Genomic DNA, 61,979 nt, shown 5'->3' with positions numbered 1-61,979 from the left:
ATTTTAAAAGCAGTTTCTTTGTCGAGCTACTAGTTATACGAGTTATACAGTTATATAGCAAAGTTGCATTCAAACTGTACAAATAATACATTTTTCATTTCATAGGTACAATATGATTATTATTTCTCTGGCTAATGATGTTCAGTTGAGCCTAAAACCATTTACAGACAACTCAGCACTGCCATGTTTGGCCATGTTTCAAACTAGATCAGAGCAAGTTAGACCAGAGCTAGCTTCAGCAAAATTTAAAACACATTAATAGGCTCACATAGAAAGAGATTTGGTAGTGTCAAAGTCAGGCTAAGAGTAAAAAAACAATGAGATAAAAAAATCTTGCAATGACTATAAATCGAATGAATTACACAAAACTAAGCATGAGATGACTTATGCTCAACATGACTTTTGTTTAAAGTATTGAATTGAATTTGTTAACTTTAGGTCTACAATGAACTCTCAAGGAAGCTAAAAATAAATGCTCAATGACTTTTGCATGATCTCAGAGTCTCACCAGCTTCAGCTATTATTAGCACCAATGTAATTAATAACATTGCGACTATAATGTCATTGTTTATTGATTTCTATAGTTATAAGGTAACACTAGGAAAATAACCATGTTAGAGATAATTACAATGTCTATACTTGTTGCTCTAGATCTTTTTAATCAAGATCATTTTTTTCAAAGTTTAGTAGGTAAAACGTTGCAAGTAAATTATAAAACTTGCAAGTTTAATTGCAAGTTGCACTTAATTGTTAAAACTTGATAAAATATTAGATAATCTATTTTACTTCGACACACCGCACATATTTAACTCAAATAGTATCATCTGGTCGTAAATAGATCTTACATTTTTAGTCCTATGTTCTCCTACGCAATCATCATTGTAAGCACTTTACTGAAGGTGGCAAGGCCTGAAGTTCACCATCTAATGACAGCAAATCAAACTGACAAGTAGCTAACAATGAGAAGGCAACTCTTGTATCGAAATCAGATGATGAATCTGTATTTTTCAATGCAATCTCAATTCTTTAACTCTTTTGTGAAGTGATTTTTTTCAATTTTACGCTATTAACAACCAAGAACAGCTGGTAGAAAAATTTATTTCAGTTACTTCTAAAAAGAGCCAGAGATGCGGTTCAGTGTTTGACAAGTGAAAAACAGAGTTTGGTTATTATTAATGACAAAAATTAAAATTCAAACCAGTTCCATTGAGACTAATAAATACACGAATATATTTGTATTATATTTGTATTATATATTTTGGTATATTATTTTGTTATGTAAACAGTGAAAAAAATATCAAACAATATATTAGCAAAAGTGATGAGAAGCAGTTAAACATTCTAAAAGGTTGTCAACTGATGTCAAGAAGTAAAAAATTCAAGATTGCCAATGAAGAACTCTCTTTGTTGGTAGTTAATGTGAAGTAATTCAGTGAAGTAATTACGATATCTTGTTCTATCCAGCCCTTTTGTGGCTTACACTTTTTGACCGTTTTATTAACTGGCAGCAAAGGAGGCAAGTTGCCAATATTAAAGCGCCCCCTGTATTAGTACTACCTGTCTGCGGCCATTGCGCCATAATTTGAATTGGAACATTGATTACACCGAGCATTTGATATAAAATAAAGGTGAATCTTCGATGTGAATCATACTCAGTTGAACTTTGACCTTTCCTCTTCAACCTCGTTGCACATATACTCCTTTAATCAGCGTTAATATGTTTAGAGAAAGTGCAGCAGTTTGTGCCAAGTTTTCAACCGATCAGCAAGCACCAATTTCCTAGCTGTGGTCCTAGTTTCACAATTTTACTGTTATGTATGGGCCAGTCAGTGTTCAGACCTCTCAATGGATTCGGTCCAAATTAATAAAAGCAGAGTTTTCTCCCACTCCTTTCAGAGTTATCCGATATATGTTGTTCATTCATTGGCACTGAGCCTCAAAAGCATCCATTGACACTACTTGCAGATTCAGTATTTAACTAATCTTGTATCACCCTGAAAGACTTGTTATTGCTCTACTAAAGCTCTCCTTTTATCTATGATGAAGTAGAACTATGCTAAACATTCTTAAAGCATACTTTTCACAAAAGCCTATTTACAGTTACTGTAAACATTTTTACTGTAGCTCTAGAGATCATTGCAATAAACAACGTAGACTGAGAACAAACAACCCTTTGCATGAGTGAGGGGCCTTAAAAAGGGTGAAGATAGTAGTGGAAACTCGGGCCGAAGTACTATCAAGATCAAGGCTCTCAAACGCGAAAAAAAGAATACGATTGGACGATTTCTACTACCTTCTGGGGTAGCTAAAATCATCTCAGAGGAGGCACAAGGATGCTGCCATTGTAATGAGACTTCATATAGGATGAGCGATTTTCCCTCTAATGGCTTTAAATTTATATGGTTTCTGGTTGCAGATCTAGTGAGACAGTTAACTTTGCTTGCTTTAGGCCAAAAAAGTTGACTTGTATGTGTCAACGTCGCTCATGGGTTAGAACCTAGAATAAGTGTTGCCAATGAGCACAGGTAGAAAAATCACGTTTACACCGACTATCTTGCTGTTTGAGACATAATTTACCGTAAGCTATAATTAAAAATTCCTGTTCTTAATTATAGATTTATACTCAAGACCCCCCATTGTATTCGGAGTACTCTATGTGTGTTGGCATGCATCTGCCATGAGGAACAATGTTAGAGATCAATATTAATTCACATCAATGGCACTTTAGTTGCTTCTGTTGCAAACCTTCAAGGTTGGCCTTGGTATTATGAAAGCGACCAGAGTGGAGTCGTGACATCCAGTTGTCACGACCCTTAGAACGGGTTGTCCAGATGGCGAGATTAATTCTAGAGTCTTCAAAGTTTTATAACATTTTTGAAGAGGAGTCATAGCCTTTGCCTTTGTCCTGTGCCCTCCTCCAGTACTCCATGGAGTAGGAGATGAGTGAGTTTGTATTGAGGTATTCTATCGACCTGTTCAACCCATGGAGTTTAGAGAACTTCAACATACTTGACAATAGTCCAAAGCCAGTAATCTTGGATATATCATCAGAGTATTTACAGACTATTTAGTTACGGTATATATAGCGGCCAGGCGCACTATCAACTATGTCACTTTTATATTTTAGTAACTTTGTGAACTATAATCATCAACCAAGAAGTGATTTTAATCAAGTATCAGATTTAATATAGAAGTTGCCACGAGTCATAATTTTCGAGCTGACGTATTGAAGTACCTCAAGGTTTTGTATTTGTAAATCAAACATTATTGTTTACCAGACTCAGTTGCTGTTTATGGTTCAACAGCAACTGAGTCTGGTTGACAAATTCTTATCAGCTTTATTATAAAACTAATACTTCTTATATTGTATTTAAATTAAAACATCATTGGAATGCAAACATTGTATATGGGCAAAGTTAGCTGCTAAAACAAATAAAAATTATAGTTTCACCAAAATATATGCACAGGTCTGCTGACTTATTGGAAAGTACTCCATAATATTTGTTAATTTTTCATTGCTTGTTCAACTGCCTCTATAGCATTAAAATATTTCATGTGCTGCCGGCGTGTAATCTATGTTGTTATATAATAAGACTACTGCTTATTAACTTACAAGAACTCCAAAAGTGTAGGAAGCGTGATGCCACTGAGATGCAATATCCTTTTATATAACTAAAATGCTATTGGCTAAATTTTACACTTCTTATCACTATCACATAGACATATCATAGACTTATTACCATCACATGACATATCATAGAATTATCACCATAGACAGAGACTAATATGCTATCTTTCTGTACATATTTATTAGTTCCAAATAAATACCTTTGAACAATACACCCAGTCACAGTTAGACCAAAGTGTGTTATTAGGATTTATCCTCTCATTAAATTTTAGACAACGTATGTGTTTAATTGTTTCTGTTTTTCCTGCCAGAAACGTGTGATCAGTTGTTAGAATGAAATTTTAAATTCAAAAATGATGTTATGATGTGCTTTCATGGTAATGGACTGTAACTTGGCAGCAAAATCATTAATAAATCTATCGTTGACAGCTGATATGATCAATATGACACAATTTGACTTTACTATCATACCTTGTTGATTTTGTGATAAAACATATATGGCATTGTGAAATATATTATGTTAAATATAGCATATTACAAGTTAACAAAATAAAATATAACATAATATATTATAATGTAAAACAACATTATAGCATTTTATATCTGGTGTAACTTGCGAACATTTTCTTTTTTGTAATTATATAGAAAGTTTTAAGCAATGTAGATTGCGGCGTGACGTCAATAGAATAACTATGGCTTGAGATGAGCGTGAGTTATAAGCCATTCAAGTAAAACAGCAATAGTCCTTACAGGATGCTGTTCCTAACAACTGGCTTTCAACTTGATCAAAATACTCTAAAAATTATTATCATTAAAAACAAAACTTCTTTGTTTTTAGTGCATTTGTTGTGCTAATTTTTAAAACACAGAACGCGGGTCTTTCCGTGGCGTTGCTAATGATTTGGAGCGGTATTAGCCCCAATCTATACAAAATATTTTATGATAACTCTAAGATGTTTCCTCAATCTCAATCGGAGTAATGTATTAGTTTATTCAACTGTGTTAAAGAGTAATTCATGATAAAGTGTTCTTCTAATTATGATTAAGCCATAGAAACAAGCGCAATTAGAGGAATGTTTGGTATTCCGTGGTCTCCTGAGCTGAATGTCTTCACTAGAAATGCAGTTCATTCTAATCGATATCTTCTATCTCTTGAAAAAAGAACTCAATGAACACGGCTTTGTCAACAAGATGCTTTTGAGCCATTGTTTTGGACACCCAGTTTACTTGCTCAAGATAATCAAGTCTTTGGCAGCATTCGCTGCTGGCAGCGTTGCTGATTAACTCATGCCTTACAGACAAATAACATAAGTAATAGCATTGTTACTATGAATAGAGAATAACATTCCAATACTCAATATCAATCTATTGTCTTTGATTGATCTCTTTGTAGGAAGTATTATTTTAGCTGGATGTTTTTTTCAGCTTCGCAATCTGTGCTCACCAGCTAATTACTCGCTGGTAAAGTCAGCGCTTTTACTTGACTGATCAAGGTCATTGAGCTGGAAGTTTTATTCAAACCCGTAGCAGATAATTGCATTAATGAAACCTTATTGTTTTAGTATTGGGTATTCATTAGTTGAATTCAGCTAAGGGGAGGTAGGAATTCTCAAACGTGGGAAATCAGTCACCTTTAGCACTCGGTGAAAGGATTTCGGCGACTTTACTGTTTATTTTGGCTACTTGAAACAATTACAGGTTTGTATTATTACACTTCGACTATTAAAGAGCAATAAAGCAAAGGGTCACGTTATAACTTGCCGTCATGTTATTGTTTCCAAATCACTTACACCTGTAGGTTTTTATAGTCAATCTAGTTGCGGGAAGCATGGCGTGCAGTCACAAACTAGGGTAGACTTTCTCATGATGCCTGCCTGGTGTATAGCTTACATAATCACTGTGCATATATCTACATTCTAATGATATTGTTGCAAGTTGGTGAAAATATTTGTGTTGCTAGCCAGATTTTCCAAACACCTATTATGCAAATAGAAGAGAGTTTGTCTCCTTTGTATACTCTAGTCGTTGTGAGAAAGAGAGAAAAAAAACTAGGAATGGTATGTTTGATCATATTTGCTTCACACAAACAACAATCTACACTTATTGACGCATCTCCATCTTTGAACTATCAGAAATCATTAGCTTATGAATAATTTAGTGAGACTGTGTAAAGAATATATGATCTCTTTATGTTAGACTGAAGGATGTTTACAAAGATAAAAATACTCATTGTATGATGTAACGATCCAGTGACACAGTCAAAAGGCTATAGCTGCAGTTCTAAAACCGAGAGAGATAATAGACTGAGAAATCTATCTAGCAGAAGTGCTGTATAGAAAACTTTGGTTTCTTTGGTCGAACTAGCTCTATTATATGTCTCATTTCAGTCGCGGAATGTTTATTTAAACAAGTTAGAGGGTAACTTTAAACGGGCCGGAAAATGCTACATCTAGCCTTGGATTCAAGAGTTTTACAAATATATCTCTCAGAAGTCTGTGTCATTTTAAATGCAATATATTCACTTTGCTATAACAAAGAGAGCAGCTGTATTCATATCCAACAGCAAAAAATCACCCTCATGTTCGACCACTTGACTGTCAACATCTTGTAAACTTTTTACAACGTTGTAGAGCATTAAAACTTCCTTTGATTGGCTATTTGCTTTAGAGTATGTACAAACACTCGGTAAAGCGTGCTACCCTTACTGCCGATAGTTTCCAATGTTACTTGTGATAACACTCTCAATGAAGCTGTTTATCTCGGCGCCGTGAAATTTTTCAATAGATCATTTTGCACGAAAGATTAATTTATGATGGTTAATCTACTGACAAAGAACTATGCAAATTTCTTCACGCATGCGCACGTCGGCGCATCGGTCACGAATCCAGCAACTCATCCCAGGGTTACGCATGACATTTCCATGCTTTAAAGTTGTATGTATCCAATACGTGACTTGGATGGCGATAAGAGATTAATGGTATTCTTTGAAGAAGGTATATCCGGTGATTACACGCAGTTACCTGTGCTTCTCGCCTTCCGCAAGTATTTAGAATATTTTTAATTGCTTGGGCTACATTTTGCTTATAACTATCGAGAGAATTTATACAAATACATCATAATAACTATTTCAAAATTGTACCAAATTAGTAAACATCTCAGAATGAAACAACAGAGACCAGCATTATGCCCTAGTCTTTTTTAGTTGTATAGAACTGAGTAAGAGCTGCTGCCTTTCATACTCGTAGCATCTATGTGAAGCTATACATATACGAGTATAAGTACCGTATATATATTCATATAAGTATCATTATTATCATAACTATTACGCAGGCAGTTCCGTGCGCTGTCAGAGGCCATCATGTGTACTAGCTATAGGAATAATTATTTCACCATGCAGCAAGGTGGTCGAGTAGCACAGATGATAGTGTGCCTGACTGCTAAATGAAATATCGATGCCAGTGTGTTGCATTTATTTCCCAATTTGTAAGGGTGGCTTTAAACAGACAATGAACACAGCTCTTATTATAGTAAAGATATGATCAAATAACAATAATATACATGGTAAAGTAATAATAATAATAATAGTGCGGGTAATAAGGTGACCCTAACACATATAATAGATGTAAACTAGAATGCGTATGTGCATGCATCGTGTATTCATAACTAACAAAATATGGATTCCCTATACAGGGTGACCCGGAAAAATTATCTGCATGGTTAGCTTGTTGGTTTGGCAGATAAGCAGTTCAAGGCTAATGCCTTTTCCAAAATAGCAGTGACCTTTTTGAGAATTGATTCACCACCTGTTGTTTCCTCTTCTTTACATAAAACAATCAGATATCAATATATTATTATTACCGTTACATATACAGATATAAATGAGTATAAATAGTTTTCAAGCGTTTATGCTCAAAAGTAATTCTATGACTAAACATGCGATAAATTAAAACTCAAAGCTACAAAATAACTTTAATAAAAATAATATGTTGAGTAATTGTTTAGTCTAAAACTTATCCAAAATGTCAAATCTTGCTTAACTAGATTTGCAGTGAAGAAGGATTCCAAGTAAAACTTTCCAGAAGAGTTTTAGTCTCTATGTATATTTATATACATGCATATTTATATACATTTATATATATCAATATATATAAATGTATATTTATATACATTTATATATATCAATATATATAAATGTATATTTATATACATTTATATGTATCAATATATATAAATGTATATTTATATACATTTATATATAAATATATATAGGCATTTATATTTATTATTATGCATTATCTATATTATATTATATCATTATATATATTTATTATCGCTAGAAACACTAGTTTCATAGTAAATAGTATAAAAATCACTCAATGCGCTATGTGTAGAGGGAATAATACTATAATATAAAATATATATCATTTATGTATAATTTAAATATAGTTTTTTGTAAATGTTATAATTAATTATCATATGATATAAAAGTCTAACAGCTTTTAATATATAATTATATATATTATATAATATATATAGTTGTATATTATATAATAATATATAACTATATATTATTATATAGTTATATATAATAGTATATATAGTTGTATTATTATGTATTATATAATAATATAAAATTAGCTGTTAGTCAAATTTTTGTCAAGCAGATACAAAACTGCTCTCATCAGGTGACAACTTCAAAATAATATACCTATATATATACATGTACATATACAAATACACACACATATATATACACACACTAATAATATACATGTATTCATGCTGGTCAGTTGTTGTGAAAGCCAATAGGCAAGTCTTATAAGACTGCATGGTTATATCAAGTGCTGTCAGCTTATTTGTTCACCTCAATATGGAGGACAGCTTCAGGGGCAATTTAAGGGGCATTTTAAGGGCTATAAACCCTATTTGCTGCAGATAACTAGAGAGGTTGCTGTAAGTTTGAAAAAGTTTGCCTTATTAACATGTTTATATAAAAGATATAAGCAATTGTACCCAATGTTTCTAGAACATTCTTGTAAATCACACACATTCGTACAGTGATAACAGCAGGTTTTTGTTAAAAAGTTTTGTGAAACCCAGAAAACAAAAAAACAATTTTGATTCTTGCGACATAACTGCGAGTTATTAAAGCAGTTTCCATGCAATAGTAAATTTTTTAAATAAAATGTATTTAAAGCATTAACTGTCTCAAGTTGAACACTAAAGTGTCACTCTAGTAATATGCATGTACTGGAAGCTGATAAACAAAATGACTCAGAAGTGTGACACCAGTATATATTTCAAAACATGCCGGATGAAAGTGACGCCATTTCCAGGTTACGGCCTGATATCTGAATCAATTACAGCCCACAATATCACCTATTCTCTATATATTAGAGGTCTATTAGACTTCTTCTCTACAGTACTTCTAGCTACGGATACCTGTGAACCAATAAGACAGAACTTTGCACGTTCACTTTCTAGTCTGTACTTTTTGTATTTAACAGATGAATAATGTTTTTAATAAAAACATGCGTTGTATTTAAAGTTTTTTGTTGAATAAGATAAAGTTGTGGTTTGAGCCATACTTTTTTAAAATTACAAGCTTATTTATTTTTTAATTTACACTTTTCTAGTTCCATTTTGAACAAAAATGTATAGTCTATATATCACTTAAGTGACTGGTACATCAATGCATTTTTATGCTTAATAATGTATAATAATTTACGCAAAGATTATAACAAAAATTTAATGTAATGTAATGTACGTTAGATGTAAAATACACTGAATTATATTATAATATGATATGATACAGCATAATATAGAGTAAGACTTCATAACATAATAGATTATAACATAATATGGCATTAAAGATGTAATATATTATAATGTATCCTATTATATTACATTGCATTGTATTGTAATATAATATAGGATAATAGCAAATAATAGTGTTGAGACAAATATCGAATAGGTTAAGAAAGTAGATTTAAATCAATACCTAATTAAAGTTATAGCTTGTGCTACATACTCTCAGCGATTAATCACATATGGTTTCAAATTATTTGAATTTCTGAACATTTTCAGTCAAATAAGCCAAATATATAAATTTTAAAAAGAAATAATGGTAAATAGTGTAAGTCAAATCATGTTACGGTTGGCTCTTTATCCTCTAGTTTGTCTTAAAATGCGGTATTCTGTAGAGCTGATTGTAAATGAAAGCTTTCAATTGAATTGAGTTTATTCTGTTGTGATCGTAGCTGAGCATATTCTAAGTCCATATCTCTGTTTGCTAAGTGCGCTACTACACGTGAGTAAATAAGGACATAAATGTTCGTACGCTGAAAGTGACAACATAATACATAAATAATTCCTCTATATTTGTCTTGGCATACATTGAAATATTACCGCTGTGTGATGCCTTTTAATGGATTTGATTGGTAATATCGAGCGAAGGGATCTCTTTATGTACTGTTGCTTATCGGCAGCAGACGGTCTATTACATGTTCAACTGTTTAAGAGTGTGGGTAGTATTGGTATAATACTAATTAGTAGCTTGCTGACTTTTTATGACTTCAGGCAGCGGAGTTAAGATTGGTTTAGAAGCAGCGTTACGCACAAGAAGAAAGGCAGCTACACTTCAATGATCACCGAAGAAAAGGAGCTTATCGTACGTGTTAAGATTGCAACAGCCAATGAAAACAATCACAGCCGTAGTCTAGCCAATAACAGCCAATAACAGAAGAAGATAAATAACAAAAGTTGTTACAAACAGAATTTGAACAATGGAATGGCAATCTGAAAAGGATCCCAATGCAGAAAAGGTTGAAAACAGTAGTGAGGAGGGATATGAAGACAGTGACGAGGCACCTGCACCTCGTACAAACAGAATAGTCGCACATGAGGATTCAGGGCTACGTGTAGGTCATCTGCCACCCTTAAACCATCGTCCGTCACTTCCTACATCTGTAACGGTCAGTAAGGTAAGAAAGTCATTTCATCACTCTAACCCTCTGCCTCCCTCGCCTCTCAGACTTCTCTCTCGCCTCAACAGTTCTGACAACCTTTCTCTTCATAAAGTTACAAAATTGTTTAGCCAAGAGCTACCTGAAAGTCTAAATACTTCTGCAACCAGCAATGCTCTAATAACAGATAAGAATGGATCGGTTGGCAGCTATACTGTAAAACATCTACCTGGACTAGTGTTAGAACCTATTTCACAGAAATCTATTTTGTCAGATTCAAACTTGTCAAAGTCGGTTAGAAAAAAAAGCTCCGATTTGTCAAGCCAGTATTTCACTGCTCGCGAGTCCATCTTTACAGAATCAAGGAAAGATACAAATAGCAATTCCACGTCTTTAATATCAAGCCCCAAACCATCGGTGTCTGCACTTTCTATGGGTACAGCAAACTCTGTCGTTCAACACAGTCGTCGCGCTAGCCTCTCTCGTAGCCATTCCAGAACTAAACGTAAAATCTCAAAAATGACGCAACATAGCCCAGCTATTCCAGATATCCTCGTTTCTCCACCTTTGAACTCTAAAGCTATTAGCACCTTTGATCTTTCAAAAGTATGTGTTTCTCTATTTGCTTTTCTCATGTTCTAGTATATGCATAGAATCTTCACTTGTTTTTGACTTCCTGAGGCTAATCAATGAACTAACTAAGCTTTACAAACGTTTTTGGCAGCCTGTCTGTTCATCTAGAGGCAGGTAATCAAATGTTGCAATATTTGACAGCAGCCTACCACTACCTAACCTACATGTAAATAAATTCAATTTTTATTCGCAGCAAACAATGAACACGCAACACGATGAAACGTTCATCATAGAACATTTAAATATAAACAATATTTTCTTATTACAACCAGAAAATAAACTAATTGGCCGACATTCTCCTATACCATACAGCCATAATCATCATTTTTCTCGTTTAAACCTAATCTTTCTTATCATTCTTCAATCTTAAATTATGCGTTGACACATAATTTAGCCACAGAGGAGTATTTATGCCTTTATTTTTATGGGTCTATTAGCATGTGAAGAGGCACTCTTGCTGCTATGTGAGCTATTTGGGGCATAAACCAGCGATAAGACCAAAAATATACCTTTGTCGCCATTCACTATGTACATATAGCTAACAGGAAAACCAAGAGGTAAATAAATTCTGTTGCCAAAGCATAGCTGGTAATATATGCATTAGAAAAGATGGTACTTTTAAAAGCTAAAGCAAAGGTCGTACGACTACTAATAAATTTACAACCACAAATTTTCAAATTGATTTTGATTGCTCATTTTTAGCATTGGATATTAACTAAGTAGATATTTTAAAACCTTTGAAACTGAAAATAGCATGTTTACAGAGTCGAAAACATGAGTTGATGACGTAGTCTTGATTAATAAAAGCATGAAGAATACAACTAACTGTAACAGGCATGATTAGCAAAGTCTTCTTCTAAGGACCACCCGTGATATGAAAAACAATAAAAATGTTGTAGCCATTGCGAAGCCGAATTCTTTGGCAATTTGCCAGATAAATGTATTGAACCACATCGCTACATGTTTGTAAGTAGAGTAAATAATAATCCTGTCTAAATAAAAAATATAAAATACCTTTCAATCAAGTTTTGGCTCAAGTATTAAATTGTACTATAGCAGACTGTGGATTCTTTGCTCGCATTCCAAGACGCTAATCGTACTTAGAATGCCCGCTCTCTCTCTCTCTCTCTCTCTCTCTCTCTCTCTCTCTCTCTCTCTCATTACAAGTAGGTAATGTGCGGACTTATTGGAAGTTCATCTGCTACGTGCTATTTGCAACTCTTGGTTATTTGTATTGGTTTTGCAATATCTTATCGAGGCATTGAGCTGTCAGAGCCGTATCAATATGTCCTATTGTTCTACAGCTCTCTCCTAAACTTCCACCGATGGAACGGCAAACTTCTACAAGTCCTTTAGTGACATCATCCGGCCCTGATGACAGTCAAACAAGCCTTGAACTGAGAGCTAGTCTACCAAATGAAAAGCAACCTGTGACGACCTTAGTTCGAAAACCAAGTCAGGTACACCCCGTGTCTGAGAAAGAAGCTGAGGCTAATGGACATGTGGACAAGGTGAGCGCGAGCACCGATAAGCTAGGCACAACGTCTTGCTGCCTGACAGCGACGAAGTTGATTCTCAGCCTCTTTATTGGACTTTACTTTGGATGGTTTCTGCAGAAGTCGACAGGTAGGCAGCAGCGATATACTAGCGATGTCTTACATCAAATATTAGTAGATTTTATCAGAAAGTATCGACATTTTTCAATCGTTTACCATTGTTGTGGTGTCTGAAGTGATCCGACTGTCAGGATGTTTTGAGATTAAAATCGGTTAAAATCAGTTAAAACCTTCAGAAGAAAAATAAGTGCGAAATGACATCACTAGTTGTTATTCTTGTGATAGTTGACATTGACTATTGTGTTCAAGTTGCAATATTACCTATACACACGTTAACAGTTAACAGCATAACCATACACGTCATATTTACACTTTCGCTTGATCTGAGCTTTTTAACCGCGATCAAGTTTTGTTGATTTTAATTTTGAAACATCCTGGCAGTCAAATCATCTCAAGCATCAAAATGATCGCAAATGATAGCAAAATATCGATATGTTCCAATAAAATCTACTAATTAATTAGTAGTAATTACTAATTAATTAATACTACTACTTTAATTATTGGCCTGAAAGGCATCTTACATTAATATGCTGCTAGTTCTAGATATACATAATATATAGATGTAATTACTATGTACATCCCTTTATTGCAACCTCTACTTGTGCAGATCAACCTCAGAAATTGATTATGTCAAAAAGATAGTATATTCTTGTCGAGATAAAAGTCAGTCTGCAAATTTTATCGACAAGCTACAGATAAATAACTGCTAATGTGCAATTTTACTAAAATTATTTCAAAAATTTAAAATGAATGAAAGATAAACTCATTCCAAACTGCATACGTCAAACAACACGCTGATCTTATGAGAGATATGTTTTACATTCCTATGTACATGTCTTCGCACTCCCGTTAACAGACTTATTGAGTGTAAGCTTACACGTAGCGTCACAATCACAGTATATGTTCATTCTATACATCTCAGTACCATCAATGATATACAGCCCAAAAGGATAGCCGACGGCTATCATATGGGCGTGGTTTAATTATGGAGCTCTATTAGGATTGTGCTAGCCTGGGTTTCAAAGCAAACACAACTCTCGCGGGGCGGTCGCGTTGCCTTGTTAGGTTTTAGAAAACACGAATCGCTGTTATCGTTTCATTAGATTATTCAGCCAGTAGACCCCGCGGGTCACAATAGCAAACATTGAATTTCTGCAATGTAGGGGTAATACCTAACCAAAATAATGTATCTAATCAAAATAAAACATTTCAAATTACCTATTTTTAGTAAATTTAAAATTAGTAAAGGTCTTAGTATATGCCTAAAGTTGAATATAATTACCCGAAGAACGGCATTTTTTTTCTAGTTTTTGATTAATATTTTGCCACCCCTAATATAAAATGACAAAGTCTTTCATCGGTTTCACATTGTTTTACCTTGCCAATAAGATGGGACAGCAGGCAAAGCTGTGCAGTGTAGTTTTCATACTCAAAATCTAAATGCAAAACCAAATTTGAGCTATTTTACGATTGTGACTATTAATATCACGAATGCTTGTGAATGGCAACTGACTGATCATAACGGTGACAATATTGGGATACTATATTTATTTGACAACAAAATGAATTCAACAGATAAGTAAAATAACCACTATAGTTCATAATATTCGTAAATTTACAAGGTGCTTTATTCAGCATATTTGTTTGTTCGGGTGCCGTGTCCGGGTTAATCCCAACAGAGCTTCATAATTAAACCCCGCCCATATGAGCGCCGTCGGCTATCCTTTGGGGCTGTATATCATTGGTACCATCTACTTTCTTCTTTCACAGTCTACAAACCAGAAGTAATAAGAAACCAGTTTTTGTTCAAAGAATTTGTGATGCTCAAGACATTTCTTGGAGCCCTTTTGTCCAGTAAGTATTCATGATTTGGTTGTATATGTAATGTGCATATCTTGCACTTATCGATTATCATGGCTGGCGACTTTGTCCTTATATCGTAAGATCAGCTTTCAATGAATTGAGTGTGAAGAGATCATAGCACCCTCTTTAGCTGTTCAACTCACTCGTTAGTACTTGTCATCCGACCTTTGCTTTAGCCATTAAATGTAACTTTTCTACTATGTATTTCACAAGCCATGGTTCAACAACAAAGTTTACTTCTTGATGTTCCAGTTAGCTATGTCTGTACATAGTGAATGCTCACAAAGGTATATTTTTGCTCTTATCGCTGATTTATGCCCTAAATAGCTCACATAGTAGCAGAAGTGCCTTCTCATGCTCTGCTCTGAATCTATGCATGTCTGCTTATCAAAGAATACACCCATGAAGATAAAAGCATGAATACTACTCGGTGGCTAAATTATGTGTCAACACGATCCTCTAGTTTAATATCTCTTATCATTCATCTTATCATTCATCGTGTCAACACGATGAACGATAAAAAAGATTACATTTAAATGATGAAGATGGTGGCAGTGGCTTTAGGATATAGAACAATGTCAACCAATTAGTTTCTTCCTCAATTGTAATAAGACAATATAAATATTTAAATAATCTATAAAAAAGTAGCGTTATTTGTTGCGCTGCGTTATATAAGCTATAACTTCAGTAAATAACTTTAACAATAACAATTACAGAGTGACTTTAATGAAATTTTGTAAGTAACCTTATTTTTATCAAAGTTTAAATAGATGTATTTCACAACTTATAGCTATGAAAAGGCCAATAAAATTATATATAACATAGATCTATTGCACCCCGTAATCTTATATATACTATAAATCTTTTGCACCTCATAATTGTGGTAAAAACATTTAGTATATTGAAGCCTCGGTCTGTTATAATTTGGGGAATTGTTTTCCTCCTGCGCCCAAGTAAACTCGGCTTCGCAGTTTCGCTTTGTTTTTTCTTTGCACTTCCTGTTTACATAAAATTACGAATTTTTGGTGCTTTGCGTGTGATACATTTTCAGTACAATTCCAAAGTTTGAAGACAATTGGACTATTAGTTCTTGAGATATCGCTAACATACCGAGGGCACTTCTAACCAGCCGAAAAATGAAAAATGGCTGCTAACAGAACATCAGTTTCTAATGACATACTTATTTAAATTCTTGGTAATGGAGTATCAAAAATAAACACAGCTAGAAAGCTTATCTTCAGCAACAAGAGCTTTACAATAAAACTATTTGTTCTCTATCCATAACAAAATACACACTCTATCCGACTCATTGTACTGCAATCCTTACACGTTTCTTCAATTATCTCTAGAACATCTTTGAAATAGTGTAAAAAACAATTTACTTTATTTGACTTTTGTGTTTTTCTTTGAGTTCTACAAGCTTGAAGCTTCAATATGACACTCAGTTCAACAGGACTTGTACTATTATTAGTACCATCACAGTTGATGTAAAGTTGTTAATACTCGCTAGGATCTGGGGAGCGGCTGTATGTACAAGAATTAGACTTGAAAGTATTAAGAAAGTTCTTGCTACATCAATTTAGCTTCGAAGAAAGAAAGTGTTCTATGCTTATAGCCTTCACCAGTGTAACATTCTCTTCAATGTTTGAAATACTCTGAACAACTAAGAATCTTCCCTGACATGAATATTTTAATGTTGTATCTTTAGTCATTCATGCGTTTATTTAATTAGGTTTTCTAATTAATGCATTTTGTGATGGAGCGGCTTTGGCCAGTTCTCATGAGAAATATATTTAATCCGCTTAGATTTAAAGGCACACTACGCAATTGAATAAGCGCAAAGCTGAATGAATACAGGTGATTCATCGCTAGGATACGCCTGCTTTTATTCGCATGTCTCTCTCATTCACACTCTAGGAGTAATTTCTCCTACCACTATTTAAATATTAGATTAAACTACTCGCTAGCACCAGAAACAATGGACTGTTTGTATGAGAAGAAGAGGCTTAGGGATAGGCCGGGATAATAGTTTTGTACCTTGTTAATTCTTATTCAAATCGTAAACTTCAAGTTCCTAGTATAGCTGCGATGAGTGAACTTTTCCCACCTTTGCTATTTATATTTGATCATAGCATAAGGGGAACCTGTAAAAAGTGATCATATTGACTGTCACTGAGTGAACAAAACAATGTTGTTTTCAGCAAATGTGCCAAAATATAAATGGTAGCCACATGTACCACATACATATACAGACTTTTATTATTTGTCAATATTTAATTCGAAGCTAGCGTTTTACTAGCATAGCCATTCAGGTATCTAAACAAATTGTCCCATGGGCATTTGCACCCCGGAGAAATCTCTCGGATGCAAATACCCCCGCAGACAATTGTTCCCGTATGACAACTGCACCCGTAGATCAACTGCACCAGTAGGACCACTACCTCTTAAATAAGAAATTCAAAAAATAATTTTTATTTTCGGGTTCAAAGAGCAATAACAAGAAACAAATGCTAACCAGCGTTACCATCATGCAAACGCTAGCAGAACATTCTACATCACATAAAAAAACATTATCGACATCTGAGTTCCAGAATAACAAGCACTGCAGTCTTTGAAAATCTCGTTGTGTTAAAATAGTTCTTGGGGGTAATTTTAGCGTGAACAGTTGTCTTAGAACCAAAATGTTTATACTGATAACATAATTGTCTAGACTTACTAGCCGGGTTAAAAATAATCAAGTTTAATTAACCAATTACGAACATCAAACGTGACGTGAATTGTATATATGAATACTTAAACATGCTAAAACTTGTAAACAGTGATTCAACCATTTCAAATGTTTCTACCCACTAATACAAACTCCCTCGTACTCGGTTTATTGGAATGTATACTACAAGTTACATTAAATAACTTTATGGTTTGCTAAATTTCTAACATTTTTAGTTGCTCACTCATGCTAGTAAACATTTTCTTTACTTTATCTTGCAGGCCAGTTTTGCATCCTAATGTTATCATGGATTCCTCCTAGCAAGCCATACGTAGAGCTAGCAATGCAGGCATATGCGAACACTCTCTGCAATAAGGGGATCATCTCGTCAATAGTTGGAACGGCTCTTTTAGGTGCTGGCATGTTCGTCGGTGGGGCGGTGAGTCAGCCATTATGCTGCTGTCAGAGAGTAGTAAAGTGCAGGCAACCAACGATTCCTATAGTTGTCACAGTTGAGCTTAAATCCGTTATTCCAAATATTAAAAAAATCAAGTATAAGCTCATGTATAACTTCTGAGCCAAAAGTATGTTGCTTTATATCTCACTAGTATGTTGACAGTATTGTGCGCCATGAGAGATTGTCATGCGGAATAAGTATGTACACAAGTATTCTTGATTGTATAAAGGCGGTTGAGTGGTGCATATAGTCGCATGTTTGGTTGGAGTCAGAATTTCTGGGTGTGATTCCAGTGTGAAACAGTCTTTTTTCTTAACACTGCTAAGGTGTCTTCGAACAAACGGACAAACAGACATGACTCTTATTATAGTAAAGACTCTTAACAAAGTGTCAGTTGAAAATGGTTTAGAAAAAAATTAATTTATATGCTTCATTAAATGCAAAAAAATGTTTATAATCTCTACTAAACCAGCTTTTTTTTATAACTTGGGCGTTTCTTCTTTGGGCCTACCACTTTTTAGACGCCATTGATAAATAGGCTGTTAGATATCTAGTACAGCTTTATATCTATCGTTCATACAACATAATGAAGTGTTTTTTGAAGCATATTACCAAGATGTGTATAGCAAACATTGTGTTAAGCTCTTCTTGTGTGATGATCTATGTTACAACAGAGTTTGTTATATGAATACACTGATGTGACCAGACTTGCTTTTGTCTATTTCGGCGCCGTCAGCGATATCTAACATGATTCAATGTTCCTCTCATGCTTGCAGTGTCCAGGGATGGTGCTGGCACAGAATGGCAGTCTGGTAGCCAACTCATGTACGTATGATAAGTATCTACTATTCTTAGAAGTGGTTTAACTTTAAAAGGCAGATATTCAAGGTTTAAATTAGTCCTTATTGTCTTATCAGAAACTTTATAAATATGTTGTCTTTTTAAAAGATTTCAAGCCAAAACCATTATATGTATAAGTGTATTTTAAATGCTACATTATGGCAGCACTTAAGCAGAATAATTTTAGTGCTATCAAATTCTCTTCAACTGTAGCTTTTCAAACTTTTATATTTTTAATATTTTTACTAAAATGTTTAAGGTCCAAATAAAAGTCATTGTGTAGGAGACAACATAATTGTGTTTGACAAGATGTCTATTACATCCAGACTAGAAATCAAACCCAGCATTTTCTATAAACCTTGCTGATAATACATTTTATCAACCAATCTTTTTCAGATACAGTATATACATTTTATGCTAATATAAAACTGAATAATGTGTTTGTTCTAATTATAGTTCAGAAAGTGTAATTTTTCAGTGTGCTGCAAAAATATACTAAATCATGATATTTTGTATATCTTCTAAATATAGTCTTTCTATATACATGTATTACGGTGTCATTAGCAGCAGTTATTTTGTAAACTAACCTCACAGAATTCTGTGACATATGTACTGCTATTAGCTGAAGACTAAGAGACCATTACAAAAAAAAACAGTCTCAACCCAGGATTGAACCTGTAATCCATTGGTGCTAAATCATGATTCTAGCCACTGAGCCACCTCATAACTCTTCTTCCTACACCTCAGTTTAAAGTTTCTCCCATCAGTAGAGTTCTAAAACTTGTGACCAGTGCTGCGGTCTCGTGTAATCCAGCTCATGAAACACGGTTTTATGCTTGTAGTATATACGACTTTAGGAGGTTTGCTCGCCTGCTTTGTGTACGGATTTCTTCACAAATACATAATAAAGATTACAACTCCTGCCCACCCGTACAGCACACAATTGTAAGTACAGGATTTCTATCTCATGACAGCTCACCATGCTTCTATTCATCATCGCTGAATGTCATTTCATTCATTAAAGTCTCGGTTATTTTGTCAGCAAATATAACAGAAATTCTTTTCAGCTATGCCTTGATTTTACAGTATTCAGGTCATACTCTCACACCTTTGAATAGTGTTCAGAGTTATTCTTAACCATTGATACTCGCGAATATACTCGATGTTATTGTCTTTATTTGCTGTAGCATTCATGAGAAACTGAAGCTGCCGTTTGTTGCAATAGCGACCGTCTGTATGTCCTGCTGCCTTATTGCCATAACATTGATGGAAGTGTTCATACCCGAAACGGAGCGCACAAACTCTTTACAGGTCAGTCTTTTACAGTTCGCAGTCCATATCTCTTCGCAAAACTTTGTTACATAAGAACTCAAGGATTCAAATTCAAACTGCCCCTTATGACGCTGCAAGCCCAGAATGGCTGTATGTCCAAACCATGATGAATGCCATTGAAATGCAATGCTACCGGAAATTTGACAGTCATGAGTGTGAGCATTGCGTAATAGACATATTTACCCTTTTATAGACATAATAGCCTTTTATAGATGCTAATAGAAATGTTCACTGGTCAAACTTTCCTCTCCGCTTGACCAATGTAAACATTAAATAGCATCTCTATGGTTGAAGGTACATTGCTTTTGCTAAATTGAAACGAATGGTTAACACTTCAAACATTTAAAAATAGAAGTTTAATTGTCCTTATATTTCATAGGCTATCGCCAGCATTTGACCAAAACTAAGTATTCTGTGACTCTGTTGTCAAGAGTTTCTTGTACATAAAACAGTTACATTCTCTTGATGTCTCAGACACCTACATGTAGTGTGTTATATAATCAATCTTACAGAACAGCTGCACTATTTTGTTGCGATGTCACTTAACCCTGCCATTTCACGCAAGATATGAAGCTATTGCGCAATAATGCTTTTTCAAACTTCTACTTTTAGGGCAAACCAACACAAGTACATTAGGCTTGAAGATTTTATAAATTTACCAGTACATTAAATCTTTTCAGGAAGGTTTAGATACAAACAAAAATACAACTGATGAAAATATGGGTGAGTACAAGCCAGAGTTGGAGCTAGCAACGTGTCATGATACGGCTACTTGGTTCACTCAAGAGATGTGGTCTCCGTCTGCCTGCGGAGTTTTTATTGGGCTAGCACAGATACCACTCATACTGCTTTTTACTGACACCATGGGATCCAGCAGTGGGTATGTATTTGTCTGGCTGGGCGAGAATACCTTAATTGTTTGTTATTAGCTACAGGTTATATTTGCTGCCAACAGTGGTATTACTGGTGATCAGGGGAATAAAAGAGTTGTTAAATAGTTGGGTATGCAGTGATGTAGGTATGTAGTAGTAGTAGTAGGTAGTTGGGTATGCAGTGATGTAGGTATGTAGTAGTAGTAGGTAGTTGGGTATGCAGTGATGTAGGTATGTAGTAGTAGTAGTAGGTAGTTGGGTATGCAGTGATGTAGGTATGTAGTAGTAGTAGTAGGTAGTTGGGTATGCAGTGATGTAGGTATGTAGTAGTAGTAGGTAGTTGGGTATGCAGTGATGTAGGTATGTAGTAGTAGTAGTAGGTAGTTGGGTATGCAGTGATGTAGGCACAGACTCCCTTTTTAAATTTGAGATAGGAAGCTGCTGTTTTTATGTACAATTAGCATGGTATGCCGTAAGAGATTGTCAGATGTAATAACTACGTTAACTGCACAATTATTCCAAAAGTTGAGAGTTCGAATCTCTGTAAAGCAATCGTTTTGCCTAACCTCTAAGCGTAGCTTTGGAAAGACGAACGAAGGATGGACGAACGGGAACAGCTCTTATCATAGTAAAAATTATTTTTAACAAAAAAGTGTTGTGGTTTCAATTAGTATAAATTAGACTAAACAATGATGATTAAAGCTATTGACAGCAGTTTTTTTGTTTTGGTTATTCACCACACAAATTTAATCAAAATATGTTTTTATTTTACCAAATTATAAAAAAAACTATTTCAGATTTGATTTATTATTGTTTTTGAGCAAGTTAGTCATCACGTTGTGATGTATTATTCTTTACCCTTCGTGATGTTCATCAGAATATAGGGAAGTTAGTTTCCTTTGGTTCGCGTGAAAGGTTTTTATATCATTTAATAATTTAAGCCCTGTTGGCTCTCAAACGCACCTGTAACATTTCAGAGCGCCTTATAAGCTTTGTTCATTAATAGCATGTTTTATCTTGCTCATGCCTGAAATGAACAAGGCGCATACAGATTAATGATGTATTCGAGCCTAAGTAAAGGCTTGTCCAATACCTAATTGAATTAACGCAAACAATGCTTTTGAGCAGAGATCAAACTATTGAAATATTTGATAAAAACTTTGAGGAGAGCTTGAGTAACCTTTATAGTTTGAATGACATTTAAAATATAACCAGCTATAGAACTGGGTACAGGTGTGTTTATGGCTTTGGCCAGCACGTGTTTGTTTATTCCATTGACCCTGGTCATTTCGTGCTTTTATTGCAGGTACCAGACATTAGTCTCACAATGGGTTATTACAAAGAGTCTAAAGGAAAAGTTTCCATACTTTGCCAACGCGAGAACTGGGCTATCAAATCTTTGGATGGTATGTATAACTTTGTATTGGCATTGATAACCATCATCAAAATATGTTTTTCGTTGCATGCTAAAAGAAAAAGAAATGAAAAGACAAAAGTAAGGAATTATTGAGTGAGTTGAACAAATGTGATTTAAAGGTTGGTAATCTAATAGTATTGCATAAGAGTCAAGATAGTGAATTGAAGGTGGTAGAAACACCTTCAATTTACTATCAATTCAAGATAGAGAGGCATTTGATTAGTCAAATTAATTTTAAGTTTTTTGACACTTGCACTGATTAAGTTATTGTAAAAATGAGAGAATTTGCTTGTTTTTTTAAAGTGTTTTACTACTAATAAAAATACTCTGAAAAGATTTTAGATTTGTAGGAAAAGTTGAAGGAAAGTTCTAATTATGCTTCGAGAACCATACTTAGCAAGAACCATACTTACAGGTGACCTAGTTTTCTAGCATAGTTTATTGCAGATTAGTTGCTCATCTCTGATCTTGTGGATAACACAATGAAGCCAATCAAGTAATATTGTTATTTGAATTTCTATTAGCATATCTAGTGCAGTACTCACCTGTTATCCGACAATTACATTCATATCTCAAGAGAAACAACTCCAGGAATTATAGTATTCTGCTCACCAGTTCAAAACGAGTTGTGTTCAACATAGTCGTGGGAGTTAAGCTCTCATGTAAAATGATGTAGTTATCATCGTGCTGCTCTGTTACTTGTAGGTATTGTACATATTTGGGGCCGCGTTAGGGGGAGCACTTGGCGCCCTCTCATCTTGCTCCTTCTTAAAAGCCCATGGTGTTCCATGGTGGCATGCACTAATAGGTGGCTTCCTTATGCTGTTTGGATCTAGACTGGCATCTGGTTGCACAAGGTAAGCGAAAGCACTTGTGAGAAATATAGAGACTTGAAACTTGTTACCGAGTGGTTTTTTGTGACCAATTAGGTATATGTTGGTGAACTGGTTACAAATATACTGAAAGGCACTGTTTATGATTTAGTGATCTAGTTTAAGCTATATGATATATTATACTTGCATCCTCATTAAGGAAAAACTAAATGAACAAATAACTACGCTATGAAGTGTTAGTAAACATAAAATATATAATTATACCCTATATTACTTTATCGACAATAATTTCATTTCAAACAAAAATGTTTTTCAATTTATACCAGACAAGTTTTATAGAACAAAAAAGGTCAACAGTTAGCCAATCGATTAAATGTTTGACATATAGCGTTTAAAATGCTTTTCACTCCTAAGAGAATGGATATTAATTAGCTAGAACATCGTTTAAGAAACTCGCAGTGGCATTTCAAACATAATTCTTAGAAGTTGCATGTAATTTATATGATGCAAAAATAAGACATACACATGACTAGGTAGGACTTGCTAAGTACTGGTCATCCTAACCTTTGGCCATGAAGCAATTTGTTTGAATATATTTTAATATCTCTAACAATATATTATTCTCTACAAATCACAAAACTAGGAACTTAAAATATGAAGCAAACAGTTTTTTGTTAATTCAAAGTATTGTAGCGTAAACGATTGTTAAAACCAATCCATGTACTGCAAGCGTTTCATTGAAACATTCAGTAATTAGTTTACAAATTTCAAGTTCTGAACAATTAGAAGCTTTGCAATTAATTGCAACCATTACAGTCAACAGATGCTACGATTTCTCAATATAAAATCATCAAAAGAATAATATTGGCTGACGACGCAAATGCATCGCAACTAGGATTATATTCTGTCTATTGTATATAGATGATGCATTTTGCTTTAAAAAACCTTGACCTTGCTTTCAACTTAAAACAATTAATTTGCAACCAGACACATAAGCGTAGTTTGAGGGTTTGTCTTCTCAGAATGACTGATTGTGCCTCTGACAGAAGCTTGACATAGTTGATAACTTAATCCACAGAGCTGTGTCACCCCTTCAACAAGAATTAGGCCATTTAGTCGCTTTGCGATGGAACATTCTGCTAGTGGATTTCATCAAAATATATCCGGTACTTGCCAGTCAACTAACACTTGATTGGCTGATTCAAACTCTACCTGCTAGTCTAGGGGCTGAATGAGTTTCATCTTGCACCTCTAACAAACCTTTTAGCAAATATGAATGTTTAGTCTGATCATGAACCAGCTATGCCGATCATGAAAGTTTTTATTTACTTTTAAAACCCCTTTTGTTTTACTTTTATGAAACTCCTGAACCTTTAGTGATGCATAAACAGCAGGCGTCCCAAAAAAGGTTTTGTATCACTGATGTTGAGGCAGCATGAATTGAGCTGTCTCGATAGCTTGAAGATGATGAGCATGTGCAAGCCAACTAAGATGTATGTGCACAGTTGTAAGATGGTTTTTGTCCATATAACATGTACACATCTACTTATGCGAACAGTGTATGATATAGTCACAAAATAGCACCTATTCATTGATTTATCATCATGGTAAACATCTTTTTTGCAGTGGCCATGGAATCAGTGGAGCAGCCATGCTGCTGGCCCTGAGTTGGATAGCCGTACCAGCCATGTTTGCAGGAGGCATAGCGACAGCATTTATTATGGAATATTCAGGAACAAACTCTTTCGTTTCAACATGGCAGCCATAAAACCTATCTCTAATTGCAACCTATGACCATGACTTGTGTAAAACATGACTTTTCTGTAAGATATATATAATGCTGAATGACCTATTTTTGTACAATTTTATAATCGACCAGTGCAATTTGATTATTTACTAGTTTTCAAATTTCATGCAGAATCATTCTGCTAACAATCGATATATTGTGCTCAACGACTTTATAAAATATATTTTGATAAAGCGCTTGCTAATGTGAAACGAGTTAATTTAAGAGAAACACTTTAGTTTCTATCATGAATATCATTTATTGAACACACTATATACAATGATGAGGAAGATATAATATTATTGCACCGTCTTCTGCATTATGAAAACATCCCTAACAATTATATGCTATACAATATGGATACAAACTACTGGCGAAATGTGAATAATTTCATAGTGACCGAAGTTAATATGGGGAAAATGAATCAAAACAGTACAAGCAAAATTAATGGTACAAAAATGAGGTAAAGCCAATAAGTCGACTTGAAAATGACAATGTTGTAGGAAAACAACAGAGGAAGTAGTAAAAAGTAGAGAGTGAAAAAGAGCGAAAGTGAAGAAATTCATTGGTGACAACGTACCGTAAACAAAATAATCTCAAATTATCAAAGTTCTGTTGAAAAATACTATACAGCTATTATTGCCAGTGCAATAGGGCGTTACACTAACTGGAAGCGACTGGTGTCCTGCATAGACAACTACATAGGTACAAGCGCCTGCTCTAACATGCCACCTGCCAAGCTATTACTATTAGCAATTTCTCACTACAATGCTTTGATTCTTAGTTTTGCCTTAGCCAACCTGTACAGAAAAAGGTGATGATAACTTCTCGAGAGTGAACTGACTAGGATAACGTCACACGCAGTATTGCACTCAACGATTTGAGAATAAATAGTCATTGAAACAAAAATGCAGTCAGTTTTAGCAATAAGGTACTGCCGTAAAATATGTGCCTCACTAAGAAACTATTGTACTGCAATTCTGAAACCTTTGGCACCGGCGAACTCTAGGCAGTTTATATCAAACAAAAAATTAACGCTTCGAGCTGATTGGAGTAGGTCATCAATGTCTTGTTCTAACAGCAAATTTGTTAATCAATTAAACCAAAATGATTTGAATTCTCATGAAATCAGGACTAGACACTATTAGCTGACCCTGAGCTGCTAGCAATCGCCTTTGCTACTAGGCCATTACCGCTTTCTCATCACGAGTATTCGAATGGAAGGATTCCTTTACGGAGTCAGCATCTGTAGAATCTGCTGAAACCAGGTCTGACATGACTGAGGTTGCCACGGATGCCAGGTTAAGTAAAGCATTCACACCCTCCATCTCCTTGCCGCTGTCTCCCTGCTAGCAATAATATAACTTATATAGCCCACGAATCAATTGTGAGTACATCTATGAATGAAATAGATAGAACAAATCTAACCAAGTGATTGAATGAATGCGCACTCTCATTACATAGTAACTGTAAATGAAACATTAGAAGCACACTAAATACTCTATGTAATACCGTAATCAACGCAAAGGAGCAGGAGATAATAACTCCAAAAAAGAAGAGCAAGGCGAGATAACTCATTGAGTGAAAAGGAGAGAAGATGAATTTGTAACCTACCTCCATGCTCATCTCTTCTTCCTCCTCAGAGTCAAACTCGTCACCGCTAAGAAGCAAGTCTCTTTCCTCTACGTCATGAAACTCGTACTCTCCATCAATACTAGAGCTGGTTGGGGAGGCGAGCAGCCCTTTAGGTACGCTACACGAGCTATAAAACAGACAATGGCTGCTCGATGACCTGAAATCGACACAGTCCAGAGAACATTCTGGTTCTTCAACCGAACAAACTACACTCCGAGTACTTAGAGAGCATTTTGATGTGTCAGCCTAACCTGAGTCAGCTTGCATATAAGTACTGCTTTTAGACGACATATTCCTAGTACAAAAACTACCAGCTTTTAAAGATGTCATCGCACATCCTACCATACTCAGCAGCCTAGTGCCAAATATGGTAATTACTACATGAGAAATGAACTACACCTAGTTTGTACTTATAGTTTAATTCAGGTCACACCATGTAATTAGCAGATTCACAATCTAAACCAGGAAACTTATTCGTAGAATGCTACACTCTGGCAGCCACCGTATAGTTTCAGAGTGGAAAGTTTTTAACCACCACCAAATTCGCTACCATGTAAACCAAATTGACTTGGTGAGTACTTCAAATTCCACAGACAATCTTGTGTGGCAAGTTCACAGCGACAGAGTTTACTAAAACTTCTCTGTGTGAGTAAAATGTGAAGTTGTTTGTAAATAACATGAGAGTAGGTGACAATTACATCAGATAATAATAATAATAGTTATTGCTATTATCATTGCAAATGCTTAATTCTAATCACTGTAGAGAAAGGTTCAACTGTGCAAAAAGAGCTTCCATACGAACTGACGCAAAGAAATACTCAGTGTTACTCGGGTAGTTGCCCACCTGACAACACAATATCAAAAGGTGTCACCCTTACCACAATATTTATTGCAAGATGGTTTAAAATGCTGAAACAAGCAGAGCAGTTCAAGTATTTTACAAAAGACAATCCTGATTTATGTTGTAGTCTCATGCCTCGGGTATAACAACTCACTCCATTTCTATTCGTAAGTATTTTTTCAGATAAAACCTTATGCTGATGCTACCACCTGATGCTCAGAAAACTCGGAGTCACCTTCGCAGTAGCTTCATAGTAATTCTTACAATTCTGTTGTTCGTCAATAAAACGTGTCGATCGAGTAATTCATTAAAGTAACGATGTTAATTAAGAATAAGTAAAATCAGTAAACGAGTAAAATCTCTAAATTTGAGATCACAGACAACGCGTTTTACGAGTGATAACATTTATTACGACCTATATAAAAATTTCGTGCTGATGATTGGCTAATGAAGCGATCTTATATTTATTGCTTGTGGACTCTTTTCATATGTATCACTAGTTACGTCACAAATGAAGCACCCGCTGGAATTTGAGCTTTTCAAAAGATGGCCTCATTCAAATGCATACATCTCTGGACAAGATTAGTCTACAAAGACAAAATGACATTAAATTGTAGCTGATGTTTTAGCCTTTTATTGGTCTTAATTTTATTAAATCGACCTTTTTGACGCAACCAATCTTTAATGCCCATCTAATTCATACACATCAAACAAGACAATACCTTATTAAAATCCACCTGTGACTCATAGATGTACACTCCTTTTAGGCATGAATAATTTTGGTTAAAACCAACACAGGGTTATAAAACACAATCTGTTATCTATTGAGCTATTTAGAGTTCCAACCAAATCATAAATCTAGAAACACAATTAGACTAAAACCAACCTGTAGGTGTGATCGACGCTGGGAACCTCCGTCACTATGATAGGAGAATTCGCCCTTCTGCTTCTATTCGTTGTTCTAGCCCGGTCCTCTGTACTACCAAACTCAGGTGGGCTGGGTGACCGAGACCTCAGCTCTCCACTTGTGCTCAGGGACCTAGCTCTACTATCTGGAGAAGAAATTTTTGTTGACTTTGAGAGAAGTACTATGTAACAGGATTATAATAAACAAAGAAACAAAGATTTTTAAAGAATGTGATAAAACCAAAGGTTGCTTTCTTTTAAACCGAAATCTCCCAGGAATGCACTTTCCGAATGAGAAAGAAATCAAACAAAACGTACATTCACTGACACATTGGAATTAACAACAAACATTCTGTGCTAAATCTACTTTAATTCTCAGGTGTGCAAGAAGAAACAAAAAAACAATAAAACAATAAAACAACCAAAACATACACAAAACAAGAAAAGGAGCAAATGATAAACAACCAAAACTTACTATGCTTGGAACCATGACGGTTGGACCGAGATTTCTTAAGAGAAACAAGTGCCTTAGCAACATCAATGTCGGTGTCTATAAAGTATAGATAATGGACGGATAACTCCTGAACAACTGATAACTCACACCGGGTGAAAGAAATCATAGGCTAGAGAGAGAGGAAGGTGACATGAGGCAAAAGACAAGCTGAGGCAAAAAGACTTCTACTCTAGTAGCCTTCTCACATTAAAACCTTAGAACAAGACCATTTTTTCATTACATTTCATTTTTAACCGTTGTGAATCAACCAAGATTTAGTCTGCTACTAAACACAAACCGAACCACTACAAATCACAGTTACAATAATATATTTAATATTTCCGGTAAACTTAAAATCTGCAATGCGATCGATCATCCCTGTCCACAAATATAATCTATGCTACACGGTTACACATTGAGTGTAATATTTAGGAGTTGTTACACTACATCCTTCAGAAGATCTTGTGAATTTTTTGGTATAAATTTAAACACACATGGCGACGACTAAAAAGTTCAATATGTAACCAAACCTTGCTTTGCGAATAAAAGTGAAACACAATGAAAGCACTGAAGAAGAAAGCCTACTGAAAACCTGGGGCCGTTTTTAGCTAACTGCATCAACCTTACAGCTAATATGTTGAAATCGCAAAATTGTACAAACAAATAAATAAAATTGTATAAACAAATATAATTAATTTCTTTACCCTTTACCCTTCACATCAAAGTCGCGTATGTTTGGCAAATTTGTGATTTTAGCCAATTTTTAGTCTTTTCTGAAAGCCTAATCTTACTGATCGTTAGCTTTGATAAAAAATTCAATACAATGTTCAAGATTGGTTTAGGTGAATGTAAAATTAAGATATTTGTGAGTTGTCAGTTTACTAATCTAATCCATGATACTGATGAACATCGATGTAATAACTGTAGCGAAAACACAAATGGTTTCCAGATCGGTGTCAACAATAGACGACTTGGTATGTCAGCAATATTTATTGCTCTGTGACGTTAACGCTAATTTTTGGCATAGGTTGATCTTTAAAAACCTAATTACTTGCTGAAAATCAAATTGTTCACTTGCTTGAACAATAATTTTTTGACAGATTAAAATCTTTCAAATTGTAGCGATCTAATCGTACCAATTTAATTTCTGCTGATCTTTGATGACACGATGTCACCCGATGCTCGAATGCATCGAACCAGAGTCACAGACAATGGGATGAGTGGAGACAAAACCTACCTAGTGAATCTGTTTGTGTGCTGTTCAATCTCTTGCTGAGAAAAGGGAATAGATCTATAAAAGAGAATAAAACTTACGGCTAGTGAGTATCACACAGAACTTTGTAGACAATCATGAAAATTGTAAGACAAACTTACTAAACTGTGGGAAGAAAAGGATTAGAGCAGAAAGATGCATACGATGAGCATACTGAATAAATTACCCAGATATGGAACTTTCTCTGTCTCCTTATACCCTAGTACTAGGCAATGCAGTGAAAAAAACTACGATAGGTTCAAGCCTACACGAAATGCAAAACTCTTTAAGCAACCTAACTGTTAAGTTCTGAGGCTCATCTCAATTTTTTGCCAGCGGCAGTTTCAACACACTTAACTCTTTGGCTAGGTTAAAGCCCCGCAAAACCACCCGATAGTAGTGTAATTTATTTTTGAAAATTCAATAAAACCGGTGTTTTATGAACATGCATAGCTCAAACTGAAATATATTTCTATGAACAAAATATTTTGTACACAAACATTCATTTACATATCTACTACTACAAAAAACTACGACCATGTACAAGTGTCCCTGTATGAAATGCTTGGAAGCATTCCTTTCGGTAGTCTAACGCTATAACGTAGCCGTGCGAGCTACCATAACGATCGTTTTTCTCTGTACATTCCAAGTATATTAAAAGTCCAAAAAGTTTACATCACTTCTATCATCTGAATTATTTCTATTCTGATCAGACAAAAGATCACTAACGATCGCAGGATCAAATAAATTTATATTTTATAGCTTTGAACGAGCCGATGTTGACTGGATTTTTTCCCAACTTTTATTCTTTTCCAAGGAGGCGCGATTTCTTTAGCTTTTAGCACAAAGCAACGCCTCTCAGATAATCGTTTCATATGGTAATTCATTGACAAATATCCTGTTGACATTTAAAACTTACTAGCGTTCATATCCTTTGTTTAACGCTATTAGGCGACAGCTTTATAAACGTCTACCAAAAGCGACATAAATGTCGTTTCCCCACGCAAACGATAAATGACATTTTTGTCGCTTCTCCAGCCAAAGGGTTAAGACGTTAATGCTGGCACACATTTTGAGTAGAACTTTGACAACTAAAACAATTGATAGTGCAAAAGCTTGTCTCCTTCTCTTGAGAATATGAAGCAAAACTTCCACAAACATCATTTACAAATATGATTGAAATGAAAGAGGAACCTAGTAGCATTTCCACAAGACTCGATGTAAAACCACACGAATTTCTCAACCAGTTATAAATAATAAGCACAGCGGTAGTAAACGACAACTCCATGCACCTCAATGCGCAGATAAAGCACTTTTTAAGCATCAGATGCTATCAATACATACTAATAAAGCAATAATTTAGTCATAAAGACACATTGCAATATGTCGGAGTTGTTCTCTCGGTGATTTTTCATAGGCTATGCGCACCATAAACTGATGGCATCACCGAACAGCGCAGATACGTTGGAAAACATTGGAGATACGTTGGGAAACATTGCAGATATGTTGGGAAACATTGCAGATACATTGGGAAACATTGCAGATACGTTGGGAAACATTGCAGATACGTTGGGAAACATTGCAGATATGTTGGGAAACATTGCAGACATGTTGGGAACATTGCAGATATGTTGGGAAACATTGCACATATGTTGGGAAACATTGCCACTGTCAAATTTTCCCAATACTTCACAGTGCATCCATGGCAGTCTATGCAATGTCACCACTTTGGTGATGGTGGTTAGCTGCTTCATCAGGATTGCTTCATCTATATTTCCGTTTATGATAATTGCTGCAGGACTAGTGGTTAATCGTGGCAGCGACGCATTGTGTGATGAGAATGCCATGTCACAGACTATTCTCTGATGTAAACGCAGATGTATTTGTAATAGTGTAAGCAATGTTACCGCAGACGATCACCGATATATTGTGGGATTACTGCCGATTTACTGGGATAGAGCGTGTACCAGTCTTGAGGAATGGTGGCAGATCAGAGACTGCAAGACCAGAATGAAGTAAAAAGAGACTTACGTGGAGAAATACTCTTATTGCCAAATTTGTGTATAAAAGGAAACTTCTGTGGGGTCCTGCAACAAATGGAAAGCAGTGATAAGTTAGAGGCAGCGATGAGTTGAAGGCAACAATATAGAGACTGGCTTCATAGCGCCTTAGCATCGCTGACTCCGATAGAAACCGCATAGCTCTAGGCTCCTAAATAAGGGCCTTAGTCAATTGCTGCTGAATAACAAAAATAACAATGACTCTCCATAATTCCTGAAAACCGGCATAATTGCTACTGTTAAGGAGGATTAATAATATCAATATGCTATTGAACTAAGGAACAGGCTCACAATAGACTTACATTTGCATGGGGGAGACGGACATCATCTGCAGCTGATGATAGGGGTGGTAGGGGGTCTTGCGTAGGGCCTGAAGCAGCGTTGGCCTGTACTCTGGGTCTATGCACCAGAACGAGCCCTTGCCTATGTTCTATCAAATACAATGCTTTATTATTATACATACTACAGGACACCATATTATTAGCTTTCTAACACTCTAAATATGCACACGAGCTCTTAATGCTATAGTTATGGCCATTCAACCAACCTTGATAACATACTCCCTTGTTTTAGACTAGCGATCATGTAGTACAAACTTGTGTACTTGTCGTGACAACTGCTTAGGAGCTTAGCCGGTATAACCAGTTAAAACACAAAAGGAGTCTTATAAAAGTATTACTGTACTTGGACTGCTGACAATGAGGTCACTTGGAGGTCAACATAACATACTACCATAAATCTAGCTGGCACTGCGACATTTCTGATCTTACTTCATAACTCAAAATAAACAATGCTTGGACATTTAAGCATAAATAATGGAACAACTATAGACAAACTTTGTCGATAATATAGTTGAACATGATGCAAATTACGAATTGAAAAAATTACTTCTATAACAGCACTTTTATAAGGGTTGGGGCCCAGCACCTGAATCACTCTATGGCTCACCGCTATGAATTAGGTTTTTACATCATTTCATGTAATTAACTTATCGCCATGACCAGAGATAAAAGGCCGTAACAATCAGTACAACTTATCGAAATGTACAATGTGGAATTTTGGTTGTTTCAGAATTAACATCCGCTTCATGTACACATATAATCGTGTGGCAGCAGGGTAAAGAGCCAAGCAGCATCTAATGCAATCTTAAAAACCAGCTAATGAGCCAAGTACTGCCTAGATAGTCTTCCTACACACCATAGCGGATGACAACTATATACATAAATGAAGCGAATAACAGTAGCCTCTAGGCAGCAGGGCATTTAGATCAGCGACCAAAAATAGTTTCCTCCATCAAACCATGAGTTTTTTCTCAGATTTATAATCAACAATATTTGCACAGATGAATCAATTATTCATGTTGAGCGACTACTCTCAGCCATCAGCTCTCAAAAGTCATATCATTAAGCGCAGCCCTCGATGCTTTAGAGTACCAGGCAAATCATTCCACGCGCAAACAGATAAGAGAGCTGATTAGTTTGTATGTCTCCATGGTTGCATACGACCTCCATCACAATTCTCTCTAGTAACACATAAACACAGATGGCATTTGTTGTAGCAACCTAAGAGTAACAGCTGTCACTACAACTAAGGAAGCAGGATTGAGAGAGACTCGCATTGAATAATCGTGTCATTAGACATCTATTATATGTGCCCGGGTCTGCAGAGCTGTCATTATACTTGCATTTAGTCCACAGATGTCTAAGCCTGACGCTAAGAAGCATGCAGGAGCTCAATGGGCACTTAATTAAACCCAGCTAGTATGCAATTTAAAGTGTTACGCAGAGCGCCCGAGTTATCTTTGGAATGTCATAAATAGACCGCCACGAGTACAAACAAAGCAGTGATGGACAGCTTACCCCTGACTTGTCTCTATCCACTTTCTGGAAGCACTTGTTGAGGCTGAGATTATGTCGTACTGAGTTTTTCCATCCGGTTGGAGCATTTTGAAAATAAGGAAAGTTGGTCAGTATCCACATATAAATGTCCTGCAAGAATACAAGCCTCACGTCTAACTGACACATGAAATCATCTCTAAAGTCTCCCTACTTCACATCTGGCCAAATGGAGGCATCACACTATAGACCGAATGCTGCTAATACTAGTGGCAATAGCATAACGAGTGTAAGAGACGAGATAACGGAAAGGTGAGATTTTGCAGATTGGGAAAAGTTGATATCATCATTATTACTACGATGTTATCAAAATACAAACACACCAAGTTTGACAGTTAGTATATGCAACTCGAACTAGATATAACATTGAGTTTGGCCTAATTTGATATCTACCTAAAAGCACTAGCGATAGACGGACATTGAAACATTAGTTGCTGCAAATATAGTGTACGAAAAGAAGAAAAAGACTCGGGCAGTAAGCCATAGTTTAACACTATGGCAGCTGTACCCAATCATGCAAGTTTACAGCTGAGAAAACAAAATGCTTTGAAAAGTTGAAAAATAAAGTTGGTTTGTTAGCAACACGATTACACTCATCAATACAAGTACCATAATCCTCAAACTGTTACAGTTCAGACATATATGAAAGGTTCAGAAACAAATCCAGACATTCTTGGCATCAAATAGTGTAAAGATTTTTGCTATAGCCTCTTTCTAGGATAGTTACTGAAGGATATGGATGCAAGGTACAAAATTACAGTAGGTGGCACCACACTGTTGTAGACACGCTGTATATTACTGCTACTAGAAACTGAGGGATTGTGTTGAAGTACTCCAAGACATTCAACAATAACATAACATTCATAAAAAGCCTTCATAAAAAGCAAATAAGGATGCAATTGAAACACTATTTGGTCACTGCGTGTAGTCGTTTTAAAGGGTGCAGCAAATGCACAAACAATAATAACCACAAAACTCCTTTACAAAATTCAGTATAAACTACTTGGAAATAATTTAGACACGAAATTCGACTCAGTTTTAGGGCCAAAAAAACCAACAGATATTTATAACAGCAGCTACTGTGGAATCTAATAAGACGATTTCCCGATAATTACTCAACATAAAAATATATTTAATTATTTCTAATCTCCTCACCTACAGAAATAATTCTAGCCTGAATGATCAACCGTGTCAAACATGCTTTCACTTCATCTAGTAGTAAAAAGAGCTTGGGAAAAGACTATTAACTAACCGAAGATCTCAAACAATTAGAGGCAAACACAATAAAACAAATAAGACGTGGCACTCATTTGGGCGAGTCGCTAAGTAAATGGAAACAGAACGAAATGCTTTACAATTTATCCCTGACTAAAGTCATGGAATTATAAATAATTAGTTGTACATATTTTGGTTGATTAAATATGATTGGAATGGGCTTAAATCGTTTGAAACTGCTATAAAATGGATTAATTGATCATTTTGAAAATATTTATAGCAAAAGCAATAAACATCAACAATATGTGGTTAATAGTAGTTTTATCATGCCCAAAAGTGGAGTACAATCAACATGGATGCTAGAGTCCCTCGCTTTGTATGTAAGGTAAGGATAAGGACTTTGGAAATTCCATAATTGCTGCCACATGGCTATCAGGATAGTGAACACGATCACTGGCAATTATTGACAAAGCAGTGTCAGATTCAATACTTCACCATTCACTTTAAAGACTCTATTTGGTGTTGGAAAAAAAACCAAAATTTTCTTGCTAAAAAACGCTAAAGGCCGATCAGACCTTAAATATGAACTTCCGCAAAATTTAGGTTTTACCAGAAAGTATTGGTATTTTTCTATCATTTGAGATAGTTTTTGATGTTGGAGGTGATCTGACTGCCAGAATGTTTCAAGTTAAAAATTGACAAAACTTGATCGCGGTAAAAACGCTCAGAAAAAACCTAGCTAAATGATATCACTAGTTGGGTGGCTGTCGCTGTCTGTCTATCTGTCCCATCACTCCCCTCCCTATTTATTTACTGACATCTGGCTTTTGTATTCAGATTTGCAGTATCTATGCGTCTCAATAATAGAGACGCGTAGATACTGCAATTCTATTTTACGCTCAGACTACTGAGCGTAAAATATGAAAAAATGTTTCTAAACTGTTAGACAATAAAAACGGACAACAAAGAAAGATGTACGACCGAAGTAAGGTATAAATGTGCATATTGAAACAATAAACAGGGTGTTAACATCTGATGTAAATATGAAATCTCGATTTACCTCAATCATGCCATCTAATGAATTGATGGCATCTAATAATTGTCGGTCGCTTTTTAACTATAGACGTCATAATCGCCCTTCGCTTAAATCTCAGCATTTTAATCGCGCTCAAGTTATCTCAATTTTAAACTTGAATTTTGGCAGTCAGATCACCTCAAACACAAAACACAATCGCAAACGATAGAAAAATGCTGACACTTTCGGATAAAATATAGTGAGATTTTGTGCGAGTTCTTCATTAAAGATCCACCTTAATGTCCATAGATAGTACAACACCTATGAAAACATGAGTCAAAAAGTAAACAATGTTCCACTCGTTAAACAAAAGAAACATTGTGTTAGTGACTGACATAAAGAAACATTGTGTTAGTGACTGACATAAAGAAACATTGTGTTAGTGACTGACATAAAGAAACATTGTGTTAGTGACTGACATAAAGAAACATTGTGTTAGTGACTGACATAAAGAAACATTGTGTTAGTGACTGACATAAAGAAACATTGTGTTAGTGACTGACATAAAGAAACATTGTGTTAGTGACTGACATAAAGAAACATTGTGTTAGTGACTGACATAAAGAAACATTGTGTTAGTGACTGACATAAAGAAACATTGTGTTAGTGACTGACATAAAGAAACATTGTGTTAGTGACTGACATAAAGAAACATTGTGTTAGTGACTGACATAAAGAAACGTGTAGAATATTTATGGGAAAACATGATACACTTGAGCTGTAAGCAGACCTTGTGACATTGAATCCACTGTCTTAGGTTTAGTTATAAAGATAATGCCCTAGAACCTTATGTGAATATATGCACCCGTGCATATGCGAGCTACCTCGAAACATTAACCACTTGGTGCAGCAGATGTTATGTTTCATGTTTAGGTTATAAAATCTATTAGAAGACAATAGACTTTTCTACAATGCAAATAATACGTTTCGAGGATGTTTAAATTATAGGGATTGGAGGTTCTATGAAACACAAAATACATGTAAATAAGCTAATCCGTTTCAAGGTCATCCAAAACTCATCCCTTTGGCCCTTCAAAAATAGAAACCTCAACTTTCTAATTCGATGACTGTACGGTAACTTTGGTATCATTGGTTTTGTATTGACAACTTTTCCTTTGTTTTTCTTATCACTTTCTGGTTTAGGGCCCATGATTATAGTAATTTTACAATAAGTTAAATAGATCGCACATATTTAATGTGAATTTAAATCAAGTTGTCTCTTTTTACATAGCAGGGTATACGCTAAAAAGAAAACGATATTGTTCATGTTTAATATAAAGTAAAAAAAACTACAGCTTTACTATAATAAGAGCAGTATCTGTCCATTCGTCCAAAGCTAGGGTTGGCGGATTGATTTCAACAAGACTCCAACTCTTGACATTTAACTTAGGAGACATAACAGCTGCACCAATTGACCATCGTTAAGTATTTCTGAATAATTGTGCACCTACTTATTCCATGTGCGTTATCGGCACACCTGATGATCTCTCACGGCACACTAGACTGTCTGGGTGTTTGTACGTACATATAAAAACGACTGGCTGGGTACGAGTCTATATACCAGAGATACTCCTACATGCCACTTTTGTCTCACAAGTGTGACAATAAAAAAAACTCAATACTTTCAAGGCTAACTACGGGGCTCTCTTTCAAGGCTAGACTCTACAGCTGAGTTTTTGTTGGAAAAGATTTGTGCACAACTGCAACTCTTTTATCATCACAAGCAAACAAGAATGTAAGTTAGTTGTTTTCAATGTCATCGTCCATCCTCACATTTTATCATAGCAGAGAATCTCTCAAGAGAATTTGATTTCTCAAAAAAAAATTTTTCCGTTTTTTATACTAAGCTTTTAGTTTGCATTATAAATTAATATAGACTTCATTTTGTTTTTATCCTTCATTTTTTCGTGACGTCATTCTATCGTTATCCGCCATCTTTGTAGATAACTTTTATCGTTGAAAACACAAAGCTTCTGCAATTAATTTTTGCAAACGATGCTTTTGTTTGCAATTTTGTTATTATAATATCAAAACAACACCAAAAAATACTATTAAATAAGAGAATGGCAATCGTTTACGACCAATATGGCGGCCTTTTCGCGATGAGCGTGTGTGCAAATGGATGACATAAAAAAAGATGGATTCTTCGAGATGAGCAGGCATCAAGAGACTGTAATAAAGCATTGACTACTTACTTTTAAACATGTTTTAAAGATGAACTTACACTAATTTTTAGTAGATTTTATCAGAAAGTATCCGTATTATTCTATTATTTGCAATTGCATTTGATGTTTGGGGTGATCTGACTTCCAGGATGTTTCAGGATTAATGTCGACAAAACTTGATCACGGTTAAAATGCTCAAAGGAAAATAAGTGCCGAAATGACATCACTAGTTGAGCAGCAGCCTGTCTCTTTCGTTATTGATATCAGCTATTGCGTTCATGTTGCAGCATTCCACATCTCTATTGTGTTGGTCTCTTTGATACATACTATAGACACTGTAATCGCACTTTCGCTTAGGTCTGAGCGTTTTACCTGTGATTAACTAATTGGTAATAATCTTAAAACATTCTGACATTCAGACCACCTCAAACGTCCAGAACAATCACAAATGATACAAAAATGCCGCTATTTTCTGATGAAATCTACTAATATTTTGTGTAAGCTGATCTTCAACTCTCTGTTAGTAATGTGAAAACGGCTTGAAACAGCTTTACATCTATGTTCAATCGTGCCTATATAATGACCTCAATAAGTCCTGAAAAACTATTGTTGTAGTAATGTCTCGAGTAGAATCCATTTCGAGTTGTCATTTTAAGTGTTTCAATTTGTAAAATGTGTTTAACATATCAGCTGAGATTGTTTATCGCTGCAGATATCCCACATACCTTGACAGGCAGTCTCTTATGTGTAGATTCTTCGATGGCCATGAAGATAAGGCAACTGAAGCTGTAGGGAGGTTTACTGTTCACGTGTTTCTGAGGATTGTAGGGGATATGTGAAGGGTGTGGTAGAGGAGACATTCCCTGACTCGTGAAACTACTGTTTAGTGCGTCATTTTCCTTACCTGCAACAACAGCACCATCTGCGTATGTGGCTACACCTCTTCATAAAACATAGATTTACCACCAATGAGCAACGAATGATGCAATAAGGTCCAGATGGATATTACGTGACCGAGTCAACTATCAAGAAAAGATGGAAAAAACATTTAAAAATATCAAATTTACCGCGGCCTAACACAGGTCGTCTTTGTATTAATATGAGCGTTCTTGAGAAATGCGCCAGCAGACATTTTTACGAATGCAACATTTATTGACACAACATTCATAATGTTCACGGTAATACTTGGACAATTCAATTCTCTTTAAAGCTTTATGCACTATACCATTTTAAAAAAAAGCTGCTCACACAAAAAAAGAACTTTGCTGGTCCCATGCTAGCGGGTATCGAAGCAAAGAATTTGCCTTGCTCAGTTCTTATAATAGCAAAACACAGGCACCTTCCAAGTGTATCTTTAAAGATGGACTTACACAAAACTTGAGTAGTATTTTTTCAGAAAGTGTCAGTATTTTTATTATTTGCATTTGTTTTCGATGTTTGAGGTGATCTGACTGCCAGGATGTTTCAAGATTAAAATTGACAAAATTTGATTGCGGTTAAAACAATCAGATCAAGTGAAATTGTGATTAAGACTTCTATAGTTGCAAAGAGACTGACAGAATAGAGATATTGGCGATTTTAATCTTGAGCCCCCTGGCAGTCAGATCACCTCAAACATAAAAAACAATCGCAAACGATAGAAAAAAGCCATTTCTTTCTGATAAAATGCTATAATTTTTTAAGGTCATCTATAAGCCCTAAATGGCTATAAAATGCAATAAGTGAACCGCACATACCTGAGTCATAGTCACAGTCCTCGTCTGAGCTGGGAGGTGACAGGCATACCCGAGCTTTCTCTGCAACCGATACAACAAGCAATCAACAACACAACAGCTGATAGTGAAAAGTAACAACACTAGATGGCAACAGCCAAAATACAAATATTTGATGAACACAGACAACCCTCAACATACAAACTAAATCCGTTATAATATTTGCTTTTATGTTTTCAAGACTGTGGCATGTAGGAGTAAATATAATTATACTCTTATAAGAATACACTGTATTTCACTAAATTCGTTCCAGAAATCAAAACTTAGCGATAGTATTGTAGGTAATCTTTACTATAATAAGAGCGGTGTCTGTGCAAAGCCATGGTTAGAAGTTGGGAAAAAGATTGCATCATATGGGATTCGAACTCTCAACTTTCAGCACCCTAAACTGACAATCTAACACCCGCATTAATCGATTGCCCTCCAGAATAATTAGTAGAGTAATTACGCCTGACGACCTCATACAGTATCCAAAACTGCAAGGGTACTAGTTATATATAGCATTATAACAAATACAGTACCTAAAATTGTGTAAAAACTAAATATTAACACTAAATTATATGCAAGAACATAATACCAAATAAGTTTGCTTCACATCAAATGAGGTTGTAGCCTTGATGCTACAGGAGATGGCCGATGTACATGTAGGGGTGGGGATAGAGATACGGAGCCTAACTCAGTCTACGAGCACTTCTTAAAATTATCATAACTCATTTACATTTGCTGTTTGTACATTGAAACTTGTTTTATTTTATGTTTAACTATTACATCTGGCTTTTTGACATTTACTTATTTCTTCTCTGTGCACCACTCTTGTTTTCTGCCTCACAGTGACTATTGCATGGAGGTCAACACCCACACAGTGATATTAGTGTGACCGAATGAATGAGCCTTCAAAAACTTACGCAGCTAGCGGAACAGTCAGCACTTCCTGTCTCAGTAATAATTCTAGTGATTATGTAAACATGTTATTGCCTTGAACAAATGTGGCGAGCAAGTGCGGCTGTGATTGATAGCGTGAACAATAACAACTTCACCGTGTGAAAGGCTACATATAAGATAAAAAATTATTGCACTGTGCCTTGCGATCGGTGTTAACTTTTTGCTTTGCGTTTGCCTGAATAGCCAGTAGGCATCCTTTCTACATTGTCACACACACATATACATGTATATATAAATGTACCGTCCCACAGTGTAGTACACCAACGGCACACGTATGTACCCTTAAATACAAATATTGGAAAAAGTAAAGGATAAATGGAGAATGGAAAAAATTGCTGCTTTCATTCTATGATTAGCCTAAGTCCCTAAGACATAAACAAGAAGGTTTATTTCATGTTGTCTTAAGAAATACACCCAACAACTGCATATTTGTATAACGCATTTCATAGGCCGTATGCATAAAGATGGAAATTGTCAGAAAGTGAAGACGCGTTGACAAACCGCTAATGTTTTTGAGTAAGTTTCCATCCTGGAGCCAGTCCAGAGGCGTTAGTTCATCATCATCAAAATCGTCTCCTCCTTTTTCAAGTCGAATTTGTGAGAAACAGCTTTGGCTCAACAAGTCTTCTTCAGGTTTGATCTGCACACAAATAAATGAGTGTCCCTACAGGCTCTACACAATTCCATCACCAAATGCCAAACAATGTCTAAGAAACTGGTAGAGTTTAATAGAGTTTAATAGAGTTTAAACTGGACATTAATCATGTTTCTATTTGACAAAAAGTAATTGTAAAATTTTTATTGGAAAACAATTAGATTCATATTAATATTACAATTACGTTATTTAAGTTTGTTATATTATATCAACATTGCAGCATGCTGCTGAGATTTTGCATTGCGCGTTTGTTCTTAAAACTATCCATTAATGTTTTATGGACAACACTCAATATCGTCCTGATCTAGAGTTCAAGCTCGATGAAGTCAAATGAACAACCGGCAAAGAGCCACAAAACCTTCACATTGTCTCAAATCAAATAAGGGGATATTTTAGTTAACAGGTTTTGTGCTGCCAACAACCGGGTGCCTCTGGATGCATAAAAGATAATCAAAAATTTTTTGTGAAGAGATGCAGAGATGCATGGGAACATGTAACAACGGACAGTAATCGATTTAATACCATCCTTGGCTCTGCTGAATTATGTGGCAATACTAAATTCCGTGGGTGCTAGAAATTTGTATTATATTTGACAGAAACAACTTCTAAAGCTTTGTGTTTAGATGCATCATGCTGTACTAAAAGTGTGCGCAGTATGGCAAAAATTGATTGATAAGTTAAAAGCACAACCTTGGCAAATTCTGTGACTAACGAGCCTCCAGTGTGAGAGAAGCTTAGACCCTCCCTCAATTTCTGTTGCGACATCTGCACTTGTTCGTCTGATGTCACATCCATGAGCACCATTCCGTTCTGTAGTGGCAGCAGGTCATCAGCGTCCATCTGAGGAGGGGGTGTCCAAGTAGACGGCACACTGACAACCGGCATCGCTTCGGCTTTTACCTATAGTAATTAGAGTGACCGACTATGGCACTATAACTGAATAACCCTAACTCCAGCGCATAGTGCTCTCTAGCTACCAATTTTGCATCTATGCTATCTTATTTATTTATTATATACATGCAGACGAACAGCACTGACCGTAGACAAGCTATTGAAGGTTATAAAAATCATAGATTATCACTTGTAGATTGATTAAACTTGAAATGTTAGAAAGCGTAAAGTGCATTTTTGATCCTATTGTAACATAGCTATTTCAATACCACCCACTCGATCTATTGAAAAAACAAATAACCAAATTGATTTTAACAGAAGGCAAATAATATAGCAAGTAAAGAACGGAAAAAGATTTTGCTCATTGAACGACCTTTAATACCTATAAACTTGAAAACACATTTTATCTGGATTGCTTGCAGCATAAACTTTACAAAATCTGCTTTTAACCTTTTCGTGTCTAAACATGTTTGAATTTTTGCAAGTGTTTCTCAGCATTTGGTCAAGCCTCACCAAGACTGAAAATTATGCCTGGGAGTGTTCAGGTTCTATGAAGGTTTATTGGCGATTGTTAAATAGGTCCCTTTTTCTATCAAAGTGCATGTGTTACTAACTGGCCATTCTAACAAGAAATGACTAAGGAAAATGTCTGAAAAGCTACAGCTGTTCTTTGTGGATAGATTATTGACCGCATTCAAATCAAAACAAGTTGGTCTCTTTGAAATGGATGATAAATGATGCATTACCGAGTTAAATTTTTTTACATCAAGGTTTCTTGTTACAATTCAGTGAATTAACACATGCTTTTCGCTGTGTAATTTGCAACAATTATTAATAAATTGCTGGCTTATGATCATTTGAATGGCTCAAGAATACGAACAAGAATAAGCACCAGGTGCAGACTATGATAATTTTCAATTTGTGACGCACTAGTTAGAGCGAAGGCACACACGACGTAGGAAGGAGTTCAACAGCCTCTTGCAGTTTAGATATCACTTAGCAACACCAAAACACTGTCAAGCTGCTCATTATGGTGAAGTTTATAACCAGACTCCCGTAACCCTGGAACTAGGATTCAGCACTTGATGGCAATGAACAAAACCAATGGCGAATAAGATGACCAAACGAACCAGTAAACACGACGCAATAAAATGAACAAGGATCGCAGTTTATTTCAGGAGTAACAATAGGGACAATGGTTTACCAACTCAATGGAACTAAAGTAACCCTAACATCGCTGCAATTACCACCTGGACATGAGTCAAAAGTACCATAGCAGAACCGTAAACAGCATTGCACAATATTGCTGACAGTCCCGTGATACAATATTAACTAGAGAATTGCAAAGGATTGAATGCCCACTATGCTTATGAGGCACTCAAGCAGGGACACAGTACTCCATGGCTGAACTATTGAACATTGATGCTGAAGCTATCTATTGTTCAATGATCTCCTTCCCAGCAATAATAGCTACAGGGGTTGATATTTAGGCCCATTTAACAAAACTTGCTGAACTTTTATGCATATTCTACGCGCTTAATTGTACTTGTAGACTTTGGTTCAACAAACCAAGTAAGCGAACGTGTTTTGTTGGTCTTCCTAAAAGAGTATTTTCCGTAGAAACTGTTATGACCTCAATACTTACTTGCATGGCGCAACGAATCCACTCCGACATCTTCTGGGTGAACATAATCATATTCAATCCGCCAGATTGAAGGCTCTGACCATAATTACCCAACATAATAAAGATTGAAAAATGCGATAGCCAAACAGCAACTCGCGCCTGTAGCCGTACAAAAGAGAACCAAATCAAAAGAGTTCTATGTGAGGGAATCTGACAGCTGCTACATTCAACTATGTAACTAAATGGCATGAGACATCAGCAAAGCATTATATATTGATGAAGATTGAGTGCAATCAAATGCTAAGCAACCCGTAAACACCCGACTGAATAATGAATTAGGGTAGTACTAATGTGATAAAAATATTGCTTTCAAACAGCACTTACATCACTGGTTATAAGCACTAGTGATATAAACAACAGTGATATAAGTCAGGGGATAGTACCGCTGACTTATATCACTGGTTATAAACACCAGTGATATAAGTCAGCGGTACTATCCCTATACATCCAACATTCTTGCTTGTGATTTTGGAGTGACTTGCAATAAAATGTGTTGTATATTATTTGCAAGTTTCCAATTGACGACCAACAAAGACAAACATATTAATAAAATTTGTTTGTCGGGCAGAAGAACTGAATACGGTATCCAGTAAATGTCTGTAAGTTATGAAATCATTAAACATCTCATCAATGAGTGATTACTGTTAAATTATATCTTGGTAATTAGCTGTGGAATAATCCAAAACATTGTTTAAAATTGTTGGAGTTGATTAAGACACAAAGGTTGCTTAAAGGTTACTAACAAACCACAACAAGGAGAAAAGGCTCTAAGCATTGTTTTATGTTGACAACTAGGTATGACACTAACCACCAGCAACTTAGGCTACTTATAGCATTTGCAAGACATGCTAACTCACTCACTTACGGTTTAAGCTCAGGAGAGTACCTACACAAGAGTATTAAGCACTGTTCATTAGAAAATTTAATAGAAACTATCAATAGCTCCAGCTAAGTGTAATACAACAGGCTGTTTTCGTTTATATTGAGCAAATGAAAATTATGCTACATAGCAATCTATGACAAAATATCAAGTTTTTATAAGCTTTGGCGTTAAAAGTAAATTATAAATATTCATATATAACTTGATGCCAAAAACGGCAAACAAAGAAAGAACTCAATCGAAATTTCTTTGAGTGGCTAAAAGACAATTTTTTGGTCTCGTTTGCACATGACATGGTAGCTCAGTGTCTAGTCTACGGGACTGAGAAACAACGGTTACACAGTATAGCCTCTTTCTTTCGGTTCACTATGTTAGCAAGTAAAAGTTTGGATGAAAATTAAAGCGATCAGGTTTCAGCATATGCTACAAAGCAACTTATAATAGCACAAGCTGGAGTTTCATTGAACCGATCAGCGATATAAAATACTGCTGACGCGTCACAATGCAGCTTGGTCAACGCAATAAACACAGATGGAAGAGTTGAAGCAAGCAAAAACATTAGGCATTCAGTACGTGTATGTACATACAAAAATATAACCGCTAAATGTCAAGCGCTTAGAGGCTAACGTTCAATAAGCAACGTGTCGGAGTCGCAGAAATAACTCACGTTTGCTGAGTTGAAAGTAAATTGAAAAAATGTAGCACGTGCACTACATGGGCAAACTTTTTTCTTTTTTTTCAAGTTAAAACAGGCAATAGTAAAAGTGCAGATGATACAATCGCACTAGTGAGCGTAAAATATGAAAAACGTTTCTAAACTGTTAGACAATATAAAACGGACAACAAAGAAAGATGTACGACCGAAGTAAGGTATAAATGTGCATATTGAACAATGAACAGGGTATTAACATTTGATGTAAATATGAAATATCGATTTACCTCAATCATGCCATCTAATGAATATAACCAATAAGTGTTTGTAATTTTACTACCAGAGCGCGGTCATCACAGCCTACTAAGGGAGTCGACTACCTTCTTCATCGTAGCAACGAATAATCTCCACAGTAACCAATCGGGGCGCACGGATGAAAACATGTGATTGACAATGTCATAGTAACGGCATTTCATTGGTGTTTTGTTACCAAGTAACGTTCATAAATCACCTTAGCAACGAGAGGGACCATCCAGGGAGCCTGAAGACGGATTATAGATGGCAGTTCGGCGTTGACTGCGAGTTCGCGGGTAACGCGTAACAAAAAAGCGAGAAGCGCTGAAATATCTATAAGCGTCAATGTACAGAAACAAAAGAAGCATAATGACATTTTAAATATACAATTAACGTATAATGGCAGCTTTACAATGGTTAGTTATGAATGAATGCATATTCAGCTATTATTTGAAAACTATCGATGTATATGTATAGCAAAACAAAAATATTAACTACAACTGCTTATACTTGTGATTTTACAATAAAACAGGTTTAATTAAAACTGCATTTTGATGAGTAGAAATATGCACACACTCACATGATCCTGAGGAATACTGATTAATTAAAATTACAAGCTCAATAAACTGTAACAATGTGATCTAGTCATATACATATTTAGTTATGGGACATTCAGAGAATATTTCACAACAGTTCAAATAAAATATGAGTACATATTCAATAAAGTTGGTGTTATGATCAACGTATAGCTATATTAAAGCAGCTAATTGTTAGTTGTAAAAATATAGCACTTCAAATGTACTTGTTTATTAAACTGTTGAGCTGATTCTAGGTGTTGACGAAAACAAACAATGCATAAAAGAACTGCATCTCTATGATTTTAAAATCTTGCGCAAGTAAAACCTCCTAAATTAAAAAGTTTGTAAATAAATCTAATCAAGCTGTGTAATCATATTTTTGCACTCTGAAAGTACAGTTACAACGAGACTGAAAGTGTGTAAGTAATAGACATATGCAATACATGTAGAACATATATTTTTAAGGAAAATTTCTAAAGCGGCTGAGCTGAGTGACAGCATTAGCACATTCGGAAAAGTCTAAGATTCGAGCAATTCTATTAAAGTCTAAGATTTAAGTAAATGGGCATTACATAGAAAAGACATCTTCAACAAAGCAGTAACCTTATTTCTCACATAGTAGAAACAAAGATGGCTGTCTGACCAGAATTTGTCTTCTACCTTTTCATAAGACCATGATCCCTAAAAACACTGGGTGAGAAGGCAAATCATACACAGGACATCAAATATATCGATTGGATAGAGGAATAGTGAGTCTCATAATGACAGCTGGTTGGTAGAATAACAAACAGAAATATTTACAAATGGCAACAATGGTTAGAAAAGAGACCGTGTCATCGGGATAGACATGTACAAAAACATAAAATTTAACAGAATGAAATTCTACGCAAAACAATATGGGTCAACCTCCCGTGCATTGAAAACAAAAAATATCTATAAACAATATCGCAGCAAGCTTCTATACAAAAAAATGGTGGGTTGTCTTCACATACAATTGTTTATCATCCAAGGTTTATCATCAAAACATTGTTTACATAGTATTGACTGTCTAGTCTTAATGCATTTTATAGCTATAAACAAATATATTAGCAATACATACCTTGTTGCTTTGAACCATGTTTTTTGCTTGAGATAGAATATTGAATAGGTTCAGTAGTGATAAGCTATAAGCTGTTCTCTCAATGTTATTTCTAGGGGCTTATTTTTAAGATGTTTTGCCGGTCTGTATAAACATAAAAAAACAAGATAATTCAGACACTCAATGGGATGTAGTATATTTTCAAGAACAGAATTTCAAATCCCGATAAAAAAAAGTTTGATTCAGGTGAGCAGACCAGCGCGTAGTAGTAGCTGTGTTAAATGAACATTTGGATTTTAACCATGATATTTTGTCCAAGGTTGGATCAAATAGCACAGTTATTCCAACTTATATGCCCCCAACAGTCAGAGGGAGTATATGATGTGGTTACTCTAGCACAGTGGTTTATAATCTAGATTTAATCGAACTCGAAAGGTTCGGTGATCCAGTCTTACGGTTTCTGTGGCAGTCTCTCAACGGTGACTGCAGAAATCACACTGATTTTCTAACTTATATTTAAATGAAAAGATATGTAATTCGTTGAATTCATGCATTGTATTAGTTTCATTCTTTGAGAACAGTGATGCTAATGCACAGTTTAGTTTGTACTTCAGTAAAACATATAACTATGTCTTTGAATGTGAAAAACCATATATTATGTTTCAATTATATACCTGTTGAGGTTCAGTTTGTCCAACAAGGTTAAGAACCATTGGTTTAGAATAAAGAAAACCTAAAAAGATAACTCTATCATGTTTCAAACAAGCAGATACCATGAAAACTCCCTCATTTTTAGTAATTAAGCAACTGCAAAATACTGGGTCAATTAAAAAAAATACTGAAAATCTATACCCTGTGCAGTCATACCAGATCAGCAATGAAGAGGAGAAAATCAATTTACAGACAAACCTTAGTGATCAAAAATTTTAAATCAGAGTTGGAACAAAAATTCGAGACTGTTTTTCTTCGAATGCCGAAAAAAATTCAGAACTCTAACAACGATGGGATAAACTGAGGAAAACCAGTAATGCTACTCAGTTGTCATCTGACACTCATTCTATTCTGAGTATTAAGCTGTTGTATGCGAATGTGGTTGATGAAATACTTACTGTACATTGCGTCATGCATAGTCTATCAGTGTTTTATGAATGTATCATTTGGTGTTTAACACGAAAGTCTGAGGAAACAGGACTGAGGTACAAGCTGCTACAGATATGGCGATACCTTCCTCAGCCTGGTCTTCCCTATTTATAGAGTAGCCATACAAAATCTAGTGCGCTGCATACATGACATCCTTTTTTATTATGCAGTTTATGGAATGAAATTATGTCAAATGCTTGAAAAGTAGTCTTCGAGTCTTGGAACAGACTAAAATAATGTACATTATGAAAAATGTTGTTTCAGAAATCAAACTTTTTGCTTTCTGAATTAATTGAGAATAAAGAATAAATTAATTTATTCGTGATAAAATCGCCTAGTGTGTTTGCATCTTAAGAATAAATAAATTTATTCTTAAGATACAAACACACTAGGCAACTTTATCGCATGCGTCATGAGGAATGCGGAGGTATTCCTGGCGTGTATCTAAACACACTTGGGCAACTCATCGGCGAGCATTCCGTATCACCAGTTTCTTCGGCGTTGTTAATAAATTTAAGTAAATATGGCACCTTCTAAACAACGACGTAAACAACTTCTGCTTTTGAATGCTACAAGAAGATCTAAGAAAAAACGATTCTTGTATTTTTAACGATAATATTTTTTGACTTTTTATATATAATTTACTTTATAGTAGTTGTTAATCTGTAACATAATGAATATTTACCATTTTATTAAATCTATGAACAATTTAGGGTTCATTTTGATGATTTTTGAATTGTAACAAAATAGCAAAATGTTGTTGCTGTACGTTGATAAAGAATGACACACAAAAATTAGCAGCCAGAGCGTTGCATGCTGGCTAAAAACAACCAATTGAAATACAACTCGCGTGCAATAAAGTTCTGATATAGAAAGTCTTGCATTATCGCTCAGCATCAACTCGCTGGGCGAGTTCCAGTGCAGATTGGCAGCGCAATATCGTGCTAGTGTGTTTAGCCTTTAAATGCTTCTCAAGCTAAAGCCGGAAAATGTATAAGCAAAATAAATAAGTCATAAATAATCTCATCCCTTTCGCAGCTTGAAAATCTATGATGACCTTCTAATAAACACTGCCTATAATTACACAAACTAAATGTACTATTGCGAGATAAACAAATTTAAAAACGTAAATCGATAAAAAGTAACCAATAAAATGCTTCTATTATTATTTTACCATTGCGACAGATGAAAGTGAAGCTAGACGTAATGAAAGCAACCCAAGGTCAAGTTCAATGTTTCTGGATGTCTTACTTTTTTATGATTCACATTTTAAACATCTACCTTTAAACTTGTTTTAAATTCGCTAGGACACTTTTGATTACAGAGTTTGAATGATATTGCATTGAAAATTACATTGGGTGTAAAGTTGACCTGGGCAATCAAAAGGAGATGCTTGGCTGCTAGCTAACATATTTAAGCACAGTAAATTTGAAAATTTAGACATGTTTAAAAATGTTATCCAATTTTATTGACAAGTCAAAAAACTAGGCTTTATTTTATTTCAAACTTGAAGCTTTTTATAAGCGCTTAATTAGCTAATCGAGTTGACACGATTTACAATTTGTATCAACTAAAACCATTTTTATTTTAGATGATATAGAGCTGCTTCTTAGATTAATTTGTGTGATAGTTTCCAATATTGACTGCATAATGCATACCACAACTAATGTATTAGTTAAAAGCTATGTCAAAAGCCTTGTGAACAAACTTGTCAAGTTCCATGATAACTTGTGCTGTGACAATGTATTATTGCTTATTGCAAATGTAGTGAATGCAAAATGGGAGCAAAAATAAAAACAGGTGATTTTTTCATTTTAACAGCTTTTTATGCAAGCTACAAAATAATTGTGCAGAAATGTACAATGAGGAGTGATTTATAAACATAGGTCAATGTTTGTAAAACATATGAAATCGCAGTTAGATTTGAATGTTTCCTTACGCGATGTTTGAGTCTTTTACAAAACATGACAAATACAAAATGCCTAAACTTGTAAATTTCCAAATATACTTATCATCAATTATATTATTTGTATTGAACATCCACTTCTACGACTTATCGCATATGCTATGCTAGAAACTTGAGACACCACATTGCAGTAGCAGATACATAAGCCATTTAATTTAGCATTCCTACTATGTAATCTACCGTAAAAACCGGTAAAAGGATTTGACAAACAACCCAAAAGTTGTCAGCTATGCTAAGCTCCATTTCTGAATACAATTTAATTTTGTACATCTTGCCAAAAGCTTTGGTTTTAGTTTTTCAATCTAAATAAAATATGATTAAAAATACTCAATAAAACCAGAAACATCTGAACAACTTAATTAGTCAAACAAATGAGACATAACCGATTAATTGTCCAGAAACATCTGTGTATGTGCTAAAAATAGCTACGGTTCGAAATTTATCCATACTTAAAAGTCGTTATAGCAAAACAATTGCTAAAAAGAAATAATTGATCTCTAAGGAAGTTTACGCTTAAAGATACACTGTAAATTCTGCGCTATAGCTGCCATTTTTTTAGCGAGAACGTGTCTTTACTTGTCTTTATAAGCTTCTTGTGTAAATTGAGTCAGAAGCGTGGACAAAAAAAATTACCTGTTTACAGGTTCACATGCGTTTTATCATTTCCGTATCCGTCGGTTTGAGACTGAAAATAGACTAGATCATAAATAGCCGCCGTTGCCACGATTTCAGCGAGAAACGAGGGTAATAAAGTAAGCGAACCAGAGCCGTATAGTTTCACCGTATGTGAAACAATTATATACGAGACTGAAGCGAACAAGGAATTAAGAGTTGACCTTTTAATGTGAAAAAAGATAGAGCAACTGTCTAAAGAATCATGGTCCAAAGCACCTTTTAACCGAGAGTATGTAACTCCTACATTCTGGTTTAATTAACCGGATTCGCTTGTCACCAGAACATACGTAATCTATGCAGTATAAGGAGGAATGTAAACATCATAGTCTCATATGACGTAAACGAGAATTCTTATGTGTACATTTCCAAACCACAACAAAAGAATGATTTTATAATGTGAACAAGACTTTGAATTTCATGAACTTAGATTTACTAACAACTGCTTGTTTTGGACATACTATTTAATATTATCTACTGGCACAATCAAGGTGGTTCTTGGCAAGCATAAGAACTTATTCTCTCGATTTAGGCGCTTCTATGATTTTATTCAGTTAAAAGACATCCAAATGAGCAGCCAACAGAGCTGATAAAAATCTTTTAACATTTTTTTTAGATATAATGTATTTTTAAAAGTAGGACATTTTACAAATTAGAAAGTATGAAGTAAAATACGAACTTCACCATTCTTTGTACTTTTTTAATCAGCAACAAAAAAATTAGATAAACTTTTGTAATTATGCAATTCCCAAACCTGGTAAGTTTGTTACTCATCACTGGTTTTCCCCAAAAGTGAATCAGCACAAGTGTGTTACACCATACTTACAAAGCATTTTGCTTACAAAGTACTTTGCTTACAAAGCTTTTTGCTTATGAAGCATTATGCAAAAGCGATGCTTTCAATCAACGGACCAATTGTAGTGATTATGTTCAAGCAGAGGGTATAAAAGGAGCATCAAAAGGATACAAGATTATTCAGCTGATCAGCAGAAGTAAAATGGGTTGTTTTACACCTCCTGTTTTCGCAAGGACTAAACAATTGTTTTTTTGTTTTAACATGAGCTATAACGACAGCTTTGACAGGCGAGTACTTACATCTCTTTCTGCCTACTACATCCAACCAGGCTAAGTAGGCAGGGTGTAAACTACACCATGCTGTAAACTTGAGCATAATAAGAAAGATTATATATTGAATGAGTGACAGCAAGTGTAATGTAAACGATTGGCATCGGCTAGTTAGTTTTATAGAGCTAGGCGTAGACTGAAGTAATGTTATTTAATACTTCGAGTCATTGTCATTAATTTTATCAGCAGTAGGCAAACTTTTATTTCCAGTTCATTTAGTTACATGTATATTGGTATAAGATATTTAGTTTTAGCAAAGCACCCGCAGCAAGTGATGTTCACCTACGTGAAACGTATAGATTTAAGTACTCGCTCATTCAACTGTGACTTAAAGTGAGTTTAGAAGATTTTAATTGAATAGTTTTTAAAGCTTAAAGACAAGGGATTTATTTGGTGTAGCCAATAAGATTATTAACTTATTAAAATCAATTAAATTAGAATAAACCAATAATGAGCAAATATTAAGAATGCTTAAGCGATGCCTATAACCAGAGCATTCAAAATTAGTTTTGTTCTCCCAATTTTAAATCTTCTTTAGAGTATTAAATACTCTACAAATGTTACTAGCTTTCATAAATCAAGCTTGTAAGTAATGAAAAGAGATTAATTATATTCGTGTAGCGCAGAAAAGAACCAATAGCGAGACTTGAATTGTTTGAGTAACTTGAAGCGGTAAGAGATTTTATACACTACATAGTAAACCATACTTAGACACTACTCAAAATGTCATTATGGCTAGTAGCTGAACTTTTTAACTTATGCAGAATCTTCTCTACTATAAGTTAAATAATTAACTTAACATCATTTTGTTTTATATGCTGTTTAATTATTAAATTATCAAAATATTGTTGCTGTCGTTTGAGAGTTAGTCCTAGAGTGCCCTGTTGTTGTTGTTGTAAATCATATACTGAGTAATATTTATAATTACATGTATATACTGTAGCATTGCAAAAATCATATCTTTTTAAGATTTGTCTACTCATGAATTAATAATCCCCAAAGTGAAAGCTGATATATGTTTCTGTCTAATAACTGCACCCTGAGCAGATCAGCTATTTCACTAAGATACAAATTACTTCCTGAATTTCATTTAATAAAATACCAAAGTTTTTGTTATTAATTTCTCTGAGGCACGTGCGTCTAGCATAAATTAAGCTACAGATTACACCATTCAAGGCCGTAAAAGTTCCAACATATGTTTTTACTCATTCAATTTAAAGTGATTAAAACAGTAGATCTCTCAGATAAATTATTTTTAAGCTGTTTAGTTTTGTAATACTGCTAGCCTCGACTCAAATCTAACAAAGCTAATAGCAGAAGTCTTTTGATCTGCGTTAGACATTTGTTTTACATTTGATTGTCATTTTAAAACCCAGGGTTGTAAGATTTATACCATTGGTTATTTTAAATATAGCAACAGAGTATTAGTCCTTGAGCTAAGAACCTTTCAACAATTTTCACATACATGTTAACTTGTGACTGAGATCCTTGTACTAAAAATTTATGTTCTATTTAGCTAAGGAATAGTTTACTTGAAAAATTATAGCAATGCTATGAGGTACGGTATATTGGTGAAATAAAATTACAAAGTAAAAATATAACATTATTTGTTTACTTCTTACAAACCAAGTGAGATCATTACACCTTTTGACAGATTCCTATTCAAACCGCCCACCGTTGGTCTGCATTGTCAGTTTGGGGGAGGAGTTATTATAGGTTAGGGACATTTCCTGTAACTGCTGGTAGCATTTTAGAAAATCTACCCATTCTAGACTATGACACCACAGCTCCTCCTCCTGTTATATTCAAGTCACTAACATAAATTAATATATTAACTGGCAGTTGGATGGCGGATCGTTAGGTGTAATAACTAACAACACAATTATTCTGACAATGTGGGAAGGAGGCTGTTCGGGGCAAGTGGTAGAGTGTCAGACAACCGGGTTAAAATACGTGAGTTCATATCTCGTTGAAAGCAATATTTTTTTGTAATCTCTTAGTGTGGCTCCAGACAGAGAACACAACTCTTATTATAGTAAAGATTAAGATTATTGGTCCAGTTGTAAAGAGTGAGGCGCTGCTTGAGCATTTTTCTTGTCCTCCGCATAATCAGCTATTAAAACTCAAAATACGCATGTACTTCATGTGTTTGAGTTGTGAGAAAAGTGTGGTTGGTGACAATGGTTTCAACTAAACATGATTTTTGTTTATTTTTAAAGATGAACTTTATTTATGACACAATTTATACACGAAGCCTATAAGGTCATAGAAATGATGATGGAGGTGATCGCTGTCAATGAAGGAAACAATAAAATGTTGATTTGCTCATCAGAGTAGTGTAGCAGGGCGTATCAAATATGTTACTCAATCTCTTGCAGAGACACCTGGAGGACTGGCAAGTAGGGATATGACATGTTAAACGATGTTGTGGAGTGTGTTTGACCTTGACCAAATAATTTGTACGAATCAACTCTAGATAAGTGTTTAGCTCTGTAATGTTTGTTGTATACAATCGCTCAGTATAGGACATGGGAGACGAGGAGTATATGGAGCCATGGATAGTATCTATGGGTATATGATACGTAAACAGAGGCTGCAATGCCTCTCCAGTAGCTCTTTTGATTGTAGTGAAACATAGCTATACCAAGCTGGAGCTGAATAACACAGTAGATATTGGAATAATCCATCCTTGATAAAATCTTACAAGGCTTTTGGCTACTTTTTCACTATTTAGCACCATCCCACGATTATTTGTTTTGTACATAACGTCACTTGAATAATAAGTCTTATATTTCAGTATTGGATTTTGAGGAAAGTTTTATCAGAGTGATAATTTAAAAAGTCAAGTACTCTGTGATATCAACATACTTGTTTTGTTCACATTATCGTGTGTAGACTTTACAGGTCACACAGGTGTCAAATAAAATCTAAAGCTTGTGTTCTATAAATATATGGACCTATATTATATAATCGATCACACTGTTTTAAGAAAAATTTCCCTGTGAGTACTGTTTTATTTTCAGTTAGTATAATTATTTCGTCAATGAACATTATTAACATATCATTTTGTGATGCTTTTTGCTGTTTTTTTTTCAAAAACTGCAGTATAGTTATTGTAATGTCACTCACAAGATTTTGTTATTCTTTAGAAAAACAATCTTATGAATTCATCGTAAATAATAATGGGAGTTTTCTACCTTTGCAAATATTTCGAGTGCCCACAGCCTCGTTATCACGCCGATTGCGAGGAATGCCTCATCCCTTACTAAACAATGTAAATGCGCATTGTAATAGTTATAAAACAATTTAAAGAGTTTATTAATACAAACGTTTTTGCAATTATATATCTAAGTTTTTATATATTTTTAATTTGCTTACTGTATTTTTTAAATATTTCAAAGTTGAACTGATATAATTCTTTTACAAACGCACGAATATCTTACGCGTAGCTGTTATATAGAGTGACGTAAAGCTATATTTGCGTCACGTTCACGCCATCTTGTTGTTGACAATTGCTGTGTCAGTTCGTGATTTGTTGTAACGTTAGGAGCTAGCTTGTTACGCATATTAGCAGTATTCATGCTAGAGAACTTCACCTAACAGTTTCTTGGAATTAGGTATCTTTACATTGCCTCTTAAAAACCTTTTTGTGGTCAAGTTTTTGTTAATTATAACAAATGATCCAAGCTGTTTTTGGTTTGATCGCAAGAATGTATTGACAATTAGGTACGAACCCAACCATTTTAGTTGCAATGTGAATGATAGTTTGGGTTGTCATCCATTTTTCAGCTTTTTATGTTATATGCTTTTATTCAAAGTATCCCACAGTAGCTATACTAGTAGTTGGACTAATTTACTAAACTTGAAAAGGGTATATTGGGCTTATTTATTTAATTCTAGGCTGGCGAGGATGTTAAATGTGTCGTCCGTGTGCATAGCCACCACCTCTCATCTACATGAACAGTATGAGGCGCAGTGTTTTGTGTTCATCGCTCTCAGAATCTCCCAAAGGTTCTGTCACATCTATGGCGGATGATAACTAGTTGGAGGGTAGCAAGTATCCCTCTTCTGGTTCTGTTTACTAGGGGTTACCTGTTGGTTCTCTCTTCTTGCTTCACTCTTCCATCGACATAGGGGCTAATCTTGTCTTTGACATTCACATTCAGGTATTGTTTCCACATTGCTAGACTGTTACGATAGCAGTAAGCGCGCATATTCTATTTCGCTATGATACTTCTAATGAGTGTTCCATGCTACTTCGTCAAATTTAATTTTCTTTCATGTTCTAAGTTTGATTGACTTAGTTGTGGCTGCACTTTTTACTATAGGCTTACATTATGGATTGCATCAGCTGATTGCTTTTTCACTTACCAATGCTGTCGGTCACAATTATAACACCCTCGTGCTTTGCAACACCCAGTTTCTGGTATCAACTGCGATATCCTAGCTCTTTAATTTATATGGCGGTAGAATAGATCATCATTGCGCTTGGCCACCATGTAAGTTTTAGGCTATTCAACCCCTGTGTGTATGATCTGATAATCCTTCTGCATGCAAATTTAATTGTCACATGGTTTATAGCTTTCCACTGAGGACAAATCTTTTTCACTCTCACTTTGTTTGGATTGTTTTTGGTTAACTCTATTTCATAGCTAACGCAAAGGAACACCCTGTCTAGCTGTTGTGCTTGAACGCGATCAGCATCAAGCTTCTAGAATGTGAACACAAACCCCTATCAGTTACCATAAGAAGTAGATGGCTGTTGGCTGCTGCTTTGATGTTGTATCGTCTAACAAGAATAGAGCTGCTGCAGAGTTGTGTAACACTTGGTCCAGAAGTACGGTCCCTTGAGCTAGGTGGTTCATGAGTGATCGGAATGGTTGCCAACACATAAGTATTCTAATATTGCATTTGCCAACATTTCACCCATTAGTAGTTGCCGCTGTTCCTGTCTCTTACGATATATCTTGCTGATTTTCTCAACAATTAATCGGGATAGCCTTGCAATTCTGCATGTGTCACTGTTCCTGTGTTTAGACTCTTGTCACGCTGATTATTTTTTATATATCTACATCTTGCTGGCTGCTACTAGTGCCGTTTGCTGCTCATAACTATATCTGTGATAACAATCCTTTAGTTCAAATGTTTTCTTGTCTTTGTGTGCCTTCTGTCTATCCTGAAATGGCTAGGTTAAGTAATTAATATGATGTGAAGTACACAGAGTGACAATTTCACAGCGATATGAAATTTTCAAATTGATGGATGTACGGTCCCGTGGAGTGATCGGAAATCTTGAGAGTACCATTATAAACTCAGTAAGTTTATGGTCACTCTCCACTGTCTTTATTTCATTCTGTTTTGTTTGCCGGTTTTTTACCCAGTTCTACTTAGTAGAACATCGCTCTTTGTTTCACATTCCATATGTTCCTATTGCACAGCTTTTCTGACCCGCATGATTAGCTATTGTAAGCAGTCTAGCTATCTCCTGTCACAGTTACGCTTTCTTCAATACATGTATATTCCTTATAACAAAGACTGTTTGTTTATAAATTTGAATTAACTAACCAATGCTCTATTTGGGATTGTTTGCCTTTGTTCATTTCCAGTAGCTAATTTTTAGTATTGGTTATGGCAAACAGAAGTATGCCTGCTTTGGAAGTGCTTGTGACTTTGATCAGTTTTACCAATGTCAGGTATTAATCATAAATGCAAATTGTGTTGCATTTCCTTGGTCCATATTTACTCGCGAGACTTGGCCATTCCACTAATATTTGGTTCTTGCTTTTGCTAGCTCACTTCAAACTAGCATGCCTTTTTTGCAGTCTACTGATGAGACGAATGACAAAAAACTACCTTGGTATACTCTGTCTTCTCATAACACTGACTCGGTATTCAATTATGCTTCACTGTTTCCTTTAATGATACCATTGTTCTGTGTGTCCATCCATTTGCTTATTGAGTGACGTGAACATGTATTTTAGATGCAACTATCTATTTGTTTATTGATGACTTTAAAACTTGTAGTACAGCTGTAGATAGTTTACTTGCTGTTCATGCAGCCATTAATCTCGTCATGTTGCCCTTTTCTCTTCTGCCATAGACCTCTTCCTAAGAAATGCAGCTGAGATCCATGACTGGCAAGTCAGCCTTTTGTACATTGTATAGTTCTGTATATCTTTGTCTTCAGTTTCTGTTTAATATCTACTTGCTATACCATTATCAGTTCCCTTTTCTTGAGCTGCATTCTTGCCGATCCAAATAATTGCTTAGCCCTTGACTTGCGGTTGCCAAACTCAAACATTGCTTTCATCCTTAGTGGTGTTTTCGCTGATCTCTTATAACTTGCTACAACAACCATTGCCTATATGAATTTGCATAACTGTTGGTTGTGGTGTGACTAGTTTGTTCTTTGTTCCACGTTTTTAATATATGAGTTGTCTTGCTACGTACTACATGATAGGCAAGTTATCCTGCTCAGTACTAATTGTCTGCCCGATAGTTCTTGTGCTTGCAAGTCCTTGTGCTCATTTCTATGCTCATTGACTTCATATTGAATCGGGCTGTTTTGCTGCACCTTCCTTGGCTATTTGTCACTAGTTTTCACCCATGAAGACTTCAAATATGCTCCTACATTTGAAAAGCTGTTTAACCTTCACTCTGTCTGCCACCATGCTGCTGTAGCTGAGCTACGTTGCGTAACCATCTCCAAACCACTGGCCATGTGCTCTATTCTCTAAATTGAGGCTGCTTTTTGCATTGCAATCGGCACTAATTTTAGTAGAATTTATAGCAACCTGTAAATAATGGTGAAGTACGGTCCCTGGAATCGGCTCCATGTGTGATCGGAAAATACCTTCACAATTTCAACCATTTCATTGTTCCTATTTGTTTCTGGCACACGAGAGTTTCCTCTGACTATCCTTAATCCACTACCAATTCTTTATGTTGAAAAAATGAATTCTCTGCCAGTGGTACCTGAAGTGCTGTGACAAGATTTGCAGCTTGCCTTTTCTGCAGACTAATTGCTTGAGACCATGCCAGGATTGTTTACAGGGCTACATTTTCATAATGAAGCTATTTGACTTACAAGATAAGAAGTGATTTGTTGTGTACCTGTAGTAAACAACGCTTATTAGCTGGGGGCTGGCTGCCTACTGTGTCGTTTCTTACAACTTGCTGTGAGATTATCACAGCTATCTGATTAAACCTCGCTTGTTTCCTGTTGTGAATTACGCTGTTTTGATGTTGATCCATCCGTAGGTCAATTGGGTGTACTGGTTTTGCATGGCTAACTCTCAGACTGCTATCACTGCCATTTTCAATTATACCAGCTCTTCCCTATCCATCAAACTGCATTCAATGCTATCTGAGCCAAACTGTTAGAAGTCTGTCCATCTGCTCATGCAGCTCAGTGACTCGCATTATTTCAAATGTACTGCCTCATTTTAATAATGTTTTAGATCTGGTATCTCCACACTTGCACTGCTGTGTATTGGTTTTGCATGATTTCAACTAGAGTTTCTGAATAATTGCTTTTTGTTGTCACATTGACGGCTGCCAATTACTTCACCAACCTCCTGACACTACCCTTATTCTATTTCGCAATACTTACTGGAAAGCTATTAACTTGTTACCAACACTGTCTTTTATGAGTTACTCACACTTCATACCCGGTTGGAGTGTTTATCCTAATTGTTTGTACTTCTTGCATCCATCTAACTACTATTTTGTCCTATCATTTTCTCGTCATTTGAAGTTGATAGTTGCTAGCTTGTCACGTTAATGTTCCATCTGCCCAAGTACGGTTCCTTGGGGGTAACTCCATGTGCGATCGGAACGGCATATTCTTCTATCCTTATTTCTGCAATTTCCTATGGCAGCTTGTCGCTAACGCATCACTTTATATTGCGTTACCTGGTAGCTACATGTAGAAGGTGCTTGTGAAATTGACAGTCTGTCGATTTCACATCTTGTTTGCCGTTTTGTGGAACTCATTGTTCTAGTAGCTAGATTGATCTGGTGACACATGATTGGTAACATCTCTAGCATGGCTTTGCTCGTTAAAGCACAGCTATACAGCTATCACTCTTACTGTCCTAATAACTGATTTCAGCTAGACTAAAATTGCTGAGGGTTCATGCGGTATGTCATTTGTTAGAGCCTCCGCATATTCAGTTCAAAAGTCAACTATATCGCCATGAGCAACCCAACAGCTCATCATCCTCATGTTTCTTCCATATGCCGGTGATGTTGGCTTATCTTCCTGTCAATTACTCTCGAACAAACTATGAATGAGGTCAATTACTTGGTATGAGCTATTTTTTAGTGAGGATACTCATACTGTTGCTCACATGCATAACCATCTTGGGGTTAATACTCGGGTGCGTAACTGTTAAACACTGCACTCTTCTTATGCCTGGCTAAAACTCCCATTTTCCTACAAGCTATTTCTGATTCCCATTGCCCAGGAACTTAGACGTCTTGTTGCACAAAGAAGTTGTTGCCTATTGTGTGCTTTTCATTAAAAACCATTTAGAAGCAACGATTGTAGTGTTGCCTGTAAATATTTATTGGAAAAGAACAGGAGTAAAAGCAAAATTGATTAGCAGAATGATAAGCTCAAGACTACTCAAAACTGTTGGTACAGCGATGAGACCAACATCGTTTAATATGCAATTCTCAAGTAACTGACGATATTTGTCATGGGTTTTGAGTTGATTTCGGTAGTCTAATAAGTGCATTAAAACATGTCATCGCGTTAACTTCATTCAGTTTAGGGCGCTTTAAATTCTGTGTGGGTTTTTCTCTAGTATCTTCTAGGACTTTCCCAACACTACCGCTGAGAGATGAGTAATTAACTACGAATACTCAACATGGAGATTATAGGGGGTGTGAAGTGATGTAGAGGTTTTGAGTCACAGTGGTACTATTCTGTGTGGTACTCCACAATAACGTCACCGAGAGATATAAACCAGCAATACCAAGCATTATTATCAAGGCGATGGGCCAACATTGAAAGACTACAACGTAATAAAGATGCAGGTAACCACAGCGTGGCTCTGAATGTGATTATGAGAAAGTTGTCACATGTCGAGTGTTTCTTTGCCATCGTAGATGTCCCCCAAAAGTATTAGCAGATCCTTAGAAATTCAATTAGTACATAA

General features: G+C 35.4%; 2 protein-coding genes and 1 long non-coding RNA gene across 5 annotated transcripts; 2 read left to right on the top strand and 1 right to left on the bottom strand.

Moving 5' to 3' along the window:
- Nucleotides 1-10,260: 10,260 nt before the first annotated feature.
- LOC137401187 (uncharacterized) lies at nucleotides 10,261-25,154 on the top strand. The gene is made up of 11 exons (XM_068087573.1): nucleotides 10,261-10,611; nucleotides 12,531-12,852; nucleotides 14,613-14,696; nucleotides 17,694-17,851; nucleotides 18,646-18,694; nucleotides 19,552-19,654; nucleotides 19,897-20,020; nucleotides 20,722-20,921; nucleotides 22,220-22,319; nucleotides 23,036-23,187; nucleotides 24,790-25,154. Exons 1-11 carry the CDS (start codon nucleotides 10,414-10,416, stop codon nucleotides 24,929-24,931), a joined length of 1,632 nt encoding a protein of 543 aa, XP_067943674.1. The 5' UTR covers nucleotides 10,261-10,413; the 3' UTR covers nucleotides 24,932-25,154.
- Nucleotides 25,155-25,520: 366 nt separating this feature from the next.
- On the bottom strand, nucleotides 25,521-46,354 carry LOC137401188 (forkhead box protein N2-like). Of its 3 annotated transcripts, none has more exons than XM_068087575.1 (13): nucleotides 46,250-46,354; nucleotides 42,546-42,755; nucleotides 41,702-41,840; nucleotides 40,223-40,282; nucleotides 39,212-39,390; nucleotides 33,996-34,124; nucleotides 32,439-32,566; nucleotides 32,108-32,163; nucleotides 30,062-30,115; nucleotides 28,807-28,881; nucleotides 28,312-28,477; nucleotides 26,564-26,711; nucleotides 25,521-26,298 (listed from the first exon to the last, which is right to left on the bottom strand). In XM_068087575.1, exons 1-13 carry the CDS (start codon nucleotides 46,256-46,258, stop codon nucleotides 26,131-26,133), a joined length of 1,521 nt encoding a protein of 506 aa, XP_067943676.1. In that variant the 5' UTR covers nucleotides 46,259-46,354; the 3' UTR covers nucleotides 25,521-26,130. The 3 variants fall into 3 exon arrangements, with proteins under 3 accessions (XP_067943676.1, XP_067943677.1, XP_067943675.1); XM_068087576.1 differs by having other exon boundaries at nucleotides 25,521-26,295; XM_068087574.1 differs by lacking the exon at nucleotides 46,250-46,354 and adding an exon at nucleotides 44,380-44,481 and having other exon boundaries at nucleotides 25,521-26,291; nucleotides 26,560-26,711.
- A 9,937-nt stretch (nucleotides 46,355-56,291) lies between these two features.
- LOC137399816 (uncharacterized) lies at nucleotides 56,292-58,342 on the top strand. Its single transcript, XR_010979181.1, has 3 exons — nucleotides 56,292-56,432; nucleotides 56,716-56,981; nucleotides 57,468-58,342. It is a non-coding gene; the product is annotated as an uncharacterized lncRNA (long non-coding RNA).
- The last annotated feature ends 3,637 nt before the right edge of the window (nucleotides 58,343-61,979 follow it).

This window comes from Watersipora subatra, chromosome 7, assembly GCF_963576615.1.
Source record: "Watersipora subatra chromosome 7, tzWatSuba1.1, whole genome shotgun sequence".
NCBI classification, from domain to species: Eukaryota; Metazoa; Bryozoa; class Gymnolaemata; order Cheilostomatida; family Watersiporidae; genus Watersipora; species Watersipora subatra.
The sequence above is the reverse complement of the archived record's forward strand: the minus strand, read 5'-3'. Positions and strand labels throughout refer to the sequence as shown.

Bases quoted from the DNA above. Each gene is read 5' to 3' on its own strand.
- LOC137401187 (XM_068087573.1), top strand. From the start codon at position 10,414: ATGGAATGGCAATCTGAAAAGGATCCCAATGCAGAAAAGGTTGAAAAC. The intron at 10,612-12,530 runs GTAAGAAAGTCA...ATTGTTCTACAG, and splicing joins CATCTGTAACGGTCAGTAAG to CTCTCTCCTAAACTTCCACC. The intron at 20,922-22,219 runs GTATGTATTTGT...CTTTTATTGCAG, and splicing joins ACCATGGGATCCAGCAGTGG to GTACCAGACATTAGTCTCAC.
- LOC137401188 (XM_068087574.1), bottom strand. From the start codon at position 44,442: ATGATTATGTTCACCCAGAAGATGTCGGAGTGGATTCGTTGCGCCATG. The intron at 42,756-44,379 runs GTCATAACAGTT...TAATTACTATAG, and splicing joins CCATGCAAGTAAGTATTGAG to GTAAAAGCCGAAGCGATGCC. The intron at 40,283-41,701 runs GTTTGTCAACGC...TATCGGTTGCAG, and splicing joins CTTACTCAAAAACATTAGCG to AGAAAGCTCGGGTATGCCTG.